General features: G+C 39.0%; 2 protein-coding genes and 1 long non-coding RNA gene across 4 annotated transcripts; 2 read left to right on the top strand and 1 right to left on the bottom strand.

The window, feature by feature from the left end:
* Positions 1–21,924: 21,924 nt before the first annotated feature.
* LOC110885063 (O-fucosyltransferase 10) lies at positions 21,925–28,301 on the top strand. Of its 2 annotated transcripts, none has more exons than XM_022132757.2 (10): positions 21,925–22,341; positions 23,346–23,424; positions 23,495–23,562; positions 23,632–23,720; positions 23,862–24,059; positions 25,005–25,209; positions 25,925–26,092; positions 26,661–26,828; positions 27,120–27,185; positions 27,327–27,461. In XM_022132757.2, the coding sequence occupies exons 1-9, from the start codon at positions 22,015–22,017 to the stop codon at positions 27,159–27,161; spliced, it is 1,344 nt and encodes a 447-aa protein (XP_021988449.1). In that variant the 5' UTR covers positions 21,925–22,014; the 3' UTR covers positions 27,162–27,185; positions 27,327–27,461. The 2 variants fall into 2 exon arrangements, with proteins under 2 accessions (XP_021988449.1, XP_021988448.1); XM_022132756.2 differs by lacking the exon at positions 27,120–27,185 and adding an exon at positions 27,694–28,301 and having other exon boundaries at positions 21,930–22,341; positions 27,327–27,514.
* Positions 28,302–29,869: 1,568 nt separating this feature from the next.
* LOC110885062 (increased DNA methylation 1) lies at positions 29,870–37,767 on the bottom strand. The gene is made up of 7 exons (XM_022132755.2): positions 35,506–37,767; positions 33,880–34,000; positions 33,662–33,750; positions 33,313–33,563; positions 31,257–31,343; positions 31,061–31,160; positions 29,870–30,958 (listed from the first exon to the last, which is right to left on the bottom strand). Exons 1-7 carry the CDS (start codon positions 37,483–37,485, stop codon positions 30,281–30,283), a joined length of 3,306 nt encoding a protein of 1,101 aa, XP_021988447.1. The 5' UTR covers positions 37,486–37,767; the 3' UTR covers positions 29,870–30,280.
* A 3,881-nt stretch (positions 37,768–41,648) lies between these two features.
* LOC110885061 lies at positions 41,649–43,056 on the top strand. Its single transcript, XR_002561855.2, has 2 exons — positions 41,649–42,615; positions 42,726–43,056. It is a non-coding gene; the product is annotated as an uncharacterized LOC110885061 (long non-coding RNA).
* Positions 43,057–72,089: the final 29,033 nt, after the last annotated feature.

Genomic DNA, 72,089 nt, shown 5'->3' with positions numbered 1-72,089 from the left:
CCTTCAGGCAACGAGAGAATAGGAGCACTACAGAGGTTATCCTTTAGCCTTTGAAAGGCCGATTCCTGAGCTTCATTCCACTTGTAAGCAAAGCCTTTCTGAGTGAGAGTCGTGAGGGGTTGAGCAATCTTAGAGAACCCCTTGATGAATCTGCGATAGTATCCTGCTAATCCCAAGAATTGGCGAACTTCGGTTGGAGTCTTGGGTGTAGGCCAATTCTGTATCGAGTCGATCTTAGCGGGGTCGACGTGAATCCCGTCTTTATTGACCACGTGTCCAAGGAAATGGACCTCTCGAAGCCAGAAGTCACACTTCGAGAATTTGGCATACAATTGCTCATTGCGTAAGAGTTCGAGGATAAGGCGTAGGTGTCGTTCATGCTCTTCTTGACTTTTCGAGTAGATCAGGATGCCGTCGATAAATACAATCACGAATTTGTCGAGGTAAGGCTTGCACACTCGGTTCATGAGATCCATAAAAACCGCAGGCGCGTTAGTCATTCCGAAAGGCATGACGAGGAACTCGTAATGACCATAACGAGTCCTGAACGCAGTCTTGGAGATGTCTTCATTACGAACTCTCAGCTGATGATAGCCCAATCGCAGGTCAATCTTAGAATAGTAGCTCGATCCTTGCAACTGATCGAACAGGTCGTCGATGCGTGGGAGAGGGTAACGATTCTTGATGGTAACTTTGTTCAACTCACGATAGTCGATACACATTCGGAATGTGCCATCCTTCTTCTTAACAAAGAGTACTGGCGCTCCCCAGGGCGATGAACTTGGATGGATAAATCCTTTGTCTAACAGTTCTTGTAATTGCGTAGAGAGTTCCTTCAGTTCTGCAGGGGCTAGTCGATAAGGCGCACGAGCTATAGGCGCTGCTCCGGGGGCTAGCTCGATTTGAAATTCGACCTGACGGTGGGGAGGGAGTCCAGGTAGTTCCTCAGGAAACACCTCGGGGTAGTCACGTACTACTGGAAAATCTTCAATCCTCTTTTCCTTTTCGTGGGTGTCGGTGACAAGTGCTAAGATAGCGGTGTGCCCTTTTTGTAAACACTTCTGGGCTTTTAGAAGCGAGATAATGCCTGTGACTTCTCCGCCTTTGTTACCTTGAACGATGAGGGGTTTGCCAGAGCGGCGAGGAATACGAACCGCTTTCTCTTGACAGAGGATCTCAGCGCGATGTTTGGATAACCAATCCATACCGATGACGACGTCGAAGCTTCCAAGTTTGATAGGGAAAAGATCAATACTAAATGTTTGACCAGACAATTCTAGCTTGCAGCCGTGGATCACGTGCGAGGCCTCGATGTTCCTACCATTAGCTATCTCGACGATGTGCTTAGAACTTAATAATGCAGGTGGGTGCTTAAGCTTCTTACTTATACGTAGGGATACATAACTAGCATCGGCTCCAGAATTAAATAAAACAGAAACATAACGATCATCAAGTAGGAACTTACCCGCCACGACGTTGGGGTCATTCCTTGCTTCTCCAGCTCCAATCACAAAAGCTCTTCCTCTTGCACCATTCCCCGCATTGTTGTTTTGTTCATGGTTCCCAGCTCCCTGGTTGTTGTTGCGATTCTAATTCAGTTCAGGGCAATCCTTTCGCATGTGCCCTATTGCTCCACATTTAAAACATCCGCGGTTGTTTCCCTGCTGCTGTTGCTGTTGGGGTTGTGGCTGATTCTGCCTTGCCGGGAACTGACTTCTACAATCCTTGGCTTCATGCCCCATCTTGTTGCATCGCTGGCACTGACCTTTGTTACATGCCCCATTGTGGTGCCTGTTACACTTGTTGCACTTAGGGTAGCTTCCCCGGTAGCCACCCTGTTGCTGAGGGCCTTTGTTGTTCTCAGTTTTCCTTTGCTGGGCTGGGGCCTGAGTAGAGTTAGCATCCTTGCCCTGATTTCCATCCCACTTTCGTTTGCCATCACTAGAAGTTCCTTCCGCAATACTGATCCTTTTGGGCAACTTGCCCTCTTCCACAGCCTGGTTGGTGAGTTTGTGGGCAAGACGAACCACGGGTTGTATGGTAGTGAGGTTGGCCTAGGTTACATGGCTCCGGATTTCTGGGACTAAGCCTTTGATGTACAATTCGATCCTTCGATACATGGGTCGGGACATGTTTGGGCAAAGTGCAGCATAGTCGTTGGACAGCTTGGTGTAGGTCTCAATCTCTGACCCAACCATCTTGAGACCATAATACTCGTCCTCGAGTTTGTGGATGTCATCCCTGTGACAATACTCTTCCTTGATCATATCCTTGAAATCTTCCCATGCAGTAGCATTAGCAGTCTCCAAACCAAGCATTTGAATTTGCGCCTTCCACCATGAAAGCGCGCTTCCCTCAAGGGTACCAGTAGCAAACTTCACCCAATTAGCAGGGGGACATTCGCAGACTGCAAAGACAGCTTCCACCTTCTCGATCCAGTGCAGAAGCCCTATGGCACCCTCAGTGCCATTGAAAGGAAGAGGTTTGCAATCCATGAAAGTCTTGAAAGTACAAACACGTGGTTGCACAGGCGCATGCTGACCTGTTGCGAGGAGTGAAGCGAAATGGGTTCAGAGGTGAAAAGACGATGTGGCGGTAGGATCTAAACATCCTAAAACAACGAGCTTACCTCCAGGGTGAGCTGCGAAAGCTGCAGCCACCGTGTTAATCAGGTTAGTGAACTGAGCCTGAGTCATGTTGACGTTTCCTCGTCCGCGTCCACTCATTGTCTTCATAGCCAGAAAACATAGTATGAGTGTGATGTCGTAATATAGCGAGAATGAGATAGAAGGGGGAGGCGTATCTATCTAATTAGGCAAACTAGTACGTATAGCAGAGCAGAAAGCATAAGACAAACAAGCAAGTAAACATGGGTCCGAGCTATAAGGTCAGATAAGTCGAGTCTTGCACTTGGAGTGTAGTGTTGTCACGAGTCACGGGTTATAGTCTGGTTTTTCTCAAAAAGATTTTTCCCCTTTTTAAAACCAAGTTCTCTATAACCAATGGCTCTGATACCAATCTGTCACACCCCCAAACTCCACCTGCGGAGTACCATCTGCTTGAGGGCGTGACTGACCAGGATCCAGCCACCAATTATACTGAATAATTGAATTAATAACCAAAGTAATACTCACTAACCATACGATTAGCAAATATCATGTTTCGAGCTTAAAGTTTTAAGTTCAAATAGTAGTAAGTAGCGGAAGCATAAGCAAAACAGTTTTAAACAAGGTTCATACTTCATGTTTATTTAGCACCCAACACAGGGGTAGACGAACACTACACATCCCCAAGCAGCAAGCTCCCCAGTCACTGGTTACCTGCAAAGCATGCAGTAAGGTGTCAACAATAATGTTGAGCGAGTTCACTAGTTGTCCAGTTTTAATTACCAAAAACTTGTTTCACCAGTTAATTTATCCGTTTATACATGCCATGGGGAGCTACCCCAAAAGTTAGCGACTAAACTGTTTTTCCAATACCGAACACTAGGTAACCGTTGCGTTTCCGCAGGATGCCCCGATGTCAATGTTCTATCATCATTGACGGATGCCTGAGTACATTAGTTCACGACCGATCCCATACACGGGCACGGTGTGAGGCTGGTAAAACCTACATAGCGCTATCAACTAATAACCCGTTCGCCTGGCCCCGGCGACTAATCGGTATTATGTAGTAGGGACTTGAGTGATAGAGTTTCGTTTACTGCCGTTTGTTGCAATCCATATAAACAGTAATTAACTAAAGGTTCCCAATAACAAGGGAAGAAAAGTAAGTTGTATCCCTCATAAGGGGATAGTGTTGTTTTTAGTTCCGTTTCCCAAACCACCGGGAACGCATGCTTTAAGTTGTGAACTCACCTTGGGTTGCTCGGTAGATTAATTACCCGGTCAATCACGTTGGTCACCACGTCCTAGCATGGTTACCAAATATAGGTCAAGTTGGGGTACAAGTAATCACATATAACCTACACATAGCTAACACATAGCATGCATACAAACATACATTGGGTCACTGGGCCGGCCCTAATATTTACACAGTCATTCAGAGTTCAGCAACACATAGTCCAGTTAAACAGGTAGCCCAATTAAACATGATGTGGCCCAATAACCATAGTGGGCAGCCCAGTCGAGACAAGACGGTCTCGACTCGAGAACACACGGTCTCGAGTCGCAACCAGGAGATCTCGTGTTATCATGTTTTGGTCTCGAGTGGTGCCGGTTAGGAGTCGCAACCTCAGAGGTCTCGAGTCCAGTCTCGAGTCGAGATCATGAAGTCTCAAGTCGAGACCTTGCTGGTCTTGAGTCCCTGAAGTTCGTCTCGAGTCATCATGAGGTGGTCTCGAGTCGCAACCAAAGGTCTCGACTCGCAACCACAGTTACGTGCACATAATCCTTCTAGAACCTGCCACATGTACTAACCAATAGAATTGTGTTTTTGTGTAATTGTGTACTAGCCAATAGGATATCATAAACATGTTTTGTTGTCTGATTTATAACAAAAATAGATCAAACAAGGCATCTTCAAATATTCATAACATGTTCATACCACATTCATATTGTTCATCATATTAGGGTTTTCATCATTTTATCCAAACATCTCTAACACACATCTATACCTCATTAAACCCGTATGATCATGCCAACAATCAGAATTAATTGGTCATCATGCTTGTAAACAATTCGGTCCATAACTCGTAGTATAACATCATCTACATTGATTCATATAATATACAATAGCACATCCTTATGAACCATCATTGCACCTATCCTTTATCATGTAATCTATTCACCAAGTTATCATGTTTATCATACCAAAATCATGCAAGGATACATTTAGACTAATCATGTGTATCATTCATCAAATAATCATCAACATATCAAATAGTGTGAAATACTAACCGGATGGTGTTCGAGTGTGAGAGTGTTGTGAAATCGGCCAAAGGGAACCTCCTAGCTTAGAATGTGAGCCGCTACTAGTGATCCGAGACAAGAGAAGAGAGTGATGATGCTAGGGTTTTGTTGAGAGAGAGTGAAGGAGAATGTAAGGGAATGTTGGTTGCCCAAAAATGGCAAGATTGGCTATCCATAAGGGTTATATACCCGTCTCGAGTGGGTTGAGGGCTCCCGAATGGGCTTCTCGGTTGCATGGCCCAACCGGCCCGCTTGTTACTGTTCACTCGAGACCGGGAGTGGTCTCGAGTCGGATCCTTGGGGTCTCGGCTCACTTGTAAAACACACATATATAATATACATACATACAACACATAATAACAGATAATCCATAGTTTTCATTTAATAATATACGTACACGCAATGTTAAATCAAGAAGGTTGCCCGGGAAAACCCGAAGTGTCACATTATCCCCAAGTTTTAAGAACTTTCGTCCCGAAAGTTAAGGCAGCCACTGACAAGCTAGTGTAAATGAGAACGTTTCAACGGGGTGTCACAAAGACGAACAGGTCGACCAGGACGGAGTGCCGTCCGATCGGACTGCTGTCCGATAGAACAGCCAATCTGATCGACTGGCCAAACCGAACGGCTTGCACCTTGGGTCCCACACTTAAACTATTCACCAACATTTGAAGTCTGATCGTTGAACGAGTTGTTGTCGGATCGAACTACCATCCGATCGGGTTAACTGCTCGAACATGTGACAATTAAACTTCAACACTTGACAATTTTCAACATGTTCAATGCACTAGGAATGTCACCCGATCGAACTGTTGTCCGATCGAGTGACAACCTGCTGTGAACTTGTTCTCACTGAGGTGCCCAACCGAATGGGTCGCCGACCGATCGAACGACCGTCCGATCGACCGACCTGAAAGGTAGAGACACTTCAATGTTTTCAAATGCTACAACAAAAACTTCAAAAGTCAAACCATCATACACAAACACATCCTTCCTAAAGAAAGAAACAATCCACTCGAACGGCCATCCGACCGGACAGTCGTCCGAACGGATTGTCACTCGCACGATCAGCTGTCCGATCGGACTACCATCCGATCGACCAGCTGTTCGACCCACCAACACTTGTTTTCGTTTTACGCGTCACTTATCATTATGTTATCAAACTATTCAGGCTAACCTTACTCCCAAGTGCTCCCTTCAATCCATCAACCGCTGTGAGTATACTCGATCCCTTTTTGCTTTACGCACTTTTGGGTGTTACATACGTTACTTATACGAAATCACATCGAACACACTACGCAATACTTTTAACGCTAACCGTTACCGCATGTTATACATGACTTAGTGAATGCTTGTTTGTTATGTTTACACATGGAATGCTGTCTACCTGCCTTAGCAACGATAGTACTATAGTTTGGACTCAGCACCCGTTCACACGGGGGTTGTTATGGACAGTTATTTGCATGGATTACAGTGGTGATCATGTATTACGAACTGCCTTGGGCAGTCAACCCGCAGTCATTGGTATCGATAGGTTCATGTCGATAACTAACATGCTTCGTTTTACTCAGTGTACGTGCTGGTTATGCGTAAACTATTTCGAACTCTATATGCTATTATCAACTTGTATGCTCGCCTTTACACTATGTGTATTGACTTTTATTTTAACGTACGTGACAGGTGCTTAAGGTGTCTATTTGCTTGGAAATCAAGGCTAGGAAAGAGTCTTAGAGACCAACAAATAGTTGTCTGTACTAATGAAACCTGAGTTGTCGGAACAGAACAATTTGCCTAGATTTGTACTGTAATAATTATATTATCATATATGACATGGTATGGGACGTGTTACTTAAAATATTTGGTAAATGTAATTGTTATGGAAACTTCTGGACAATCTGTTTCGCTCAGTGCTGCGCCCCGATGTTTCCGCAATCGGTTGGGGTGTGACAGATTGGTATCAGAGCCATAACTAGAGGGAATTAGGCAAGACTCGACCTAGTCCGTGTTGGTGTCTTAGAGACCAAGTCTATAGTTAGGACCCAATGGACCGACTCGTGCATATCCAGAAAGGATTATGTATGAGCATACTGCAAATTCTCGATATCCTCACCTACGCTACACTATCACTGCACTCGAATTTTCAATTATGAATAAGTGATTAAGTCGAGATTAGGTGTGAAACCGCAAACTCTCGATTAAATTGCTTGATTGATCTGTATTTATCTATAAAACGCGATAATTCGCATTGAACCAGGAGTGAAATCCATACTTTAGCGCGGATTTTCGTCGCTATTTTGTTAAAATAGGAAAGAAGTTGTTAAGCTAGGGGTGAAACCCTAACCTTGACGACTTGTTCCGACTTTTAATTGGTTTTTCCCAAAACTCTCACCAAAGTTTTGACGGACTCCAATGACCTGAAGTCACTGAATGACTAAAGGGATGCGTGCCGAACGCCCAAGAATCAAGGCAGAAGCACAATCTTGAAAGTCAAAAATGTGTACGACAAGTCCTTGAGAATAGTCGAACCACTTTGGATAGTCAATGTCTAGTAGCCGCAGACGATCTACTTCTCGATTTTATGTGTTTCGATTCTGAGCCCGCAACTGCTGACTCTGATGACACATTAATTTTATGTGTTTGAATGTGCATTTACCTGTTTAAATTTTGGAAAATTTTTCGAGTTATCTTTTCACTTCGATCGACACGCACGACTCGCACTGCACTTCTATCTCAAAACGTTAACAAATCGCTACTACTATAAGGAACTACCGTACGTTATGTTGCTTGCTAATCGTTACACTAAACGCGATCGCTATATTCGAACAATCGTGGACTTTGAATGATAGGTTTCTGTATTCTGACTGCCTCTGTGATTACATGTGTATGTGCTTTTGTTCCCTACGTGCTTATGTGCTTATGCGCCTATGTGTCTCTATGTGAATCTGTGATTTCGTGCCTATGTGCTTACATGATTATGCGTGTTCCTGAGCTTTAGTAAGTGTTAAACGTGTGAGGTGAGATTCTATTATGACGTGTCTGAGACCTATGACGATGTCTGTTGCAGACAATGTCAACTGGGCCATCATCTGGACCTCGTCACCCACGACTCACTCGCCAAGAACAGCGGGACAAACGCCTTGCTGCCATCCTCTCTAAACAAGTGGCCAAGGTTGTGCCCCGGATCGTGAGTGAAATTTACGAGAACGTTAGCAAATCGTCTGAGGAGTCTAGAACCGAAGCTCCTAAAGTTGCTACCAAGACTGCTTTCAGCTTCAAGCAGTTCAAGGCTTGTGGTCCAAAGGAATTCACTGGAGAAGATAGCCCAACGGCTATGTTTCAATGGTTCGATTCCATCGAAGTCACTCTGCGCCGGAGCGGTTGTCCTGAAAATCTCCGTACCCTAAACGCAATCGGCGTCTTCCAGTCCCGCGCACTAGACTGGTGGACGGCCGAACGGAACAAACGCGTGAATGATGCAGCTTATGAGCTGGCCTAGGAAGAGTTGAAGGCCATCATGATGGACGAATTCTGCCCTCCCCATGAACGCCAAAAGCTGGAGGACGAGTTTTGGAACATAAAGCAAAAGGATGGAGACAACGCTGCCCTGACTGCTCACTTTAAGCAGCTTAGTATCATCTGCCCCGATCAAGTGAAGACGTCTGATATGGCAATCAAGAAGTACATCCGAGCTCTACCCGACGGTGTTGCTGATTTTGTTCATGCCGCAAAGAGAGCAACGATCGAAGAAACTTATCTGCTTGCCGCCGAGATCAACGACAAGCGGGTAAAAGCTGGTTTTTGGGATAAAGCTTCAAAGTCTCTGCATCAAGCTACCACCGCACCAGCCTCCGAAACCGCCGCCGCCCAACCGTCAAAGTCCTCACGCCGCAGGAAGAAGAACAACAACAGCAGCTCCAGCAACAAGAACTGCGCTGCCACCACCACTGCTGCTCCTCTACAAGCCGTACCGGCTTAGCAGCAGTCCCACCACCGCCCAGCACCAATTACTTATGCACCACCAGCAAAGCGTGCATACACAGGCCCCCACCCGGCTTGCCCAACATGTTCTTATCATCACCCGATGGGTCTTGCCTGTCGTTTCTGCGCCCACTGCAACATGTACGGTCACTTCACTGTCAACTGCCGTACCGGTCCCCGCAACACCGCAGCTCCTGCCACTGCTCATCAAGCTCTGCTCCCAGCCCCGCAAGGCCAGCACGCGGCTCAGGCACCCGCGATCAACGCCCGAGTCTGCTTCGCACGTGGTGATCCCAACCACTTTGCGAACATGTGCCCGAACAGGGTTGTTAAACAAGAGCCCCAGCAGCAGCAGCCTCACCAGCAGGAACAGCCGCAGCAGCAGCAACAAGCCGCATGCGACAGAACGTTCAACATCAATGTGCGCCAAGCCCAGGCTGACAACAACGTGGTCAATGGTACGTTCCTTGTGAATGGTATTTATGCATCGTGTTTGTTTGATACTGGAGCCGATAATTGCTTTGTGTCGTTTGAATTCGAGAAGTTCCTGAGTCGTAAGCGCTCCCATCTCCCCTCGACATTCGATGTTGAAGTCGCCACCGGAAGAACTGTCGTCGTTAAATCTGTTCTCCGTGATTGTACTCTTGAGCTCAACAATCACATTTTCCCAATCGACCTTATCCCGATGCAACTCGAAAGTTTCGACGTCATAGTAGGCATGGACTTTCTTCGTGGAAACCATGCTGAAGTTGTGTGCTTCGACAAGATGATTCGATTTTCGCTCGCGAATGGTGATTTATTGTGTGTTTATGGTGAAACTGCTTCGAAAAGTCTCAAACTTATGTCATGTGTCCAAGCTAGCAAGTATCTCCGCAAGGAATACGGAGCCTTCTTGGCTAACATTGTAGTAGCGGAGAAGGAAAAGAAAAGGAAGACAGAAGTGAAAGACGTTCCTGTGGTCCGTGAATTTCCTCAGGTGTTCCCTGATGATCTTCCTGGACTACCGCCAAGTCGTGATATCGAATTCCGTATCGACCTCATTCCTGGAGCCAATCCTGTTGCCAAAGCAACTTACCGACTCGCACCGTCCGAAATGCGTGAACTCTCGAATCAGCTTCAGGAATTACTTGAGAAAGGCTTCATTCGCCCAAGCACCTCTCCTTGGGGCACGCCAGTCCTTTTCGTCAAAAAGAAGGATGGGTCGTTCAGGATGTGCATCGACTATCGGGAATTGAATAAGTTAACCATCAAGAACCGCTATCCCCTGCCTCGCATTGACGATTTGTTTGATCAGCTACAAGGTGCTACGTGTTTCTCAAAGATCGATCTACGCTCAGGCTACCACCAGATACGTATTCAAGAGGAGGATATACCCAAAACCGCTTTTCGCACTCGTTACGGCCACTATGAGTTCGTTGTTATGCCTTTTGGTTTAACCAACGCACCCGCGGTTTTCATGGATCTGATGAATCGCGTGTGTAAACCTTATCTCGACCGTTTCGTCATCGTGTTCATCGATGATGTCTTGATCTATTCCAAGTCGAAGGCCGAACACACGCAACATCTACGTTTGGTTCTCGAACTACTCCAGGGGAATCGACTTTATGCCAAGTTCTCCAAGTGTGAATTCTGGCTAGAGGAGGTTCAGTTTTTGGGTCACATCGTAAATAGTCAAGGTATTCATGTCGATCCCGCGAAGATTGAAGCAGTTAAGAGTTGGATTACACCTAAGAACCCGTCTGAAGTCCGTTCTTTTCTCGTACTAGCGGGCTATTATCGACGATTTATCGAAGGATTCTCAAAGATCGTTGTGTCGCTTACCGCTCTCATGTATAAAGACAAGCCTTTTGTTTGGGGGAACTGAACAAGAATCTGTTTTCCAAACCCTCAAACACATGCTCTGCAATGCTCCTGTTCTCACATTGCCCGATGGAAACAATGGTTTCATTGTCTATTGTGATGCTTCCAACCTTGGTCTTGGTTGTGTTCTTATGCAACGGGACAAGGGTATAGCTTACGCATCTCGTCTGCTCAAAATCCACGAGAAGAACTATACAACCCATGATCTCGAGCTAGGCGCGGTTGTTTTTGCATTAAAGATTTGGCGACACTACCTGTATGGTACCAAGTGTACGATCTTCACCGATCATAGGAGCCTACAACATATCTTTGATCAGAAAGAACTTAATATGCGTCAACGCCGATGGGTAGAACTTCTAAACGATTACGACTGTGAGATTCGTTATCACCCAGGCAAAGCAAATGTCGTTGCCGACGCTCTCAGCAGACCGATTTATTTACTCAGCATTCGCGATACCCAAGCCCAATATGATCTCGAAACCCTCATTCGCGAAGCCCAGCATGCCTGCTTTAATGAACGCACTTTGAAGAAGGAACGAATCTATCACGATGGAGCTCAGCTAATGAATAAATCGAATGGGATATTCCACTTCCTGGACCAAATTTGGATCCCTAAGTGGACCGATTTGCGACAGATATTGATGGACGAAGCCCACAAATCCCGGTATTCTATTCATCCCAATGCCGATAAAATGAACCAGGATCTTCGCTACAAGTACTGGTGGCCGGGCATGAAAAGGGATATTGCCCTCTACGTTGGGAAGTGCCTGACTTGTGCAAGGGTCAAGGCTGAACATCAAAGGCCCTCTGGCTTACTCGAACAACCCCCAATCCCTATGTGGAAGTGGGAGAGTATAGCTATGGACTTCATAACAAAGCTTCCGCACACGTCATCAGGTCACGACAGCATTTGGGTTGTTGTCGACCGTTTAACCAAATCTGCTCACTTTTTGCCAATAAGAAAAGACTACAAGGTAGAACGATTAGCCCGAATCTATACCAACGAGATCATTTGTAATCATGGGACGACTCGCGATATCATCTCTGACCGTGATGCTCGGTTTACCTCGCGACTGTGGGAAACGTTTCAAGCTACTCTTGGTACTACGCTTAATCTGAGTACTGCATTCCACCCTCAAACCGACGGTCAGACTGAGAGAACAATCCGTACTCTTGAAGACATGCTTCGTTCGTGTGTCATAGACTTCGGTGGTAATTGGGACACTTACCTGCCGTTGGTCGAGTTCTCTTATAACAACAGTTATCATTCCAGCATCCAAATGGCACCATTCGAGGCTTTATATGGAAGAAGATGTCAATCGCCTATTGTATGGCACGAGATCGGTCACTCGCATGTAACCGGTCCTGAGCTATTGCAAGAAACGACTGACAAAGTCCTCCAAATTCGAGATAACTTGTTGAAAGCTCGAAGTCGACAGAAAAGTTACGCCGATAGACGACGCAAGCCCCTTGAATTTGACGTTGGCGACTACGTACTCCTAAAGGTATCACCTTGGAAGGGTGTGGTCAGATTCGGCAAGAAAGGGAAACTAGCGCCTCGATATGTTGGACCTTTAAAGATTCTGGAAAGGATCGGAAAAGTCTCCTACAGACTCGAACTACCGGAGGAACTCAATAATGTCCACCCGACTTTCCATGTGTCAAACCTCCGAAAGTGCCTGGCTGAGCATGATTTAATTGTACCTCTCGATGACCTCCAAATAAACGAAACACTACACTTCGTGGAGAAGCCCATCGAAATCATGGATCGCCAAACCAAGCAGCTCAGACACTCGCGCATTCCTATCGTGAAAGTCCGATGGGAAGGCAAACGAGGCGCAGAGTTCACTTGGGAACTCGAAAGCGACATGAGGGCGAAGTACCCGCAGTTGTTTGTTACGGCTTCGGCCTAATTTCGGGACGAAATTCCCTCAACTAGGGGAGGCCTAACACCCCGTGTTTCGAAAGTCAAAGTCAAAGTCAAGATTGAAGTCAAAGGAAGAAAAGATTGCTAATTGCAATCTGTCTCTCCTTGCTCAATTCCTGTTTTGACTTCTTTAACTCGTAGAATAGTATGTTTTATTTTCGCTTTAGTTGTATTATGTGTAGTATCTATAAAGAATCGCAGTAATCGATGTATACTTATAGCTATGAATCGCCTTACGACTGTAAACAATAGGAAGTAACAATGCAATAAAGTCAACTAAACGCTAATCGAACTAATCTAATCAACATCGCACTCGCAACTCGAATTTCGCATTTTGGTTATTGTTATACGTGTGTGTGCCTTATGTGTTACTTGTGCATGTTTAACTTATGTTATGTGTGGTAATCGATCAAAACGCAATCGAACTCAATCGCAATCGAATCGCAAACGCTAAACGAATACGAAACAAGAATGCTTGTATGTGATATAGTATGATAATTGGTGGAGAAAAGATAGCGCAAGCTATGAGTAGTTGGGATTAAAAGTAATTTGACTAGGAAACTCTATCGCATCGCAACGCTCATAATCGGAATCGAAACAGCAAAACTCGTCACACCGAACACTCGAATCAGGCGACCGATCGATCAGGCGACCAGCCGATCGACTAGCCATCTGCTCGGACTGCCGCCCGATCGGACAGGCTGTCCGATCGAGCTGCCTGGCCGATCGACCAGCCCTTTCCTCTTCGGGTAACCCTATAAATACCCCATGTCACTTTCATTCTTTCCACTTTTGGCAACTCTCTGTCCGACCAGCGCATTCTCCTCACTTTTCTTCAGATTTCTCTCAATTCCGGTAAGATCTCGTCCTAAATCTTGTACTTCCTTGATCTACACGCATTCCTACACCTTTCTATCTTTTAAATCTTAATTTTTAACCATGAAATCACCAAGATTCAAGGTGTTCTAGGATGATGTCATCATATGTTCTTGAAGAACTTCATGTTTTGGTCTCAATCCACCAAGAACAACTTAGATCTAATCGATTTCCACATAAACAAGTGAAGATCTTTCATAGATCTAAACATATTCACAATGAAAAGGATTGAAAGATGGGTTTTCTAACTTTCTTTCAACTCTTTTACACTCAATGCCTTCAAAACCGATAAAAACGGAGCTTGTGCCGACCTACTACTCATTCTAGTGGTTGTGTGCCTCGAGATCCGGATTCTATCCACGAGGTTTACCGATTTCGGGTTAAACGTGAACCACCATCTCGAGCAGTTCACTAATCGGATTTGGGTGATTCCTGTCCGATCAGGAGGACCAAGTATTGACAAAGTTCCTGTTGCTTGACTCGTTATCAAAATGCCTCGATAAAACGATAAAACAACCAAGTGTAAGACGAACAGGTCGACCAGGACGGAGTGCCGTCCGATCGGACTGCTGTCCGATCGAACAGCCAATCCGATCGACTGGCCAAACCGAACGGCTTGCACCTTGGGTCCCACACTTAAACTATTCACCAACATTTGAAGTCTAATCATTGAACGAGTTGTTTTCCGATCGAACTACCATCCGATCAGGTTAACTGCTCGAACATGTGACAATTAAACTTCAACACTTGACAATTTTCAACATGTTCAATGCACTAGGAATGTCACCCGATCGAACTGCTGTCCGATCGAGTGACAACCTACTGTGAACTTGTTCTCACTGTGGTGCCCAACCGAATGGGTCGCCGGCCGATCGAACGACCGTCCGATCGACCGACCTGAAAGGTAGAGACACTTCAATGTTTTCAAATGCTACAACAAAAACTTCAAAAGCCAAACCATCATACACAAACACATCCTTCCTAAAGAAAGAAACAATCCACTCGAACGGCCATCCGACCGGACAGTCATCCGAACAGATTGTCACTCGCACGATCAGCTGTCCGATCAGACTACCATCCGATCGACCAGCTGTTCGACCCACCAACACTTGTTTTCGTTTTACGTGTCACTTATCATTATGCTATCAAACTATTCAGGCTAACCTTACTCCCAAGCGCTCCCTTCAATCCATCAACCTCTGTGAGTATACTCGATCCCTTTTTGCTTTACGCACTTTTGGGTGTTACATACGTTACTTATACGAAATCACATCGAACACACTACGCAATACTTTTAACGCTAACCGTTACCGCATGTTATACATGACTTAATGAATACGTGTTTGTTATGTTTACACATGGAATGCTGTCTACCTGCCTTAGCAACGATAGTACTATAGTTTGGACTCAGCACCCGTTCACACGGAGGTTGTTATGGACAATTATTTGCATGGATTACAGTGGTGATCATGTATTACGAACTGCCTTGGGCAGTCAACCCACAGTCATTGGTATCGATAGGTTCATGTCGATAACTAACATGCTTCGTTTTACTCAGTGTACGTGCTGGTTATGCGTAAACTATTTCGAACTCTATATGCTATTATCAACTTGTATGCTCGCCTTTACACTATGTGTATTGACTTTTATTTTAACGTATGTGACAGGTGCTTAAGGTGTCTATCTGCTTGGAAATTAAGGCTAGGAAAGAGTCTTAGAGACCAACAAATAGTTGTCTGTACTAATGAAACCTGAGTTGTCGGAACAGAACAATTTGCCTAGATTTGTACTGTAATAATTATATTATCATATATGACATGGTATGGGATGTGTTACTTAAAATATCTGGTAAATGTAATTGTTATGGAAACTTCTAGACAATCTGTTTCGCTCAGTGTCGCGCCCCGATGTTTCCGCCATCGTTGGGGTGTGACAATCAAACTGAGATTCTGCCTAACAGTTTTGGAAGTAAACCTGAAAGTTCATCGGGTAGCACACCGAGAGGGATCACGAACAATTGGTGGATCCTCGATCCTCTCTTCCTTAGTCTTAACGTCAGTAACGGTTGTTAACGTAGCGGGGTAATCCCTCCGTAGACACTTCTGGGCCTTCATTGCTGAAATGATGCTAACCTTCACACCACTCTGACACTTTATATCAGACGATGATTCTCCACTAGGGAGAGGGATACGCAAAATTTTCTCCTCACTGGGTATATCTGCGCGATATCTGGATTACCAATCCACACTAACTACTGCATCGAAACCATCAAGGATAGTAGAAGGAAGGTCGATGTCGAACACTTGTCCCACAAGGTCGAGTTTGCATCCCAACGAACATATGAGGCTTCAATTGACTTGCCATCAGCCGATTTCACAACAAGTTCAGTTTCAAGGAGTATCAGGGTTGAACAGAACAGGGACGAGACGATTAGTTACCAAGAACGTGCAGGCCACCATGTTGCTATAATCCTGGCGTCGCCCACGCCAATCCTAAATGCCCTTCCATGAGCATCATTTCCGGTGTTGTTGTTTTCGTTACGAGAATTTCCAGTACTGCCGTCGTCCCCTCGGTTGTTGTCGTCTTGATTTAGCAACAGCCAATCCATGTCGTAAGCACCTTCATTTCCATACTGTAGGCTACGATTACGAGTAACTTGATGTTGCCGTGACTGTTGCCTCTAATGTCGTTGCTTGAAACGGAGCCCTACGATCTTTCACCGACAAGGTCCATCTTTTCACGCTCCGTGTCACGTCCTAAGGCGCCACTCCTTGTGCAGGCAGTTACACATTCCATCCTATAGTCAATTGTCATCGCTTATGTCCCGATTGATTCGTAAGAGTTGACTCCCATAGGTCGCTGACTAGGGTTAAGGATTCGATTGAAGTCAATTTGCTGGAGTTCGTTGCCGATAATCAGGGTCGTTCTAATACTGAGGTCGGTAAGGCACTACACTCATCCTCTTGTCCATCGATCTTGCAAGTTGATTGAGTAATACACGGTATGTTGCGAGAGTGTTGCAGAAGTGATCACACTTCGGGATCTAAGGCGTCAATACATTGAGTTCCAGCAAATGAAGGGAAGTGAGAAAGGTATAGATCAATCATATAACGCTGCGACATCCAATTCAGGGACGTTCGTACAAGCACCTAACATCCTACACAGTCCGCTAGGCGTTTAGATGAGTGTTCAGGTGATACTCGATAGCATTGAGATATGTAAGGATTCAGAGAGGAGTGAAAAGATCACGTTCGAGTAGGAGACAATCACTGCTATGACTCCTATAGATTTGTTATGTTCCTCATTGGTCGAATAACGGATCAGAACCCCTTTTTCACTTGTTAAGCCTCACTGGGACTCACATGCACCCCACATTATTATTATGTGTGCACCCACAATAATATTGTGATTTGCATGCTCATCTCAGTTCCTCCTAACTCATGTCAAATGGTTCTTCAAACTCAGATGTCAAATGGAGGTTATCAAAATGATAAAACCACAGGAATCCAAGAACTATGACATACCATCAACGCATCATAATGTGAACAACAATTCATGTAATCATGCTATAGTGACGAGTGTGTGTCCGTACGCTACATCATAAACAAATGTGTACTAGTCATGTAATGTATGCAGCAGGTGAAAAAGACGAACCTTGCAATCTGGAGCTGAGTGTCATTGTCGTATTCATGCATTCAGAACTGTTTGGTTATAGTCTGGTTTTATAAAAACATTTTTAAAACCAAGTTCACTATAACCAGTGGCTCTGATACCAAACAGTCACACCCCCAAAATACCACATGCGGAAACACCTCGGGACGTGTGACCTACCAGGATCCAGCCACCAATCACATTGAACTATGACATAGTATTAAATAAAAGTTTCCATTTATTTCAATAAGTAAATCCAAAACACAACTTAAAACAAATACGTTCAGCGGAAGCATAATGTAAATAGTTATCCAAGTGTTTCAAAACAAATGTGCAAAACCCATGAACATGCATCCAAGAGCTACGACCCATGACCACTCCAGCATTCCCAGATAGCAAGTTCCAACTATGAATCTAATGACCTGCAAGCATGCAGACAAGTGTGTCAGACGACGCTGCTGAGTTCAAAGTTTGTTACCACGTTTAGTTACCAGATATCAGTTTAAAACATTTCAGAGATTTGATGTTGTTAATAACTCGATTACCGCAGATGGCTCCAGATTATTTGCCCGTCCCCAATGCTCTATCAAACATTGGTCAAGTGGTTTAAGGTAATTAGTTCACGCCCGTCCTCCCTGGTACGGTGTGAGGGTGCCAAACCTAATAGCACTATCAACTAATAACCTCGTTGCCTCCCCGGCAACCAATTCGGTATATGATGGGACTTAATGATAGATATGAGTGTATTAACCAACATCCCAGGTTTAACATTCCAGTCAAACCCATTTACCCGACATTCCTCCCCGGAACGTTTACCAGATGTCCCTCCCCGGGACGCATGCTTGGAAAAAGAGCAGTGAACTCACCTTAGATTTGCTCTGTATTTATCAAGTTACCCGTTCCAGTTAATCAACCAACCCTACCATGGTTACCACTTACCAATCAAGATCAGTTTCATAATCGACCAAGTCACGTATTTCACATATATTGCATACAGCACAAAGTTCATGGTATAACAGGTAACGATCACTCAGTTCTCATACAAGTCCACATCCCATGTGCAAGTCTCATAATCATATACAACAGATGAATTGGCTACTCGTACTAGTCAAGTCAAACCCCTCATTTCTAGTTAGCACTATTATCAGGCAACAAACACAACTGTCAAATAACATAAACAACATAACTCGTTCACTGTTCAGATGATTGCCTACACGGTGAAGTTCCACATGACGAAGGATCAACCTTCGTCGAAATCAAGTTATGACTAAGAATCCCTTGATGAAGGATTAACCTTCGTTGGGATTGAGTGTGGCGAAGAGTCCCTTGGCGAAGAGTCATTCTTCGTCGAGGATGATTTTGACGAAGGATCCCTAAAGGTTCGTCGAGGGCCAGTAACCGAAGAATTACATTCTTCGTCGCTGCACAAGCAGTTTCAAGATGCCGTAACAACTTCCCATGATTCTAGTAAACACACACAGGCACGTTCCAAATCAGATTAAATGACATAATTCCTCAACAATTATCCATATTAATGCAAACCCTAGTTGCCGTCATTCTTCAACACTAGTATAACCACAACATGATCATCGATTTACATAACCCTAATCATACACTAATCATGTGATCATCAATCTGGACAAAACAGTTAACATCAAGATGAATAAAACCATTTACACAATCAATCCAATATCAGTACATGATTCCTAGCAAAACTCTAAATCATAGTCAATCTCATGTATCAAGTATCAATCATCAACCGAATATATAATACAAGCACTAACCGGTATGCAAGATAACACGAGGAGGCTTGAGGACTAGGGAGTTATGCTCGATCAATAGAGAGTTTCGAAGGAACCAGACTGCCGATGCTCAGAAGATAGCGAGAGGGCCTTTAGGGTTTTGTGATATTTTTGCGGTTAAGTTTGATTTATAGAAGGTTATACACATAATATCTTGGGCCTGGAACGATTTGGGCCGAAAGCCCTACTTGGAAAACACTCCCTCGACGAAGTATCATACTTCGTCCAACATGCTAGTGATGAAGATCAATCTTCGCCAAAGATGTTCGTCGAGGCTGATGGTGACGAAGTCCCATCCTTCGTTGAGCCCATTTGTGGCGAAGAGTCATTCTTCGTCACTTGGGTTTCCATTACTCATTAACTAATAAACTATTAAACATTACACATTTAATCAACCAAGAATCAGAATACTATAATCATACACTACACATGACATCACATAAAACAAATTGTAAAAACAGGATTGCGAAACAAGTGATTCGTAGGGAATTGGACCTTGAAATCTCGGGTTGTCACATTTTTGGCATTTGACCATCTTTGACCCCTCAACTTCCAATCTTCCATATTTTGTACAATTTAGTCCATATCCAACATATCGGGAATATTTGAGAGTTATCGGACACGTGTTGCCATATTGTTCGTTATAAATTTCTGAGGTGTCACGCATGATCCTTGATATCATGCTCAAATTTCATTGGATGTTTCATTTCCTCGAGTATAGCGAAGCACCAATTTCTTTTGGTTGGATATTTCTCTTGCAATGCTATGATCATATCATAAGCAAGCTTATACTCAATTTCCTCACGAAATTTCTAGAAAACTCGTCAGATAGAGTTGATAAAATCAAGTATTGTACCTTTTAAGAGTCCTTGACAAGTTGCATCCACTCATCCTTTGAGTCATCAAGAGGAACCATAGGGAGGGGACAATCCAAGATATACAACCTTTGTTGTCAAGTTCCCGAACCATTCAGGGAAGTTATTGTCACTGAGTTTGTTTCAATACATGACGGTGCGATGGGCGTTATTGGCGAAATAGTTGTGAAACAACTACAAAATAAAGATAAAATAATTTGGTATTTTCATGCTTAATATCGTAATTAATTTTATGACCCAACCCAATTACAAAATTGTTATTAGGATGCAAGATCTCGTTTCATAAATACATAGTGAATGGCTAAGTACTGTCCACTCGATATCTGCTACGTGGGTAGGTAGCCTCGTCAACAATCACACAAGAAAAAGCGGTTTAAGCGATATGGACATCACGACCGCCGCCCACCACGAATATATAATGTATCATGGGCATCCGTTTACGATGATACCTTTCTGGGAGCTTCTTCGCAAATCTCCAAAGTGGCATCTTGTACCACCGTTTGACCCAACGACCCATAGGTCAAAACGGTCCAAATCAACAACGACTAGCGAACCATCCGAGTCTGATGCTCGTACTACTATTAACTTAAACGACGACTTGGATGAATTGAATTTCGAGGAACTGCAAGAGCTACCACGACCCAAGAGAAGGGATAGAAGCAAGGCGGTAGCACGAGCACGAGACACCTCTTATTCAACGCCATCGGATGGCCCATCATGGTTGGATGAGTTCGACGATAGACTCACTCGACTTCTCTTGATCAAGGAAAAGGAACATGAACTTAAAATGGAGAAGCAAATCGAGAAAGATATGTAGTTTCTCGATAAAGACTTTTCCCACCTACCGAAGGAGGACCGAGTCATTTTAGAGGCTCGTAAGTCAAAAATTCGAGCAAAATATACGTAGTTTTTTAGTAGGTTTTTATTTTTATTTTTAAGTTGGTTGTTTTTTAAGTAACTTTGTAGTTTTTATTTTTAAGTAGTTTGTATATTTTATTTATTTTATTGAAATTATGTATTTTTTAATTTTGTTTTAAATAAAAATGGTATATAAATTAAAAAATACAAAATAAAAAATTAATAATTAGGTAATAATGATAGAGGCTTTAAACCATTGCATTCAAGTTAAATGGAAGGACTTTAAAGCCTCCTATGTGACATGGAGCTTACGTGACGTTGATGTGGCGTGCTAAACCTCTATGGGCTTTAAACTAGGGGTGTTCAGGATCGAATTATCCGGTTTTCGGATATCCGAAGATTTCGGATAGTGAATATTAATATCCGAATCCGAAATTTTGGATATCCGAATTTATAAAAAAAATTTAAAAAAATTCGTTTCGTGCATAGATTAAAATTAAACTTGTATTCAATTTTCCAAATTTCCAACATTGAAACTAAAAACATTCATAAATCCACATCCGAATTCGATTATTTACTATTTTTATTATATTTTAAACTTAATATAATGCTCATACACTATATATATTGATAAAAAAAATAATTTTCGGATATCGGATAATCGGATTATCCGAAAATTATGAAATTCATATCCGAACCCGAAAATTCGGATTATTCGGTTTTCGGATATCCGAATTTTCAGATATCTAAGAATACTTCGGATACGAATTTTCGGATTCGGATCTGGATTTTTTTGAACACCCCTACTTTAAACCACACCCACTAGCCTAAACAACCATCTGGTGTTCAAAATCGTAAAAGGAGAAAATCATTCGGTGCATGCTAAACAACCATCGCTTAGCTATTATGGCATGTAATTCTGTTATGCTATACTTTAGATTTGCTATATTTATTGCTATAAAGTTAATCATCGTTAAAAAAATAGCTTATAAAATTAGTTAAAAAGGCCATTTTTTTCGACTCGACCGAAAAACGGTTCTCGTTAACTATACTCGATCAAGAATGATCGAGTGTTCCAAAACTCTTTTAACAAAACAAAAACATAGAAATTTTTACTCACCACACTTCCTAGAGATTTGAGACAATAAACTAACAACCTTGCTTAAAAAACAAAACAAGGTAGTAAATTCCATTATTATTTAGGGAACAAACAAAACAACACAACACAACACATGTAAAGATCTCACTTTTCCCTTCCTTACAAGAAATAAGATGCCATGGATGCCACTTTCAATTACTACACTAGCACCACCACTAGCAGCAGTAGCAGCAGCAGCTCACCGACAACTCATTTCACTAAAACCTCTCGGCGGAAACTTCCCCGGCGGCGTGAAAACCTCCCGATCGGAAAGTTTTTCCGGCGAAGGATCGTCCGATACTTGCTTCTGTTTATACTATTGTTTGTATCCGGTATGATCACGTTCATCAGTCCCTTGTTTGCAATGCTGTACCCTAATTATCCACCTGGCTCGATTTACCGGAGCCATGAGGTTTTCCAGAATCTTCTGGAGGATATTCTGTCTGATCATTCTTCTGATATTCAGGTTTAATTGTTTGTTTCTTATAATAATATTATTGAATTTGTTTACACCTAATCTGCACTAGTACAGTCATGTATGTTGTCTAAATGTTGCAGTGTAAATATATGTATAATGTATATCAAAAGCACCTAACAGCATGTGCTAAACCACTTTTCAGTAGATCTTTGGATATATGTTGCAGTGTAAATATATGTATAAGGGAGGAGGGGGCACCATTCGGGTAGGGTGTGCGGCTTGTGATCGATCGCAGGTATCAGTCACTGCACCGGGTAGGGTATCAATGTGTGTTGAGTGGGTTTTTTCGTTAAATCTCAACCAATGAAAGGGAAGTGGGTAATTGAAAGAAGTGTTGCCAGTGATTTTGTGGTATTAGGGTAGAAATGAGGTGGTAGTGCAGGATTGGCGGGTTCTAGGGTAGAGGAAAGGAGCGCCCCCTCCCAGTGGCGAAGCTTGAGATTTCCGACCGGGGGGTCGAAAACGTATATACCCAAAAATTTATATACGAAGACTACTTACTCTCCACTACTTAGCGAAAAGTTCGAGGGGTCGGCGGCCCCCTCCTGGCCCTTAAAAGCTTCGCCCATGCCCCCTCGTCCCTAAGTTGTTTGGGTTAAAGGGGACGACAAAATTTGTGAATAATGAATGAATGAGAAAATACAACTAAAGGCAATAAGCCCAGCCTGGGACATTTCCCCAATCCCCGAAAAGGAAAGTTATCAATGGGCCTGACAAGCAGGCTTAATAAGCCTAATGCGAAGAATCCTAACTTGGTCTCTATACAATAGGGAAGTAATCCCGGCCCAAGTTATGGTATGGTGTTTGGCATCCTTGGATTTGTATAAATACTAGGTAAGGTTTGCTTGTGATATTTAGAGTTCCCTAGGAGGCTTGAGTCCACACATATCAATAATAGATATTTGGAATCAATGATGAAGTTACCATCATTCGTGGAGTATATGATAATATACTGCTTGAAGCTGACGGAAAATTATATGTTTTTGCTTTAGTTGTCTGATGTATGGAGATATAAAATGAAGATGAAAGAGCACAAGCCTTGCCTGACGCCAACTACTCGTCAGCATCTTGGTATTAGTACTTGTTGAATAATAACATTTTCCTTATATGGAACTATAAATCGATGTAAATTTTGTCACAGAGACGAGCATAGCTGATAAATACTTGATTATTGAGGCAAATGGTGGTCTAAATCAGCAACGTGCATCGGTACGCCACATACTTGTAACTACTGATAATCCTTTTCTGGTTATATAACAATAAATCTTCATCTGGCAGATATGTAACGCGGTGGCAGTGGCAGGTCTTTTGAATGCAACGCTACTCATTCCTCGTCTTAATTTTCATAACGTTTGGAGGGATGCAAGGCAAGTTAATTAACTATCTTTCGACATGTTCAGATTATCCTATTTTGTTAAATCACCCGTGAAATGTGACATTATGGTGATTTTTTCTATCTGAAAAAAAAATATATTTTAATTTTGAAACCTGTGACTTGGCTTTTACAGTGAGTTTGGGGACATATATGATGAAGAACATTTCATATCCACCCTTAAGAAATACGTTGATGTAGTCCGGGAGCTCCCAAAGGAATTAATGGAACATTATGATTTCAATATAAGTAAGATACCAAACGTTAGAGTCCCAGCGTGGGCATCTGCCAGATACTACTTGGAACAAGTTTATCCTGTCTTCAAAGACCAGAGGTTAGTGCTTACGCTTCTCGAGCTCGGCTCTCAAAAAGCTCAAAATGAGCTCGAGTCACACATACTGAGCTTGACCAGACTTGCAAACCTAAACGAGCCTGTTATGTATATAAATATAATCATTTGTAGACATAGAGCTCGAGCTGTCTTAAATTAACCAAACTGAGCTCGAGCTTTGAAGAGCTTAGGCTCAGACATCCGTGATTTTGAGTATTTTGGATAACTCACCTTTTTTGACCCGCAAAAAACCTTCGTACTTTTAAAAAGTTGCAAATATTTTCAACCTTGTTCGCGGGTAACAATTTCCATACGTCACATCAAAAAAAGTCGACATGGTTAAAAGCTATGGACACCTATGCAATTAATGCTGTCCAAAATCAAATATCAGTCAAGGGCCGATATTTGAGATCTTGGTTATCGCAGTGTGATATCCGGCGGGAATGCGGGAATTTTAATATCATGCAGAATTTTATATATACACATATAGAAAACGTAAAACATATATAATATTAATAGTAACTTCAAAAGTCAAAACTCAAAGTGCCAATATTATATATAAAACATAAAACATGTATAATATAATAGCGTTTCCGATAACGGTCAAATGTCGGCAAAAGCGATCAATATCGCTGATAATAGCGATTCCGCCATTCTGGACCGCCGTTTGACACCGCTATTTTGAAATGGACCGATAATCGCTATCCCACCACTATTAACTGCATAGATGGACACGTTAGCCGCCATGTCAGTATTTTCACATAAATTTTAGGGTTTCTATAAAAACTTTTAAAGTTTTGTATTCTTTTTTTTTTTTTTTTGGTAAAAAGATGGATATCTGAAATTGAAATTAGACCAAGTTTGATTAATTTGTATATAATTAGCCTTTTATGTTTAAATCCTCTTAAGATTGCTTATCAGTTGGTCGTTTCCAAAAATCAAATGCAGGATCCTTCGGATTGCTCCGTTTGCAAATAGATTGGCTTCAAGTCTCCCTTTTCATATCCAATATCTTAGATGCCTAACCAATTATGAAGCATTAAAATTCTCTATCCCCATCACCACACTTGCTAAATCACTAGTAGAAAGAATGACGGTTAATAGTTCAGGTTCAGGTGGTAAATACGTTTCTGTCCACCTTCGGTTTGAAGAGGTATGATGTTTGTGAAGTCTATTATTTTTTTAAAAAAATTATCACTTTTTATTGTTGCGTCTTTGTATATGCCTGTAGGGCTGCAAACGAACCAAACGTTCAACGAATAGATCGTGAATTGTTCGGCAGGAAGTTCGTTTGTGTTTGTTCATTTGATAAATGAACGAACACGAACAAGAAAATTCGTTCGTTTAGTTAAATGAACGAACACAAACAGAGGTCACGTTCATTCATTTATGTTCGTGAACGTTCGATAACGTATTCTTTTGTGTTAGATGGTTCATTGGTGTCTTTAATTTTCATATTTTATTTAAATACTCCAAAATTCCAATAAATAAATATAGAATAAGTATCAGTGTATTATATATTATGTTCATGAATGCTTGTTTGTGTTCGTTTGTTTTCATTTGTGTCCTTGAACATTTGTTTATGTCCGTTTGTGTTCATGAACGTTCGTTTGCATTTGTTACCTAAAATTAATAAACAAACACAAACTAACCCGAACACATTCATTTCCTTAATGAACGAACACGAACAGACAATCTCGTTCGGTAAGTGTTCATGAATAGTTCGTGAACACATATATTCCCTTAACAAACAAACACGAACAAGGTCTTGTTCATGTTCATTTCATTCGGTTCATTTGCAGCCCTTAATGCCTGTGTTAAATTAGACACTCGGTTTTTAAGTCTCCATTACGTGTGATTTCATGTAGGACATGGTTGCCTTTTCATGTTGTGTGTATGATGGAGGAAAACATGAACAACTTGAAATGGAGCAAATACGCGAAAGGGGGTGGGGAGATAAGTTTAAACGTAAAAATTATATCATAGATCCTGTTCGTTTCCGAATTGACGGCAGGTGCCCCATGACCCCTTTGGAGGTTAGTTTTTAAAACTATTAATTTTTATTTTCTATAAAAAATAGGCAAATTGGATTTAATAATCCCACCTTTTCCCAGTTGGCCAATAAAAATCCCAACTGAAAATATCCTTACCACCGGTCCCAACTTTCTAATTTTCAATGGACCCCGTTAAAAAAATTTAACCCTTGCTAACGTGGATAGTTTTTCGCTGTCGTGGATGATGATGATGTGGACATATGAGGTGGAAAAAATATAGTTTTTTTTTGTTTTTTTGCTGACGTGGACATAAAAAATTAACTTTTTTCCACCTCATATGTCCACGTCAGCAAAAACTAACTGAGTTAAGTTTTTTTAACGGGATCCATTGAACAAAAATAGTTAGAAAGTTGGGACTGGTGGTAAGAATATTCTTAGTTGGGATTATTATTGGCTAACTGAGAAAAGGTAGGATTGTTAAAATCCAATTAGCCTAAAAAAATAACTTAATTTTATTTTTGTTTAAGAACGAATATATGCATATGATATGCATACATGAGTTTGCGAATGAAATATTCTAGTTTTGGTACCATTTTTTTCGTCAGCATAGGTAGGGATGATGCTAAGAGGTATGGGATTTTCAAACACAACTCCAATATATTTGGCAGCTGGAAAAATTTACGAGGCCGATAAAAATATAGCTCCTTTAAAGAAAATGTTCCCTCTTCTACACACCAAGGACTTGCTTGCTTCATTAGATGAGCTTTCATCATTTCAGGTACATACATCTTTGAGTAAAGTAGTTTTTCAAAATTTTGGATTTGGTCCCTAGCTTTCCAAAAGTACACGGATGGTACCCCTGGTTTGCACTTTGTAACGCATTCAGTCCCCAACTTTTTCCAAAAGTACATGGATGGTCCCTGCATTTTGCACTTTGTAACACATTTAGTCCCTAACTTGTACATGCTAAAACCTTTAGATTTGTTGGCTGAGCCCTGAGGACTAAATGTGTTACAAAGTGCATACCACAGGGACCATCCGTGTACTTTACTCTATATTATAAACGTAGGTCTCGGGTTCAAATCCAGCTTCCACGGTTTTCTGCCTTTAACCCCTTGAAGGCCAGTTGCCTAGAGTAAGTTGTGCTTCACATGATCATATTGATTAGCACGGTATTTGTGGGTCCTATGAGTTTACCTGTAGGCTGTAACGTGTAACTGGTTTTCACCTCACTACATGTGCTGAACTTAATTTTAACTTATTTACGGGCGTTTAGGGCTATTCTTCAAGGTTGGCTGCTTTGGACTATATTGTGTGCTTGTTCAGTGAAGTATTTGTAACCACACAAGGAGGAAATTTCCCACATTTTCTGATGGGCCACCGCAAATTTAAATACGGTCATGCAAAGACCATAATTCCAGATAAGCGTAAGCTTGTTGTTTTGCTGCACAATACCACTATAAGGTGATTTCCTTTTTAATATTTATTTTTTGTAATTTGAGTTGAAAGAGTTAAATTAATGTTTTTTTTTTTTTTTCTCATGAAATATAAATAAACATCTAATTTGTAAAAAAAAAAAAAATTGGGTACAGAATTGAGATCTATTGTACAGAACATGTAACAGAAAGTTGTCTTATTTGCAGTTGGCACACCTTCAAGAACGAAATGCAAGTAATGCTAGAAGAAAGTGACCACAAAGGGGTTGCGATACCTAAAATCAAGAAATTAACAAGAAAGAATTCGATCTATGCCCACCCTTTTCCAGATTGTCAATGTCTTCAGGAATCAAGATTCTCCACAGAAGAATAAGACACTTCAGTTCTTGTCATATTTATGATCACACAAGAATAACATGGTCATTTCTTCTCCCTCCCTCCATAATCTCTAGTCAATTCTTGTACATGTGGGAGAAAGATTCCAGCAAGTGACATCTTATAGAAACATGATTCTTGTACACTATTTTCTATTTTTATTTTTTTTATTTTTTTGTTTTTTTACACTATAAAAGTTACAAAACCGATGTTTTAGGGTATGTACGCGCCCTGAACCACTTCTAAATCTGCCTGCCATGGCCATGGCCACACATGATGGGAGGCCATACGTTGAACTACCGGCACGAATTTGGTTTATTGTTATGGGTGGTTGTGAGCTTCTTTAGGTATTATTTGCAATTTTGACTGAGTTGGTGATAGATTTCTGGTCCTCATTGTTAAGATTTGATATTATAAATTAATATGTGTTGGTTTTATCATTTAACAACACCCCATCTTTGCCTTATGATGTATATATAAACGTGAGTATGTTTATTTGTTTGTTTGTTTGTTTGTTCATCCAAGAAGGCGGATACCAAAGGGGCTTTAACCTAATGATACCTTGGTGTGTTAAATGGTGTCTTGCCTGCTAGAGGTCAAGGCTTCGAGTCATGTTGTGGATTGTAATGTAGAATTAAGAGTAGATGAAAATGATGTGTGAGTTGCTGTTTCAAAAAAGAAAATAAAAATGCTAAATGCAGATCAAATGTAGTTGTGATCATTTTCAACTAATGGATCAAATCGAATAGTGGTCTTAGGTCAGTTATATACAAATCGATGGATTTCGTGGTGAACTTGCGCTTGCATTCCTTGAAGATTTGAGCCTTGGTTCTTGGCGTAAGTTCGATTCAAAAGAATAGACTAGATAAGAAAAGAGTATGGAAGCTAAATACGAAGATTTAAGCTTGGAAACTTGCACTAATATTCGGACTACGAATCGTGAAGATGAGGTGAAACAACGGAAGCCGTGAAAGGTGACGAGGAGGGGCTCGGTTTTGGATGAACTGTGATTGCCTTGAACCTGTGAAGCTTAACACCTTAGAAAACACATTGAGCTTTTGGATGTGGGTGTGGGAGCCGTGGGTTTTTGCTAAGGAGTTAGTGGGTTTCTCTTGTGGTTTGCAAAAAAAAAGTGTAAGAATGGAATGGTCTTTCTTGTTGGGTATTTATAGGTGGAGAAATGTGGGGTATGAAGTATCAACAGACCACCTAGCCTTTAGTTAGCGGGTTTAGAACATGAAAGATAACAGACCACCTTGCCTTTAGTTAGCGGGTTTAGAACATGAAAGATTGAGAGATTCGGTCGAGGACAAAACCGATTGCAAGTTGGTGTTTTACTATTTTGCTTTGTTTAATCATATCTGTTATGATTTGAAACCACAACCACTTGATTACGGAATACACCATTTTACCACCAAGCTATCCCCTTGTGAACATATTTTGTGTGTTTTAAAGACTTGGAATGTTTATATTTTTATATAAACATAAGAATGGAATAAATACTAGAACTATTGAATGTCTACTAATATAATTCATACATAAAATAGAATATTCAAGTTTTTGATTTTTTTATTCACACAATCACCAACGTTTGTTTTCGTTTATTGGCTAATCATATACTGGAAAATTTCCAGGTACGCGACATGAGACTTTGCTGACTTAATGACCTAATTACTGAAAATTAGGTCTAATGCACGTTTATGGAATAAAGCATGCTTATATTAGCACACGGAATTGATTTGGAAATTTTCCGGATGTCACACGAGCACGTTTCTTTTTCATGTTTTCCATATCTGCAGATTTTTTTTTATTTTTTATTTTTTTTTTCTAAAAGGCATATGTGCAGATTTTATATTGAGCTTAAGGGCTTGATTTTAATTAAAAAAACATCGTTTTAAATATCTTAATTGCATAGTTCTTTTGGATATATAAACAGATTTATTCTTACATCCACTAGAGGAGGAATATGAAAAAAAAACACAAGCATGTATAACAACTAGTTAATAAGAAAACGAAATCATGAATCTCATACAATATTGGCAACAATAGCCAACCACATTACCATTAAAGATAGTTTGAATAATTTTGTTACATATTTGAATAGATTGCAAAACAAACCTATATCCTCATCAAACTGGGATCCTCACAAAACTACGTAACATATACGGGTTTAGGATTTAAAATTCACGTCGTTTATTTAACTTCAATGATACAACAATGGAAACTCGAATCAAATCAACCAATTGAAGAGCGTACAAAACTATCATACCCGTCGGAATATTTCAACTTCTGCACATAAAAAGAGGCTCTGCAGCAACTTTGATATATATATATTTCTCAGCATCGGAATACAATTCCATTTCCAGAGATCACTGTTAGGGTTCAAAAACAATATCCGAGTAAAAAGCATCGGTGACTACTATGAAGGTATATGATCATCGATCGTGCCTTTCTGCACACTGAGTTTAACGATGGAGTCTGAATCTGTAGATGCAGAAACTGATTCCGTTCCTGCAAGTAAACCAGGGTTCTTGGAAACACATTCTTCCACATGGGAATCAGGTTTTACATCTACAGAATCTGATTCTTTTGACAAGAGTGCACTATCTTGCAAAACGAGATCTGGGTCTTCGGGTGGAATAGATTTGCAAATCTGCACGGAAAATCCTTCTACTTTAGACTCGGAATCAGCATCAACAGTTTTGTCAATAGTCACTTTGACATCATCTTTTGCTTCAACGGAATCGGTATGTACATTTTTTGTCAAAACCGACAAGTGGGTATTGTTTTTAACAGAACTGACGGAATCATCAAAAGAAGCAGGAGGATCCTTGGAATCTGAATCAGTAGAAGCCGTTTTTTCACTCGATTCTTTAGCATCAGGAGAAATCGGTTCTGGTTTTTGTATTTCGAAATCTATCTTATCTAATGATTTCTGCAACATATCTGTTCCGGGAAACACCAACATGTTCATAGATCTCATTTCTTGTCTGTGAGATTCTTCAAGAGGTTTGAAACCAAAAACATCGGTCCATGTATGCATGTGTTCAGCAATTGCGGGAATAATCAATTTCTCAACATGAAAAGAAGCAAGCGCCTGAAAGAAAGAAAAAAAATGATATAAGTAAATTAGTAACCTTTTATTGGCAACCATGAGAACCCGTTAAGGAAAACTCACGGGCCCCACCATTCTCCTTACCGATTCAATAGCGGATAACAAGCGTCGGCACATTCCTTGGCGTCTATATATATGGCGGGTCCCAATAAATGGCATCTCTGCTAGTTGGGTCCCATGAATCCTGATTACATTATTAACAATAAAGTTAGATTATTCATCATATCGTTTTTTTGACCCGTTGCTCATTAAACATATGAAGGATTGTAAAGCACCGTACCTGATGGATGCAGCACAAACGATTTCATCAGCTCTCTCCAATATAGCTGTAAAGAAGCCACTGTAGTTTAATCGGCTGAGGTTTGATCTACAAAAGAATTTATAAATTATTAGTTTTTTATTATGACAATTGAAAAGCCCAAATGTATGTCATACCAATAAATATGACCCATAAAAACCATTAGGAAGGGGTAGGGATATGGTAAAAAGTGTTTAAAATGTGAGAAGGGTAAGAAGTGTTTTAAACCATTGGATATTTGACCTAATGGTTGAGATCAATAAGGTATAAAAATGTAAATTGTGTTTTAATTAGAGGGACCTTATGTAAAATTGAAGGGCAATAGTGTCTTTTTCAATGTTTCAAATATGGTAACCGTATCCTACACAACCAAAAACACCTACATTCACTCCTTTTTCCTTAAATATCGGAATTAATAACCAAGATCTAAATCCGAAGCCTCTTTGTTTTATATAAGATTCAAGGCGTGGTGTTTTACGTTTAGAAGAATTGTAATCAGATTCATGGCGTGGTGTTTTAAAACATCTGGACAAATTGACTATGATTCAAGCCATGGTGTTTTATCTGGAATCCAGAAAACACCATGACTTGAATCATAGTGTTTTATCTGGAGACATTGTTCAATACAAAACATGACTATGATTCAATACAAAACATTCCCAGATTTTAAAACACCATGACTATGATTCAAGTCATGGTGTTTTATCTAGACAATCAACACAAAACATTCCCAGATTTTATAACACCATGACTATGTTTCAAGTCATGGTGTTTTATCTGGAGACATTGTTCATGGCGTGGTGTTTTAAACATCTGGAGACATTGTTCATGGCGTGGTGTTTTAAAACATCTGGAAACATTGACTATGATTCAAGTCATGGTGTTTTATCTGGAATTCAAGTCAGATAAAACACCATGACTTGAATCTTAGTCAATGTCTCCAGATGTTTAAAACACCACGCCATGAACAATGTCTCCAGATAAAACACCATGACTTGAATCATAATCAATGTCTCCAGATGTTTAAAACACCACGTCATGAACAATGTATCCAGATGTTTAAAACACCACGCCATGAACAATGTATGATTAAAAGATGTTGCGATTAAAAGATGATGAAGAAGATAAAACAATCAGATGTATAAAATCGTAAAAACAAATATGTTTCCTAAAATTTCTCCTAATTCAAAATTCGATTCAATCCCTATAAAAACTCATCGCCAGTTTTTTTTTGGCAGTTATCTTGGAAATCAATTAAATGATAAGAATGTCAAATTACTAATATACCCTTTTGAATTAATTAGGATAAAGGACACTTGTCATTCCCAAATTATTTCTCACACTTCTCACAAAAGTTCCACTTTGTACAGGATCCTCTACCCCATTAGGAAGATTAAAAATATATAGGTTATCAAATAAAGCACATGCAAATGCGCACATTTACATGTACATGCCTCCTAAATCATTTTATTCATAATATAAGATTACCATTAATAAAATACAGAGTAAAGTACACGGATGGCCCTTGTGGTTAACCAAAACTTTGGATTTGGTCACTACCTTTTTCAAAAGTACACAGATGGTCCATGTGGTTTGCACTTTGTAACGCATTTAGTCCCCAACTAACAAATCTAAGGGTTTCAACAGGTCAAAGTTAGAGACTAAATGCGCCACAAAGTGCAAACTGCAACGGACTATCCATGTACTTTTGGCAAAAGTTGGAGACTATATGCGTTACAAAGTGAGACTATATGCGTTACAGAGTGCAAACCACAGGGACCATCCATGTATTTTTGAAAAGCTAGGGACCAAATCCAAAATTTTAGTCAACCACAAGGACCAATCCATGTACTTTACTCTAATATACAACTTTGGTAATCATATTTGACACTAGTCATCCATATGAAAAAAGTTAACATATGATCAAACCAACGTAACCCATATAAAAAGTTAATGTATTGACCCGAACCCAATTTGACCCATCACCCAATCCACCCAACTCGCCCATTTTCCACCTCTAATCAGCAATATAACTTACCCACAATTATAGACAACGTTATGAATTAAGTTGATCCGACTTCTCCTGTCAACAATAGGCATGAAGCACTCATCTATGACCGAAAGAGCAACAGCTAGCTTAGAGTTGCATTCCACCTTCTGCGATGTTTCTGTGGATGAACAAGCTTCGGGGGATAATAGTGATACATCTGATCGATGAATAATACTCCACGAAAATCCAGAATCCAGATCATGCTTGACACCAACAAGCTTCTGCAAGTTGTTGTATAGCTGCAAACAATAAGAGTTTCAATAACAGCTGTATGATTTTCCTTATGCATATGAGATCAAAATCAATTAACTCAGAACACTAGAAAAAAGTTTAGTACCTGTCGGCACTTGTGGCCACAAAAGGACAAATTTGGATCAGTAGGATTAACAGAATTGTCATCCATCTCCAGATTGCATGATTCATGATCTGCAACCAACCAAAAACTATTATTAACCAATACAAGACAAAACTCGTCCCAAATTGACCCATTCAAACATAAACGGGTCGAAATTGACACTTAAAAAGAAAAAGGCAATTACAAATTAGTAGTATTACATTTTCTCTCACAAAGACAGCACACAAGAGGTGTACTTCCAGCTTCAACACCAGCTTCCGTGGCCATTTCACAATATTTACACGAACAGTTAGGACAGTGCCAATCACCTTGGGGAAGCATCTGAAATGAGGAAAGATAAGAAGATGATCAACCAATAAAGAAAAATAGAATCTTTGAACGTTTCATTCACAATAGTTAGGAGGTGGCAACTCGACCCGTTTACTCATGAACAGTTCAATCAAGGTTATATTTTATCTATATGAGGTCAAAAGGTAAAAGAAAACCCGTCAGAAGGGTAGAAGATCGCCCAAAGTGTACTTTTAATGCATAAAACCTCCTAAATCATTTTATTTAAAATCATTTTGGCAATCATGACATCCTACTTATAATAAACAATTCCAGTTAATGCCACGTGGAATTTCTCCTTCAACTTCTTTATTATTATTATATAAATGATAATAATAATAATAATAATAATAATAATAATATGAATAATAAATAGATAATTCAGGGAAAACGATAAGGGAAAAGCCTCCATTATCCATTACAACTGTTATATAATGATTGTTTTAATATTAAAATATATATTTATTTAGAAAACACTTTTACAGTAGATATTAAAAGTATTTTTTAATAAGATCATGCCCTGCTTATAATAAATGATTCTAATTAATTCAACATGACTTTCTCTTATTCAACCTCACTCTTAAATTTTCGCTAATTTGGATTTTTTTTAAATTTGAATTCTAAAGCTTTCTCCTCTATATATATATACCGTTATATTTGGTAACTCTAATATTTTAAAACAACTAAAAAATACGTACAGTAATCATACCATATATAACCCTAATTTAAATTAGTATAAATTAACATTTTCAACTCACTTTCTCTAATAACGATAATTGATCTGCTTTTCGAACTTTAAACATCTTCCTATAACAAGTACATTGTAATAATTGTCCGTTTCTTATTGTTATAATTGATCTGCTTTTCCAACTTTAAACATCTTCCTATAACAAGTACATTGTAATAATTGTCCGTTTATGATTGTTTTATTGTTTTCATAACTACGTCTGCATTTATACCTTTCGATTGATTAAGCCATTTTATAAAAATGGTATTATTCAAAGTCAATGGTAATAAAAAAATTGTATTATTAAAATCATCAGTTTATGATAAATTCAAAGACAAAATGTTTCTGAATTTTGATAACCAAATTTAGATCATTGTTTATAATGTAAATAAAGATGGTATGAACAGAATAAAAAATGGTATATACAAAGAAGTATTTAGAGATTTGTAAATTGTAATTGTACTTTCACTTTTTATAGTTGTAGGTAATAATTTTTTTTAAATAATGTAAATTTTTGTACACATTTCTATTATACAAACCCGTGTAATACACAAGACTATAACCTAGTTATATATATAAAATAAATCTGAAAGGAAAAAGTGTTTCTGGCCAACCCAACCTGTGTTGACCTATACCTTAGATAACCCGTTACCCAACCAGCCCATCCCACCCATTTTGCCACCTCTACATAACGGTAAAATACCAAACATACACATATATCAATCTGTTTAGCACAAAAGATCCAGTAAACTTGCAGGAAAACATTTGGTACCTGTATGCCTAAACAGCTCTGATGAAAAGTGGATGGACAACCATCACAACAAATCAAATCACCACCATCGCCACATAAGCCGCACGTGTCATCGTTAGGATCATCACCAACCATATCAACAGCATGGAATCCCTTCCTTTCTAACTCTCCTTGTTTATTCCACGCATCAATCATGCACTCTATCAAAGACTTTCCCGACTGTACAAAAATGTTTACGTATGGCTGCCTAAGTTTGCTTCCTGCATGAAGCTCAAACTTTAATACCGTCAAGATCTTGCTACAACAAACACAATGGATTCCTTCTTTGGTGATCCACCCTTCTTGCATAACTCGTGTCTGTTTACGGTTCTTGTATTGAACCTTTTCGTTCATTTGAACAGTTCCTGAATCAATTAACCAAGAAAGCAGTGTTCGTTTTCCCGAATAAGGAACAAACAGATCGTTTTCGGATTTTTTCCCTTCCCGTCGAATTAACAACGTACATCTTCCAAGTTTATTACTTCTGCGTTCCGGTACCATATGCGTAATAATCCCGGTATTCCTTTTGTTCGCTGTTTCCATGTAATCCTTATCATTTGAATCATCATCGCCACTGTCCTGACTTGCTTCCATTGATCTGCGTTTACTCGTTTCTGAAAATTTGCCTTCTTCGTTTCTCTTCATTTTCATTTCTCTTTCGATTTTCTTGCGAGTTTGTCTAGTTAATTTACTAAGCGTTTCAATGGGTAAAGGAGTAAATTCCGTACCAACTTGTGAATGATCCTTTCCTTCCTTTTGAAGTGCCTCGTAAGCTTTGATTATAGACCAATAAGCGGTTCCGGAAGGATTAATATAAACGGCATCGAGGTAATCTCTGTTCCTTCTTGGTCTATAATCGATGGTCCACCCGGCACTAAGAAGCATACTCCTAATTTTCTCTCGTAATAATTGTTTTTCAGTGCCACTACCACGCTTAACCTTGGTTTCCTTACCTTTAACCGGAGCGACATTCTTGGCTTGCGGGCTTAACTTCTTTTCACTTTTAACCAATTTTTCATTGCTAGAATGCAGAACAGTTGATGATTTTACAGGTAATGATACATCGCTGTCACTTTTCACTTGACTTTTAGTTAAAACTGGTTTTATTGAACCAGAGTACATCGAAGACCCCATAACCGCTTTATTTTTATCAGAAAGATCCCATCGATCAATGCTTATACGGGACACATTCAACTGTTTCTTTTTATACAAAACCGGCGTAGATTCTTTCCGCTCTTCACGTTGTGCAGGCTCGTAATCTTGAAACGGAACACTTATCGGCTTATGTTTCTTCACCATCACCTTCAAAACACCATTTTTTCCTTGCAACCTAATCGGTGCATCAGAAACTTGTTGATATTTACCACTCAACACCGAATGCGGTAAACGCAATTCATCATCCTCCATCTTGTAACGACTTCCATTGCCATAACCAAACCTATTACTCTTCGCATCCAAATTTATATTTCTACCATCATATCCAAACTCCCTTCGGTTATCATAAATCCGCCTACCGCTACTACTCCCACTTCCCGAACCCATCCGTTCACCGTCTTGCCAATGCGAATCCAACCTATGATCATACCCACCCTTCCTAACCCTCCTCTCATGAAACTCATCATACTCATCAAACTCTACCCCATTAGTTACCCTTTTTCTAGTCTCTAATTCTCTATTCGACACGTAACCGCCATTACCAAACGCTAACCGATCACGAGATCTATCGATTTTTCGACTATACGGCTCGGTAAACTCATCACTAGACTCGGAATCACTCCTAATCAACCTAGGTCTTTTAACATCTTTGACAGAATTAAACAAATTCCTTGAGGATGAATCACTAAACCCTTTAACAACCCCCCTATCACCATCGGATACCTTCCGTTTGATAATCAAACAACCAGAAGAACTTTTCTTCTTCACTACGTCAACAGAATGAGCAGATCTACCCAAATCTTTCATCTTAGTAACATATAACAACAGAAACCCTAAATCCTATCGAAGAAGCAGTAAAACAACATCAATTGGAACAAAATTTACAGATCTGTGAAGGGGGAATTGAGATTGAGATAATGAATTAAGAGAAAATTAGGATTTCTTACCGGAATTTGGTGATTTAAATGGAAGAATTTGGGTGTGCGTGTGGTTGAAGAGGTGTGTGTGAATTTAGGGAATTAGGGCTCCTGTGATGTAATGTGTCTGAATTGTATAGATGGCAGGCAAAAACCCTGTGTATTTGTACACGGACGAATCCTAATTGGATTTTGGATGTTTTTGTTTTTAAAATTTTTAGTTTTTTGCCCACTAATCCTACTTAAGAATTGAAAAAATGTAATTACAAATATTTATTTTTACCCAGTAATCCTACTTAAGAATTAAAAAATAGTAATTACAAATATTTAGAAAAAAAAAAGTGTTGTATTTTCTACTTAACATCTGTTTTTTTTTATTGTTAATGAGCTGATGGTGGAGTGACGAGGAAGAGACCTGACGTTTCAAGTGACTCAGCTTCGATTCTTGCCCCTTTACCATTTACTAATCGCTGTCTTGTTGGAAACAAACTCTTTGTAGAAACCAATGATTGGACGTAAGGCAGACTAGTTAGCATTCATCCAAAACCATTCTAAATCTGTATGTTTGATGTTGATGGTTATGTAATTTTAATTTGTTAATTGTTGTCTTTAATCCATTAAGATCTTTAAAAGAAAATGGGAAATATTTTATAATTTGGTTTAGAATATAGTTATACATGTAAACATAACTTATTCGCCCCCTTTTAGGTTCTGTTTTATACGTAAAAACATCCAAACAATTTATCAAAAATTATAAGAAACAAAAAAAATTGGCAAGGGTCTTGTGATCTATGCACATTCAAGTTAGTCTAACTATTAAGAGTTAACTTTTCAACTTATACATTCATACTTAACGCTTGACCTTGGATTGTCTACATAGCATCCATGGTTCGACCATAGACAGAGTATCAACATTGTGTCCTAAAGTGATACTCTATGTAAACTATTATTCTCTAGCTGCATTTCAAAACCCCAAGTTTATTAGCCGATACAACATTTATTCATACATAATGAGGTTTAAATGGATTAACACTATTGAACCTATAAAAGAACAGATGATTACAAAAACCAAAATCTACTAATCTAATTTCCAATATGTTCATCGAATCGAATTACTGAGTAAAGTATCAATTTCATCAAAGTTTTTGAATACACATTGTTTTTTAAAATATCAAAAGGATTTCTCAAAACAGTTGCGATCCTCACAACACTGGTTTCAATAACAAGCCTTCGATGCTTGTCAGATATGAATACAATATCTGGCAACTTCGAATGGCTCATGTTCTTGCTCAACAAAACATTGGATGTTGGAAGTCCGTTATATTCGGACCACATGTTCCAATGGTAGCTAGTATCGAAGATCCAAAAGTTCAAGAACCAAAGAAACCAGAAAACCATTCCGAGCAGGATTTTCAAAAATTTGAGTTAGATGCAAAAGCATTTAGTATTGTTTCTATGGCTCTACCAAATGAAATCTATGTTGGACTATTACATTGTAACAGTGCAAAGGAATTGTGGAATGCTTTAAAAGAACAATTCTGTGGAACAAATGATGTAATTGAAAACTCCCATGAAATTCTCAATCAATAGTATGAGACCTTCAGACATGTTAAGGGAGAGATCTTGACTCAACAATTTGGAAGATTCACATGTCTGATTAGTGAATTAAAATTGGTAAACAATGAATTTTCAAATTCCACTTTGTGCAATAGGTTTCTTAGATCACTACCTGAAAAGTGGGACATAACTGCCATTGGTTTGAGAACAACACCAGGATTCAAGGACACGACCTTGACCCAACTTCATGGTAAGTTCTTAACATTTGAAATATAGCTTATCCAAATGAAGAAACTCCAAGAAACTAGAAAAGTGTCTGATGACTAGGTCTTTGGCAACACAACACTTTTGAGTCAAGAAGAATCGTCATCTGAAATAGTAAATGATAAGGGTTATAATCATTTCATTGACATATCCATTTGAATTAACCCTGATCAATACTCTCCAAACTTTGCTTTTACAACAAATGGCGATGGTCAAAGTTTTGATAACCTATCTTTTGTTCTTGATGACTTACAACATATTGATCCCAGTAACTTAGAGGAAATTGACATTTTGCATCAATTAGCCCTACTCAGTGTTAGAACAAACAACTTCTACAAAAGAATTGGTAGGAAGTATTCAGGGTTAAATGGAAGGTCAAGGGTAAGGTTGGATAAATCCAAGATAAAATGTTATAAGTGTAATAGATTGGATCATTTTGCTAGGGAGTGCAGAAGTCAGTCAAGTAATTCTACACCCATGATAACCTACCCAAATCAAAGACCTCAATCTAGCAATCAACAACACTTTTATCAAAATTCCCAAAATACCCTTGGGCCAAATATTCAAAACACTGTACATTTTGCTCAATCTGTAAACCATGTCCCTGTACAGTATGTCCAAACTACTGTTCCTCAAGTCCAATATGTTCAAGTACCAGTTTCACATATTCAGGCACCACCAACTACACCAGCCCCTGCACCTACAGAGGTCAAACAACAAAGTTTCTTTACTCAAGGCTGTGTTGATGGAGTAATTTACCTGAAGAACTCACAGATGGAAATTTTGCCCTCATGGCAAAACCTATAAAGGAATCTGTGAATTTTTATCTCATGGCACTTGAATCTATTGAAGAAGAAGAAAATGAGCTTGAAGAAGAAATGATTGAGACTGAGGCTTCAAATGATGATGTTGAGAAGGTAGTCAACTTAGTACAAACACTTGTTTGTGAAAAGGTTGATGGAGAGGTTGTGATAAACAATGATCCCTCGAATCCCAATGAAAGTAATTGTGCCTTGATGGCTGCTACTGTAACACCCCGACCACGTGGAACTTGTGATGGATGTCACACCCGCTCATAGGCGGAAGCGCAAGGTGTGATCGTGATTGATTCTCATTGCATACGATAAAGTAAACATACTAAATGAATAAAACAAACTCCACATGCCATTGTCATAATAGTTTCAAAACACAACACAACACACGGTTAAGTATATTGTTTATAACCCTTTGAATGAAAACAAGTTTTCAAAATGTCATACAACATAATGCAAATTTTTAAAGTTCAAGGTTTAAAAGATAGCTTAGTGAATTAAAATTGGTAAACAGGTTTTCAAAATGTCAGACATGTTAAGGGAGAGATCTTGACTCAACAATTTGGAAGATTCACATGTCTGATTAGTGAATTAAAATTGTTAAACAAAGAATTTTCAAATTCCACTTTGTGCAATAGGTTTCTTAAATCACTACCTGAAAAGTGGGACATAACTGTCATTGGTATGAGAACAACATCAGGATTCAAGGACACGACTGTGACAACCGGTAATTTACGCGCTTAATTATGTGATTAACAAGCGATTAGCGCGACAGTAAATAGTGTTTACAGCACAGATTAACTTAATTAGGTCTCTGTAGTGCCTAGGAACGCTTATTCGACTATAAAGTGCGCGTATGGTGATTTACGGGAAATCTGCTGAATATTACGCAACAACGAACTGATGTCGTGCAAGATATTGACAACGCCGACAAATATTAAATTTTTACGATATATTCCAGCTTCGTAATTAAATTTTAGCAATTACGGTCGAAACCGGATTGAAAAGCGGACCAAAGACGGCAACGATATAATTTTTCACGATTTTTACGCAATCGACTAACGAGGACGTCCAACATCGAATACATATACTATTTTATCTATTTTAAACCAAGAATTATGATTCACGATATTTTTACGATAATCAGGTTATAATAACGGGTTTCGTAGGAACGAGCGGGCCACTTATACATGAGATGGGCTTGTGGGCCCTAGGTCCAAGCCCGAAACCCACAAGCCTAAACCTATACATAATAGGCAAAATCTCTACAATATCTAATGAAATCCCTACATAACCTCCATAAGATCTCTATGATCTTTGCACACAAGACATAAGAAATTGACACTAGGCAATACCCACAAAAATGACTATAAAACCATACCTCCTTTCCTTATACACTCACACAAACCACATAAATTTACTGCCAAACACCCTCTACATTACTCCCCTTCTCTATTACATAAACCAAACATCCTCACAATCACACTCCTCTCTCTCTCTCGATACACACCCACACCAAAAAAATGGAACCCCTAATCTTCTTCCAAATAAGGGGGTGTTTGGCCTAGCTTTTTTTAAAAAAGCTTATAGCTTTTTTAGCTTTTTTTACAAAATAAGCTTCATTTGGTGTTTGTTTTAGCTTTTTAAACTTATGCTTATTAGCTTATATAAGCTAATTTGAATAAGCTTATTTGAACATGGTTTTTAAGCTTATTTGAAGAATGATAGAAAATAAGCTATAAGCTAATCCAAACACTTAAAAAGAGCTTATCAAATAATAGAAAATAAGCTATAAGCTACTTTAAAATATAAGCATAAGCCAAAAAATAAAACTAGGCCAAACACCCCCTAAGTAGCAGACCTCAAAGTTCCTTCCCTCTCTCTCTCGATCCCTCTCCGGTGAAGACCACAGCCGGACCAACGACCCCTCCGGTCATCATTATTGCCGGCGACAAGCACAGCAACAACACCCCCTGTTAATGATTCAACGGCCGGCCACCTCGCTTGGGTGGTGGCGCTCGACGGCGGCGACGGTAACGAGAGAGAGAGAGCTGAAGAGATGAGAGAGAAGCGGAGGCGGAGCAGCGCCGCCGCTCATGGCGGCGGCAGGGGCAGTGAAGGTGGTTGGTTCCGACGAGAATCCGATAAAGCCCCCCCCTCGGTTTCATCTCCGGCGGCGACACATCGAAGGAAAGAGAGAGAATCGGTGTTGGTGGTGACTGGTGGTTCTCGTCTCGGACCGGTGGTCCTAGCTTCGGACCGTCGGGTTTCACGACGACGCTGAAGATGATGACAGAGGATGGATGATAAGGATGGTGCTGAAGATGTCGGTGGTGGTCCGACGCGGTGACCGGCGCTGACTGTGGTCCGACAGCCGCTGATACCCGGTAAGCACTCACCTCGGTTCCTAAATCCCTTTTACGTTTTTGATTTATGACTGATGATGATGAGTGTTGTTGCTGTTGTTATTGATGTTGGCGCTGGTGGCCGAGGCCAGTGCCAGCGACATCAGCTGAAGTGATGAAGCTATTCAGATGGTTTCGAGTCTAGATTGGGTTACGTTTCATTGTTCAGGTCAACAGCTCGGGTCAACGGTCACAGACTAGTCAACTCGGTCAACCCGAGTCGACTCAGTAAACTCAGCAAGTTGACTCGGTTAGCTCGGCTTTCGACACGAGAAGATGGTAAAGACTTTACGGCGCGAATACATATTTACGTTAATTATATGTTTTTTTTTGTTACGAGCTCGAACCGATTCGAATTAGTATCTAGTTATATTTCGCCATTTTTATGAAAATTTCAGATATAAGTGATTGAATCTTGTTGAATTTTTGAATAATAACGACAACTTGCGTTATCGGGGCCGTCCAAAAACAGAGGAAACTCTACCCGTTTTTCAAGAAAAATCCGTAAACACGACACGTATTATATTTCAAAAACGACACTTAATGGAATTCGAGTTTATAATATTTCAAACCTTAATATTTCCAAACGCTTTTACAAATAAATATAATGTTATATTTATTTCGAACTTCGTTAACTCGTATCCTTTTCTAAAAAAAAAATACAGATTATGTATTTATTTCGAACATCAAACAATACGAAATCGTTTCGTAAAAATAAATATAATTTATATTTATTTCAAAAATCGAACAATACGAGATTGTTTCATAGAACAAATATAGTTATATATTTGTTTCAAATAGCATACTACACGACCTCTTTTTGTAAAAATAAATATAGATTATATTTATTTTCAAACGACAAACAACACGACTTTTTTTTTATAAAAATAAATATAGTTGTATATTTATTTTCAAATACAACTCGCCGATTCTTTTGTAGAATGAGTATGACTCTTTTATATTTATATCAAACGCCTAAACGGCATATACATTCGACATATAGTATACGAGATTTAACGAGTATAACTTAGTCATTACTATTAAGTTATCAACAAACCGTTGAACCAACGATTCGGTAGAGCTCGGTAACACGTAGATTTGTTACCACAAAAATTAGAAACTTATAAGATATTCCATGTTAGGAATATTGTAGAATGCACGCTAGCGAGTCTCGTCTTGGAAACGACATCACAAAGTCATATATAGCTAGCTTTGCACAGGAATATTCAGGTGAGTTCATAACCCCACCTTTTCACTGTTTTACATTTTTCTAAATGTTTTCGGGGTGGAAAGACATGCACTTTTTGCAAAGCATACAAGAATTACATATTTCTAAACCATTTTACAAGCAAATTTTAAACTGACACAAATGGTTTACGAAAAGCTTATGTTTTTATACCTGTTTATCAAACAAGCGTATCTTGCGAAATATGCATACACACGAATTCTAGTTTTCTAAACTACGGAAAAATACAAGATACAAATGTTACAATGTTTACAAATGGTATGATACAAAAACAAGAAGCACACTTGGTGAGAACGAGTACCAAGTGTGATGTGATATAAGAATACAAGAAGCGCACTTGGTGAGAACGAGAACCAAGTATGATGCGTTATGAGGAATGATACGAGAAATCGTGTCACGAATAGGGTACATAAGCACCATTAGTCAACAATATACCTAGACCGCAGAATAAAAGGTTAGATCTAACGGGTGTCGGGCAGCCACACTCTCGGTGAGGACGAGTACCGAGTAGTGCTTTTGTGTCTCAGTATATGCCAAATAGAAAAATGCCTAAGGTTTGGTGACTTCCTATGTCGTGTCACATGTTAATGGCCTTGCAACCCATTAACAACCCTGATACTTACAAGAATACTTTGTATACATAAAAATGAGAAAAATGCCCGGATAGTCCCTGTGGTTTTGCCTTTTTTCACCTATAGTCCCCAACTTTCTAAAACTACCTGAATAGTCCCAAAGTTTTCATTTTTTGTTCCCGGATAGTCCCTGGGTCTAACTTCAGTTACTTTTCTCTGTTAAAATGATGTGAAATGACAAAAATACCCTTTCCTTAAAAGGCCAAACCATAGGGACTATCCGGACATCTTCTTTATTTTTATTTATAAAACTCCACCACCACACTTCATCTTCAACCTCCACCCTCTTCATCTCCAACCTCCACCCACCATCACCCTCCTCCACACTTCATCCCTTTGCTCAAACTGAACCGCCCCTACATCCCCATACCTAACATCACAATTTCAACTCTCTAACAATAAGTATCCACAGATCTTTACACAAACAATACCTAATTATTCAACAACGAATCAATACAACAGAAAGTTCTCAAATTCTCACAAAATCGCAAAATTCGAAACCCTAACAGTTCAACATACTGATTGTGTAGCGTGTTTCAGCTGATTTCTCGCAACAACAACAGAAGAAATCAAAGATGAACTGACCGGTGAGTATGCAGTTAAACTCGCAACGAATCGGTTGAATTTCTGGTGCAGTTGTGAAGATAATCGTTCGATTGATTTGCAAACACACACACACAGAGTAATGATTTTTTTAACTTTTGTTATCGGGAGATAGATACAGGTAGTGTGGAGGAGGGTGATGGTGGGTGGAGGTTGAAGATGAAGAGGGTGGAGGTTGAAGATGAAGTGTGGTGGTGAGGTTTTATAAATAAAAATGAAGAACATGCCCGGATAGTCCCTATGGTTTGGCCTTTTAAGAAAAAGGGTATTTTTGTCATTTCACATCATTTTAACAGAGAAAAGTAACTGAAGTTAGATCCAGGGACTATCCGGGAACAAAAAATGAAAACTTGGGGACTATTCAGGTAGTTTTAGAAAGTTGGGGACTATAGGTGAAAAAAGGCGAAACCACAGGGACTATCCGGGCATTTTTCTCCATAAAAATTCATACCATACTAATACTTGAATTAAACTTGAGTACGTGGGGTACTCAAGAAAACGGGAATTATACTTGAGTACGTGGGGTACTCGAGAGAAACGTGATTTATACATGACACCAATTATGTTTTCATACAAAGTTTCTGTATAACATGACAAGAAAATGATTTTAGATTCGTTTTCTCAAATACTTCAAAAATCGGTTATTTAAAAAGATTTATTTCAAATCTTTTCCAAAACAAACTATGAACACGCTTAACTTTATGTTGATTTTTCGCATGTTTCTTTCTCAGGTTGCAATTCTAAGACAAGGCACAGTTGGAATAGGAGAACCATGTGGAGTCGAGTACTTAGTGGCGTTCATTTTCTAGAAGTCTTAACTTATTTGCTTCCGCTGTGCAATGAAGATACCAGTCCACTCACGCCAATGCTCTGATAATTTCGGGGTGTGACAGATTGGTATCAGAGCTATAGGTTTCAGCGAATAGGGTTTCCTGTAGGAATACCTAGGCTCTAACCTCACTTTACCCTGGGAACTTAGAATATTAAAACCTGAATACATACAGAACGCATAGTACTCGAATATGGTCTCCAACCGTTGCCGAAAAACAAAAAGTCAAAATTTTGCTTTCAAACATACGCTAAAGTGGTGTTTTACACACGGTACATAAAAACAATTACATACAGTACACGAAACCCTGAGAGTTTAGGAAACATGCATTTAAGACCTTCGGAAACTCATGAAGTTCATCAAAGGTCATCACGTAGGAATTGCGAATATTAACTCGGGCACACACTATTATTCGTATTGTCTACGATATTTTGACTTCCCAAGCAGGCATCCTACGCATAACTGTAACGCCCTGCTTTTTCATACTTTCCATAATTAGAAAGCTCGCCTTGTAATGCTATTTTTGGAAATCTTGTATTATTGTAGTCGTCTTTTCGTTGTAAAATCCGAGACTTGGATCATAAATAAAATTCGTATTTCTTTAAATTCATCATCTACATATTCATACATGTTCATACGTTCGAATTCATTGTACATCGAATCCTTATTTGTAATTCATACTTATACTTATTCACGATGCATGTCCATGCTTGTCCTTATATTGTTGATACCTAAAAACCCCTAATAATATGCTTATTTATACAACGGTTAATCATCTAATATGTGACATATACTTGTCACTTACAAACATGTTACATACTTGTACATTACACTTTTTACCTAGTTAAATCATGTTTTATTTCATATTTCACCTTGTTACAAGTTAGGGGAAACATTGTTGCATATTATTACACAACTTAATTAACAAAATTACTCATTATAATGTTTTAAAAAAATAAAAAAAATAAAGAAATATGGCAGCCCCAATTCAGCAAAATTCAGCTCCATATAGTTGGGTTTTGTGGGCTAGTTTCAAGGTGTAACCCCTTCTAAACACTTCCAAAGCGCAACCCATTGAAACCCTAATCCTCCCCCCTATAAATACCACTTATAACCAGCCTCCCTACCACTTTTGCAACACTAAAAACTCTCAAAACATCCTCCAAACCGTAGCTGAAAGCAAAGGTTCGAGCAGATTGACACCCCTTCACGAAAATGAGCATAACTCACTCAATTCTTATCCGATTCACTTGATTCTTTTTCCTACTTGCTTGGATAATCATGGGGTTCGATTCCTAGACTTTTCCTTGGAGAAATCAGACCTGGAAATGCCCCGAAATAGTCCATAAACTTTCTGTTTGTTTTTATGTTCATCAAAAACTTGTTTAAGCCTATGCAACTTGTGTCAAACACAACTCAAGCCAATGTCCTAATGCTTACAACCCCTCTTATGGTTGGTTAAGCTTAAAAACATGGTTGAGACATCCAAATCAGGGGTTAAAACCTCATAAACTTTCTGTTTTAATTAGGGTTTTACCCACAAGTAGTGTTCGAGTATGAAGCTTGATGAATGTGTGATGGTTGGACTAGCTTGGGCTATCCTTCATAAGAATCCACTCATTACTTGATGTTTTCTATAGATTAGTTGTTGTAATTACCTTAATACTTGTATGTTCATGACCCTCCTTGTTGTTTATAACAACAAGTGTAGTGGTGAACAATAGAGGTGCCTAAATGGAAGCTTGTTCTTCCTACCTCATGTATGTACTCTATAACACAAAGAGGTGCCTAAATGGAGACATTAATCTCCTACCTCATGCTTGAATCATAAGACTTGTAATCTATATAATATCTAAGCTATTCTATATACATATATACCTAAGTAACTAAACTTGATGATAACTTAATAGTTACTTGTCAAGAATATGTTACATCATCTATGACCATGCTCTTGTTACGACTCTAATGGACCTTTGAATCCATGAAATCATACCAACTCTTTTGAGTTATAATAGTGTCAAGAACAAGGGTTATGTGTACAAGATGATTATTTTTACTTATGTTATTTTCTATACAACTTAAACTCCGAATCTATAATCTTCCGTAAACGCCAAACTCACACACCTTGTTTGCCTCGTGTAGAAGGACAAGGTGCTCCGAATTAATCCATCCACCAACTCACTCGCGGGATTTCAAGTAGGAAAGCTTGCAACCACCGTGAGTATACTCGCAACCCCCCTTTTTATGTTTACCACTTTTTGGGGTGTAACATGTTTTACTATTAAACTACACTTAAACTTATTCTTTATGCAATGCACAAAACAATCCTTATACATGAATACTATGCTATGATACTTGATGCTTACGTGGACCATACTTATGTGATATGTTTTAGTCATTAGCTCTCACGAGCCTCCCTTCGACATGTATAGCGCTATAGGAGTAACGCACCGCCCCCCTTAAACTTGGGTCATGTTGAATTAATTAAACTTTCTTGCGTAAACAGAGATTGGCTAGAAATATTGCATGCCACGCTAGGTTGATCTCGTATAGACTAAGTTGCCATGTGGATTCGTTTTAAACTTTTAAACTTATACTTGTACTTATGCTTAAACTTGTATACTCGCCTTTACTTTTGCATTGAATTGTATTTTAAACATGTTACAGGTTGATGATGATGATGCTATGAAAAGAAGTAGCGTTGATGCCTAGATACACATTTAGATGTTTAGGTTTGATATGTTGTATCAATTTTGCTTGTGTTGTCATGTACTTCTTTTGAACTTGTTGTATTTGAATTTCTTGTAATGTTGACAATTTACTTTATGAAATGAAATCGGATTATTAAAATATTGTCACAAATAGCGTTATGATGTCTCTAGCAATCTTCACACTTCGTCTCATCCCGATGTTTCCGCCATTGGTTGGGGTGTGACAGATTGGTATCAGAGCCATAACTATAGGGAATTAGGAAAAGTATGAATGCTTTAACCTAGTCTATAGTTCTAGAGCTTTATTCGTATGTTTTACTTGAAATTACTAGCATGCTATCTTATTTGCTTTTATTTATTCTCTTTTGATCTTGTAAGCATATGTGTCACTTGTGGGTTAACACTTAACATGCTATACTTGATTTTATTATGTGTTAATACTTGTTTCTTCATTTTATCCTTTATGTGTGTTCTTGACATACTTTTTATGCGTTAATATTCGTTTCATCATTTCACTTTTATTGTGATGTTCTTGACATGTTATACTTGTTTGTTTAATCTTTAATATACACTTTTCCTCACGCGTTTTACTCGATTATTCTAAATCCGACAACACACATATTACACAAACGAGACGAGTTCACCAAAATAGGCGTGAAACCCATAATTTGGTGAACAACTCTCAATCCATCCACTTTCCTTTTCTTTTTACACGAAATTCACCATCAAGTTAGGAGTGAAATCCTCACCTTGATGGAGAAGTTCAAATTTCAAATTCTAGTGGACCCTCGTCAAAGTGTTGAAATTAAATTTTGACCCGACGAGTACCAACCACACTTAGGATACGAAACCGTCAAGTTAGGGGTGAAACCCGCACCTTGGCGACTAGTTCCACTCCTTGATTTTTTTCATAAATCCCGCCAAGTCTCGAAATTTCGATTGATTTGGGACATGTAGTAACCGGAAGGGTAAATACCGTTAACCGACTTGTCGGCGAGAGTATTTTACCTATTAGGCCAAAGCATGCTCCTCAAATTCAAAAGACTTTTCGACCACTTTGGTTAGTCAAAGTTCCGTTTGGAACACTCCAAACTTTGGTCAAACATGTGTTTCTATTATTTATTTATACGATGCAATCTTTCAAACTCGAGTTTACTTTCGATTTCTCTTTTCACACACACAACATATTGAACCTTTTCCATTACATTTATACATATGCATGATTTCATATAATTTAAATTCGTTTTCCTTGTAACGACAAGTGGAGAAATATCATCGAGATGGGAGTGACTTCCTTACCTTGACGATTAGCTCCACTCCCTTTTCCTTAAAACGACCTCACCAACGAGTTAGGGGTGATTCCCTAACTTAGGTGACCGTTACCAAAACTTCTCTTTCGAAACATCTTATTATGCAAACTCGATCATACTTTATACCCAAATTGTTTAATGTTATTTAAAAATACCCACTCATACAGATTTCGAAATACATTGTTTTATCAAACGTACTTTTTATTCTACAATCTATTTTCACTCAACTCATATACGCGAAATTCATAATCATGTCTTAAAACGTTTTATTGCTCGAACTTCAAAACCTTACGAAATGCTACCTATCAATTTAATCGGTTCAATGAAACTCTTGCCCATGAACTTCATATTCGACTTAATCACTAAAACACGCCCACCTTCTACTTTTAATCAAAATCCAACCAACCTTTCCCGAATACTTATAAGATCTTATAGAAGTTATATGATTGTTTTACCAAATACCCTTTCCAACACCAACAAATCAATTGTTATTTTATTTTTATTTCTAAGTCCTTTTGCTAAATTTCCCTTCTAAAGATCCTAGTTTTCACAAGGACCTCCTAAATTCATAATTTCTTATTTGATGAAACGAACTTACTTTTTAACGAAAACATTTTTCCTACACCAATTTACAAAACACGCGGGCAAGAAGTCTTCATGGGAACCGACAATCTTTGACTTACATAATTTTTTTTTTAACAAAAGTAGCATTTCAATCATTACAAAAATACATTATGCTTAACCAATTAGTACTTTATATCCTCTTACATACACAACTATATTCTACCCTTTCAACCAAGGTCAACCTAATTTTGATTCGATAAACTCAATGTTTCATTTAAACAACTATACATGCATATCATCGTACACATTTTGGTCGATACCTCGCGATAACATCATTTATATCATTCGTATTTACATACTCGACCTTTTGAATGTTTTATACACTTAGATCCGTGGTGTCCCAACAAACACTATTTACGCAATATTTATTTTTCATACCTACACCTATGTTCATACGTCTTATGCTTGTACTTATACGCATACTACTTATACGTTTTACGCTTCTACTTGTACACATACTACTTACACGTTTTATGTTTATGCTCATACATACATGTGTATTCATACTTAAACTTATGCTCATACTTTCATCCTTACTCATGATTCATACATTCGTACCTATACGCGAGCGCAACCCGAGGGATTCGCTTGCGTGGGTCCCACACATACTTAAACATGGACTTGCTTATATACTACATTCTTGTACGTACACATTCTAAATTTTTTTTATGTATACCCCGATTCATACACAACTAGTACAAGCTATGCGGATCATGCGACGATCAAAATAATCACGGGTGCACACGGGATTATAGTGATAGGCGTATGAGAACCATAGAGTATGCTACTGTGTATGGTAATACACGGAACGTAACATGACACCGAAGACGAAACGGACGTAACATGGTCAAAACATGGTGGATACGCCGCTGGTACTTCCTATATATAAGTGTTTTCACCATGTTACCAAACTTTCGTAAAACGTGCCATGAGAAATTCAGTGTTTTACAGACCTTTTGGACCTAATACAAGCTTTAAACAACTCACAAACGCATCATATCCGATTATCCATGCCGAGACTTCATCTTTAACACGCTACTTTCGTCTATCTAATACTTATATCATTCATATACTTGCATTCATTTAGTGTCAATTGTTCACCCCATACTCCTATTATTCTCCATTATCCTTTCTTTCATATGAACCCCGTTCACATTCAAACTTATTTAAACTCCTTTGCCTATGCGCACGCATACCCGTTTTACCTATGCATAAACGCCTCAACCCATTTTAGTCAAACAAATTCCTATCCTATCGTTCTTCAAAATTTCGTACTTTTCTAAACGTTTCAAAACTCCCAAGTCTCGATTCTTTTAGCCAAAATGCTTTTTCTCCAAGGTCTTCCTCTTGAATAAATTTCGGGACGAAATTTCCTAAAGGAGGGGAGACTGTAACGCCCTGCTTTTTCATACTTTCCATAATTAGAAAGCTCGCCTTGTAATGCTATTTTTGGAAATCTTGTATTATTGTAGTCGTCTTTTCATTGTAAAATCCGAGACTTGGATCATAAATAAAATTCGTATTTCTTTAAATTCATCATCTACATATTCATACATGTTCATACGTTCGAATTCATTGTACATCGAATCCTTATTTGTAATTCATACTTATACTTATTCACGATGCATGTCCATGCTTGTCCTTATATTGTTGATACCTAAAAACCCCTAATAATATGCTTATTTATACAACGGCTAATCATCTAATATGTGACATATACTTGTCACTTACAAACATGTTACATACTTGTACATTACACTTTTTACCTAGTTAAATCATGTTTTATTTCATATTTCACCTTGTTACAAGTTAGGGGAAACATTGTTGCATATTATTACACAACTTAATTAACAAAATTACTCATTATAATGTTTTAAAAAAATAAAAAAATAAAGAAATATGGCAGCCATAATTCAGCAAAATTCAGCCCCATATAGTTGGGTTTTGTGGGCTAGTTTCAAGGTGTAACCCCTTCTAAACACTTCCAAAGCCCAACCCATTGAAACCTGTGACACCTGTGTCACTTCAGCCATCAGACAAATACCAAACCAGTGAAATATTGTATTTCATACTTTGGATTTGTATAAACATGTGTATCATTTGCACATATCAACTCTTGTTCGATTTCGAGCTTTAGATCGCTTCCTGGAGGGTTAAAAGCACACTGATGCGTAAATATAACCAGTTTAATGCAACAAACACTCCGGAATAGTGACATAGGCTTAACATACCTTAAATAACCTTTACATAACTTAGAAATAAGTTTTGAAAGGTTTGGTATGCCGAAATCAAGTCTATTCGCTTACAGGGACTAAATATGACAAACTACGAAAGTATGCCAGTTTGAACTGTAACGAACATTCCGGAACTTGACCATAAGTTAAACATACCCTAAATATCCTTTACATAGCTTAGAAATAGGCTTTGAGGTATTCGGTGTGCTAAAATAAACTTTTTGGTCATTTAGGGACTAAAAGCGTCAAAAAGTGCATAAGTTTGCATTTTCACGCATAACTCACGTTCTGAATACCTCCGGACATCCAAAAATTTATGTAAGCCATTAAAATATTATGTTTTAATGTTTGGCATGAGAAAAATCCATTCGTCGCGCAATTTGGATCGTTTTTCGCGCTTATGCGCATTCCGTCGTAATTAAGCAAACATCGCGATCGTACGACCAAACGAACCGACATCCGAGATATTTTTAAGCATGTTTCAAGTCCCCTACACTTTAACTTCATCTTAGAGCCTTGAAATGAGGTTAACGGGGCTTAAACGTGCCAAAAATGGGCCAAAATGCATGTTTCTGAAGTGCAGGGACTAAAACTGCAATTTCTGAACTTTGACCCTCAGGCGGGGCGCGTAAGGATCCATGTAATCCTTACGCGGGGCGCATCAGACTCCCAGATCAGCAAAATTGTTGCAAACAGCTGTTTGCAGCTGTTTAGCACTTCTAAAACTCTTGCAAATGGTTTTAGGGCATTTCTATGGGCTCTAATGGTATTCTAAAACAAGGGGCCCATGTGTACGGCCAAGATCGAAGCACGTTTGTCGAGGAACGATCCTAACGGTCTTGGTTTTCCTATAAATACCCCTCACCTTTCACTTGCAAAACCCACTTGATTTCTTGAGATTTCTCTAAGTTGGAGTACTAAACCACTTCATACCTGAGAATACTTGAGAAATCAAAGCTTGCGGGGACCTTTTGTAAGTTTTCCTTCGTTCTTTTATTGCTTTTCGAGTTCGAAAGTCAAACTTTGTTTGACTTTCTGCATTGACCAGTTTATGGTCAATGCGAAGTTCGTTTGAACTTCATAACGTGAGCGTAATCACGATGGTTATAGTTCCTAGTAACTATACCTACTGATTACCACGTTATCTAGGCTCAGTGACGAGTCGTAGTTTCGGCCAAAATGCGTTTTCTCGCGTATTTTGTAACCAAACTACTCTAGGGTATTAAAACCGTTTGTTTTAATACGAAACCTGTTTTCTAACATTAATAAACATGTTCTAGCATGTTTAGCTCGTCGCTTTTAGATTTGTGCTTGTTTAGGGTCGTAAAGGTAAGCGATCTAATCAATCGCTTATGCTTACGAACTCGACCCATTTGGTCGATCATTAGGATCCGACCAAACATTTTAGGTGACCATAGTTGTATACGGAATAACCTTCCGAGGTTATACCTTATGGTCATGACGTTTAAGTAGTGATATGATAAGTAGTTCTTATGCCTTAGGTAAATTACCAAAATGCCCTTTTGTCGTCAAAATTCATTTTAAGCCTATGTAACGTAACTTTTGACATCTAAACTGATTTAGCAACAATATTAAACATGTTAAGGCATATTTCACTTGTCATAGGGTTACTTAGGCGTTCCGAACGCGTTTTACGCGAACGACGCGTTAAAGTAGCATAAGCTACCTAAACGGGTCGTAATGGATCATAAGCACTAAGGTTAGGTTTCATTTTAGTATGTAGGCTTTGTTTAACCATATCATATGAGTTTCAATACTCATTTGGTTTATGAAACCTCATACTATCCAATCTCCCGATTTAGGTCCGGTTATTTATGTAGTTATCTATATAGGGTGCCGTTTGATTCCGTGATCCCTCTAGCTTCGCTTGGTTGTTGTTCAAGACTTCTAAGCACCCTCAAGTGAGTACATAGTCCCCTCTTTTACTGTTTTCCAAACATTTTGGGGTGAAACACATGTGCCTACTTGTTACTTTCATGCTTTCCTGTTTTCACATCATATGCTTGCTATGCTCTTTAGTACACTTATAGTACATGATTTCATTACGTTGTTTTGCTATGTATGTTAACTTAGCATGCTAGCACATTGATCTACATTACATTACTTTGCTATATATGTTTACATGGCATATTAGCACATTGTTTTACATGACTTTTCTGCTTTGTATGTTTACTTAGCATACTTAGTACATTGTTTTCACATAACCTGTTTACATTTGGTATAACATTTGGTTTGCATAAACGGTTCTTTACTACATTCATTAACACCGATCATGCCGCTTGGTAGTAGGTAGTGGTACCATAGGACTTGACAAATCCCGTTCCTAAAATCCTAGGTTTGTTTGGATGGATGGAATGACCGAATCCGTGAACATTTTACTTTGATAACCTTTACTCTAAGGTTATCCTGCTGTCTCAAGGCTTGGATGTATGCGTTAACTCACCACATAAATGTTTGTATCAATAAAACAAGTTTTCTACTTGGCAAAACATAACTTTTTGATTTATTCAAAATACTTTGTTTTGTTCCTTTTTACTTATGGTTTAGTATTCTCATTTTGTTACTTACCATACATAACTTTTGTTTACACATAACTACATGACTACATTTTGGGTTTTTAAACATTGACAATGGCTTAGACAAGAACATTTGATGATTGGTTTGAACATGAACTATATGCTTTGGTGGTTTGTTTAAGTGACTTAAGTAACGATATGTGTGTAGTATGCTACAAGCATGGTGGATACGCCGCTGGTACTTCCTATATATAAGTGCTTGTATTATATTACATGGCGTAGCGTTATTTAAATCATTCATTTGGACTTATACATTTTTATACAAATAACATATTTTTCACAAGACATTGTTTTACAAAACAGTTTGACTTATACAAACTCCTTTTTACTTGGTTATTCACTTAACCTTACCTCATTCTTTTTAACTATACCTATCTATCATCGATTTTCAAACGTTTTATAAAAGCAAACACTTAAACTGGATTCATGACAAGTTTTTGTTAAACATTTTCTTAAACCTAAGTCATGAATCCTATTTTTCATAAAACCTATGTACTCGCCGCCATTTTTTGCTGACGTACCTATTTTCACATGTGTTTCAGGAGATGATGCATAGGATTGATCAAGATACACATAGGCGGACTTGGGCCTTAGTGACAATAAAAGATGCAAGACTAGTTAATTATGTTATACTTATTTGTTTGTTAAGACATTGTAACTCTTTTAAATTAATAAATCAATATTTCAATTTTCCATGTGTTATGAAACAATGATTCTGTTACAACACTCCCCGACGATTCCGCCACGTTTTGTTGTTTTACGTGGTCGGGGTGTGACAGAAAAGTTGGTATCAGAGCTCATGGTTATAGGGAATTAGGTTATTAGTAATGCTTTGACCTAGTCTATAACCTTCCTAGGACCCTAACGCAAGTTTACTTGCGTTTAGTCATAAAACAATACCGTCACTTATCCTTAGGTGACAACCACAACAAGAACATAGATTTGATCCGCTTTGAAAACTAATCATCTGTTCTAGGATGATTGATTACTAGGTTTTGAACCCTTTGTTATAAGGTTTTGAACCCTTCCAGTTTAACTCATATTTGGCTTAGTGCCTTTCGAGTTTTCAAAATCCCGTCAAAGTTTGGGTCTAAATGATGTGAACACGTGCAAACTGGAAGAGTGAATGCCTGTACTCTGAGTTTTCTGTCTAAGGCTAGAGTGTTCGTATAAATCCGTAGTATCGGACCAGTCACTCTTACCTGGGAACTCTTGGGGTGAGTGTTCACTTATAGGCGAGCATGTCTTCAGCGATGCATTATTATGACCCGCTTACTTTGATTCTTCACCATCTCATTTGTTTGCCTTAGGTAACAAACAAATGATCGCAATTTCTATGCGTTGTCATTTTGTTTTGATCACCCGGTAACCTTTCACTTGTTTCTTCCTATGTCTTTCATTTTCTTCTAGAATGTCTCTTTATCTCAGCAACGGTCAGATGTCCGAGCAAACAGCCAAATTTGCCCAGCAAATAGGCGAAGTGATACTGAAGTCTGTGGATCTAGGCATTGCCATGTCTCGTCTCAAAAATGGAGCCACTCAAGAGTCACCAAAGGAAGTAGAAGTCAAGCCTGCACCAAAATTAAGGAAGCGTAAGGCTTCAAGGAAACCCGCAGCAGTTACACCTAATCAAGCGGGACCTAGCCAAGTGGCAGCGCCACCAGCTAGGAAGTCGTACATAGGAACTGCCCCATGGTGCAAACGATGCAACCGTCACCATTCAAACCTCGTACCCTGCTCCAAATGTACCTACTGTGGACGGTTGGGACATTTGATTAACATATGCCGCTTTGCTATCCAGAACAAAGCTGTTGCAAATCTTGTTGCTACCCAACTCCAAGTCAACCCTACTCAAGCTCATTTTCCATCTGGTACTTGCTACAACTGTGGCGAGACAAGCCATTTCAGGAACAAATGCCCGAAGATTGTCAATATCCAACCCTTGGATGAGCATTTGGCTGAGTAAAAGATGTTGCTGTCTTATGCCTTTGTTTCTTTTGTTTTCTTGTACTGTGAAACAACCTGCCTTGTTCATAAATAAAAGTTGTTATTTGCAATTCTGATGTACAAATGTAGTTACATGTGTGTATGGCATTTTCCTATGATACCTACATCAAGGAACTATGTTCCTTACAAACTACTCTTGTGATTCTCCCTTTCAAGTGATCGCTCATGATTTCCTCAAAAATTTTAATTACTCGTTTCATTCTATGAGACAAAGTACAAGAAATAAAGCGAAATTTTGAGTAATCATGCTTCTGCACATTTGTGCCCCCGAATCCTTGGTTAGATAACTAAGGGTATTTTCAAATCTCATACTCGTTACGTTCTAATTTTTCAACATGCATAACATAAGTTTTCAAAACAGCCTTCATGACTTCAAAAACATTTTATATAGTTCGAAAACATTTTTTTAGTGTATTTACTTAACATATCATATGCATAATTTCGAAAACATTGTCTATATTTTCAAAAACAACCTTCATGATTTCAAAATGTTATTAATACAGTATAATTACTTATATCAAGTGCATGATTTCAAAAGCATCATTCATGTTTTCAAAAACCTTATATTTTCAAAATTCATCTTGCACGATTTTAAAACATTTTTTTTAAATATACCTACTTAATACACCTACTTTATGATTTCAAAAGTATTATATATATAAGGTTTCCAAAAACATTAAACACATTTTAGAACCCCATGCATAGTTTTCAAAAATATTTTCTTCATTCATTGACTTAACCTTCAAATTCTGCTTCATATGTCACCTTGACATATCCAGCATCTCATCTTCATAAGCATTTTTACTTCATGTTCTGACTTAAAGCACATCCAGTATGAGGTTTCAAAACATCTTCAACTTCTAAAATCCATATGGGATCTTCTTACCATTACAATTAGATCCTTGTGCATAATTATCATTCAAATCAGAATCCTTAATTGGATTCCTTGTGTACCTTAATTCGAACATTTCGGTTCCTTGCAATCGAAATCGAATCTCCTATTTAAGATCTTTCTAACTTCATAGTTAGATTCTTGATAATGTTTAAAGCACCAATCAAAATCCACTGATTGGATGCCTGGTGTGCTTTAAATGCATGTGCTCAGTTAGCAGAACAAATTAACAAAATCATGACAAGTTTAAAATCAAGATAAACAATTTTGTGGTTATGTGACTATGTGTTTATGCATTTTGCGTTTTCTTTTATGCATTTTGTGATTTTGTATACTCTGGATAATTCGTTATCCAAATCCTCATAGAACCCTTCGTATTTTTATATGAGGGACTCGTAGTAGGATATTCGAAGGTACTATCTCAATTCCTTAATTGGGCTTCTACGTGATAGTTAAGACCCATGGATTTTATAAGTGCCATTCCATCATTCAAAGAGACCCCTTTTAGTGGTCTAGGTCAAAAGATTGATTCAAATTCTGGTTGAGAATGACATGCGATGATATAAGCTGAAAAGACTCCTTGGCGGTCTGGAGATCATTTATTGACTCAATTAAAAAGGACCCCATTATGGTCTAATCACAATCATCACAGGCTCGTTCATCGTTTTCCTCCCCTACACATTATAAGATGCACTACGTGACTATGCAAGGAATTACGTAATTATGGATGCATACATAATTATGAAGTTCAGTGCACGGAAACCACGGTAAGACTTATTATGTGTAAGAACCAATAGTGGCAACCATAACAAAATGTGAACAATGTAATAGAGGTACGGTGGACGCACTAATAACGCTTTATATACTTGTATATAAGTGACCCTCTCACGTTGCAAGCACGATGTTATTTAAGGTTACTAGAAGTTCAGGACTCTAACCAGTGTTGTTCGATCTTTTCAACTTCATGTCTCAAGCTCTCACAAGTTTCCTCTAAATAAATTTCGGGACGAAATTTCCTGAAGTAGGGGAGACTGTGACACCTGTGTCACTTCAGCCATCAGACAAATACCAAACCAGTGAAATATTGTATTTCATACTTTGGATTTGTATAAACATGTGTATCATTTGCACATATCAACTCTTGTTCGATTTCGGGCTTTAGATCGCTTCCTGGAGGGTTATAAGCACACTGATGCGTAAATATAACCAGTTTAATGCAACAAACACTCCGGAATAGTGACATAGGCTTAACATACCTTAAATAACCTTTACATAACTTAGAAATAAGTTTTGAAAGGTTTGGTATGCCGAAATCAAGTCTATTCGCTTACAGGGACTAAATATGACAAACTGCGAAAGTATGCCAGTTTGAACTGTAACGAACATTCCAGAACTTGACCATAAGTTAAACATACCCTAAATATCCTTTACATAGCTTAGAAATAGGCTTTGAGGTATTCGGTGTGCTAAAATAAACTTTTTGGTCATTCAGGGACTAAAAGCATCAAAAAGTGCATAAGTTTGCATTTTCACGCATAACTCACGTTCTGAATACCTCCGGACATCCAAAAATTTATGTAAGCATTAAAATATTATGTTTTAATGTTTGGCATGAGAAAAATCCATTCGTCGCGCAATTTGGATCGTTTTTCGCGCTTATGCGCATTCCGTCGTAATTAAGCAAACATCGCGATCGTACGACCAAACGAACCAACATCCGAGATATTTTTAAGCATGTTTCAAGTCCCCTACACTTTAACTTCATCTTAGAGCCTTGAAATGAGGTTAACGGGGCTTAAACGTGCCAAAAATGGGCCAAAATGCATGTTTCTGAAGTGCAGGGACTAAAACTGCAATTTCTGAACTTTGACCCTCAGGCGGGGCGCGTAAGGATCCATGTAATCCTTACGCGGGGCGCGTCAGACTCCCAGATCAGCAAAATTGTTGCAAACAGCTGTTTGCAGCTGTTTAGCACTTCTAAAACTCTTGCAAATGGTTTTGGGGCATTTCTATGGGCTCTAATGGTATTCTAAAACAAGGGGCCCATGTGTACGGCCAAGATCGAAGCACGTTTGTCGAGGAACGATCCTAACGGTCTTGGTTTTCCTATAAATACCCCTCACCTTTCACTTGCAAAACCCACTTGATTTTTTTTGAGATTTCTCTAAGTTGGAGTACTAAACCACTTCATACCTGAGAATACTTGAGAAATCAAAGCTTGCGGGGACCCTTTGTAAGTTTTCCTTCGTTCTTTTATTGCTTTTCGAGTTCGAAAGTCAAACTTTGTTTGACTTTCTGCATTGACCAGTTTATGGTCAATGCGAAGTTCGTTTGAACTTCATAACGTGAGCGTAATCACGATGGTTATAGTTCCTAGTAACTATACCTACTGATTACCACGTTATCTAGGCTCAGTGACGAGTCGTAGTTTCGGCCAAAATGCGTTTTCTCGCGTATTTTGTAACCAAACTACTCTAGGGTATTAAAACCGTTTGTTTTAATACCAAACCTGTTTTCTAACATTACTAAACATGTTCTAGCATGTTTAGCTCGTCGCTTTTAGATTTGTGCTTGTTTAGGGTTGTAAAGGTAAGCGATCTAATCAATCGCTTATGCTTACGAACCCGACCCATTTGGTCGATCATTAGGATCCGACCAAACATTTTAGGTGACCATAGTTGTATACGGAATAACCTTCCGAGGTTATACCTTATGGTCATGACGTTTAAGTAGTGATATGATAAGTAGTTCTTATGCCTTAGGTAAATTACCAAAATGCCCTTTTGTCGTCAAAATTCATTTTAAGCCTATGTAACGTAACTTTTGACATCTAAACTGATTTAGCAACAATATTAAACATGTTAAGGCATATTTCACTTGTCATAGGGTTACTTAGGCGTTCCGAACGCGTTTTACGCGAACGACGCGTTAAAGTAGCATAAGCTACCTAAACGGGTCGTAATGGGTCATAAGCACTAAGGTTAGGTTTCATTTTAGTATGTAGGCTTTGTTTAACCATATCATATGAGTTTCAATACTCATTTGGTTTATGAAACCTCATACTATCCAATCTCCCGATTTAGGTCCGGTTAATTATGTAGTTATCTATATAGGGTGCCGTTTGATTCCGTGATCCCTCTAGCTTCGCTTGGTTGTTGTTCAAGACTTCTAAGCACCCTCAAGTGAGTACATAGTCCCCTCTTTTACTGTTTTCCAAACATTTTGGGGTGAAACACATGTGCCTACTTGTTACTTTCATGCTTTCCTGTTTTCACATCATATGCTTGCTATGCTCTTTAGTACACTTATAGTACATGATTTCATTACGTTGTTTTGCTATGTATGTTAACTTAGCATGCTAGCACATTGATCTACATTACATTACTTTGCTATATATGTTTACATGGCATATTAGCACATTGTTTTACATGACTTTTCTGCTTTGTATGTTTACTTAGCATACTTAGTACATTGTTTTCACATAACCTGTTTACATTTGGTATAACATTTGGTTTGCATAAACGGTTCTTTACTACATTCATTAACACCGATCATGCCGCTCGGTAGTAGGTAGTGGTACCATAGGACTTGACAAATCCCGTTCCTAAAATCCTAGGTTTGTTTGGATGGATGGAATGACCGAATCCGTGAACATTTTACTTTGATAACCTTTACTCTAAGGTTATCCTGCTATCTCAAGGCTTGGATGTATGCGTTAACTCACCACATAAATGTTTGTATCAATAAAACAAGTTTTCTACTTGGCAAAACATAACTTTTTGATTTATTCAAAATACTTTGTTTTGTTCCTTTTTACTTATGGTTAAGTATTCTCATTTTGTTACTTACCATACATAACTTTTGTTTACACATAACTACATGACTACATTTTGGGTTTTTAAACATTGACAATGGCTTAGACAAGAACATTTGATGATTGGTTTGAACATGAACTATATGCTTTGGTGGTTTGTTTAAGTGACTTAAGTAACGATATGTGTGTAGTATGCTACAAGCATGGTGGATACGCCGCTGGTACTTCCTATATATAAGTGCTTGTATTATATTACATGGCGTAGCGTTATTTAAATCATTCATTTGGACTTATACATTTTTATACAAATAACATATTTTTCACAAGACATTGTTTTACAAAACAGTTTGACTTATACAAACTCCTTTTTACTTGGTTATTCACTTAACCTTACCTCATTCTTTTTAACTATACCTATCTATCATCGATTTTCAAACGTTTTATAAAAGCAAACACTTAAACTGGATTCATGACAAGTTTTTGTTAAACATTTTCTTAAACCTAAGTCATGAATCCTATTTTTCATAAAACCTATGTACTCGCCGGCATTTTTTGCTGACGTACCTATTTTCACATGTGTTTCAGGAGATGATGCATAGGATTGATCAAGATACACATAGGCGGACTTGGGCCTTAGTGACAATAAAAGATGCAAGACTAGTTAATTATGTTATACTTATTTGTTTGTTAAGACATTGTAACTCTTTTAAATTAATAAATCAATATTTCAATTTTCCATGTGTTATGAAACAATGATTCTGTTACAACACTCCCCGACGATTCCGCCACGTTTTGTTGTTTTACGTGGTCGGGGTGTGACAGAAAAGTTGGTATCAGAGCTCATGGTTATAGGGAATTAGGTTATTAGTAATGCTTTGACCTAGTCTATAACCTTCCTAGGACCCTAACGCAAGTTTACTTGCGTTTAGTCATAAAACAATACCGTCACTTATCCTTAGGTGACAACCACAACAAGAACATAGATTTGATCCGCTTTGAAAACTAATCATCTGTTCTAGGATGATTGATTACTAGGTTTTGAACCCTTTGTTATAAGGTTTTGAACCCTTCCAGTTTAACTCATATTTGGCTTAGTGCCTTTCGAGTTTTCAAAATCCCGTCAAAGTTTGGGTCTAAATGATGTGAACACGTGCAAACTGGAAGAGTGAATGCCTGTACTCTGAGTTTTCTGTCTAAGGCTAGAGTGTTCGTATAAATCCGTAGTATCGGACCAGTCACTCTTACCTGGGAACTCTTGGGGTGAGTGTTCACTTATAGGCGAGCATGTCTTCAGCGATGCATTATTATGACCCGCTTACTTTGATTCTTCACCATCTCATTTGTTTGCCTTAGGTAACAAACAAATGATCGCAATTTCTATGCGTTGTCATTTTGTTTTGATCACCCGGTAACCTTTCACTTGTTTCTTCCTATGTCTTTCATTTTCTTCTAGAATGTCTCTTTATCTCAGCAACGGTCAGATGTCCGAGCAAACAGCCAAATTTGCCCAGCAAATAGGCGAAGTGATACTGAAGTCTGTGGATCTAGGCATTGCCATGTCTCGTCTCAAAAATGGAGCCACTCAAGAGTCACCAAAGGAAGTAGAAGTCAAGCCTGCACCAAAATTAAGGAAGCGTAAGGCTTCAAGGAAACCCGCAGCAGTTACACCTAATCAAGCGGGACCTAGCCAAGTGGCAGCGCCACCAGCTAGGAAGTCGTACATAGGAACTGCCCCATGGTGCAAACGATGCAACCGTCACCATTCAAACCTCGTACCCTGCTCCAAATGTACCTACTGTGGACGGTTGGGACATTTGATTAACATATGCCGCTTTGCTATCCAGAACAAAGCTGTTGCAAATCTTGTTGCTACCCAACTCCAAGTCAACCCTACTCAAGCTCATTTTCCATCTGGTACTTGCTACAACTGTGGCGAGACAAGCCATTTCAGGAACAAATGCCCGAAGATTGTCAATATCCAACCCTTGGATGAGCATTTGGCTGAGTAAAAGATGTTGCTGTCTTATGCCTTTGTTTCTTTTGTTTTCTTGTACTGTGAAACAACCTGCCTTGTTCATAAATAAAAGTTGTTATTTGCAATTCTGATGTACAAATGTAGTTACATGTGTGTATGGCATTTTCCTATGATACCTACATCAAGGAACTATGTTCCTTACAAACTACTCTTGTGATTCTCCCTTTCAAGTGATCGCTCATGATTTCCTCAAAAATTTTAATTACTCGTTTCATTCTATGAGACAAAGTACAAGAAATAAAGCGAAATTTTGAGTAATCGTGCTTCTGCACATTTGTGCCCCCAAATCCTTGGTTAGATAACTAAGGGTATTTTCAAATCTCATACTCGTTACGTTCTAATTTTTCAACATGCATAACATAAGTTTTCAAAACAGCCTTCATGACTTCAAAAACATTTTATATAGTTCGAAAACATTTTTTTTAGTGTATTTACTTAACATATCATATGCATAATTTCGAAAACATTTTTTTAGTGTATTTACAAACTACAGGGGTCAAATGTGTCAACATGTTTAATTTATACCTCTGGGTGACCCTTTGACGAACCCGAGACTTTGTAACAGTAAAATACGCTCACTAGAATATACGATATAAATTTCGCGAAGTTCCGTTTTAAAACGAGAAAATTATGATCGATTCGTATGCGAGGGGTTAAAAGCGTCAACAATAAAAGTTAAGGCTTTTCGGATAGTAATTAAACTAACCGGGGGCTTAACGGCACGGGTAAAAGTCACGAGGCCCTTATTCGTAAATAATCGAGGGCCAAATCGCAAAGTTACCCCTTCGAAACCGAAAGGTAAGGTTAATTATTACAAAAGATATGAAAATCTTGAAAATCAAGCCTAATGCGGGCCGCGTTGAAGATATGCATGAGTTAATGCGGGCCACGCGCCACCTGTAGATTCGTTTACTGACTTAAAGATTCAGGCGGCCCGCGTCCAAGTTGCCTGAATCCTAATGCGGGCCGCGTGAGAGTGCCAGATGCAGAAAACATGGGCAGATTCACTGTTTGAGCTTGTGAACGATCTTGTGTGCATTAATTGAAGCATGGGCGCCCTCTACATGTCCCCTAGCACTATAGGACACCTGCTGATCATCCATGAGCAATTATAGGATGAGTTGTAATGATCTTGGGTACCATATTTCACTATAAAAGGCAATGCATTGCACCAATGTTCAACACACCTCAAACCTGCCTTCTAGTTCACTTCTGGAGCTCCAAAGCATTCCTCTAACATCTCTAGTCGTGCACCAAGCTTCTGTAAGTATGCCTACCCTTTTGTGGCTTAGTTTTTGCATAGTTTAGCTTAAAAGTCAATCCGTCGTAATTAACGATTGACTTTGCGATAAATCACAAATGGTCCAGTGGTTTGTCGAATCAAAGGTAGTTACATGTTGGTAATCATGTGGGCTTTAAACCCCTAAAAGGGCACCCTCTGATTCCCACTCTAACTAGTCCGAATGTCGGGTCAAACGTGCTTAGAAAAAGTCAACAGAAATGCTATTTTGCGATTTTATGCATAATCAGTAATGTAGATGGTGTGTAACCTGTTTTGACATTCATAAAACATGATAACAAGTATATTAACTAGTCCAAGCTTGTTTGATCCGACCATTTACTATTTTGACCTGGTTCGGAGCCGAAAGTCGCAAAACTTTGACTTTTGCTTTGACTTCAGTTCTGACCCGTTAAAGTATGATTTAGATATGCCTTAGAACTCTCTTAGGACCAGGTTACATGATGGTATAACCCTCTGTGACCGGTTCGTTGTTTGTCCGAGTCTTTTACACATTTCCGTTAAATGCTTAAAAGTTGACCGTAACGCCCTTTTTAATTTAAAACGAGAATTTCGGACATGTGAAAGGACCATAACCTTAGTTACTGATTTCTAAGCATGTCCCTAAAATTTCACGTCAATCCGAAGAGCAGAATAAGAGTTATGCTAAATAGCGCAAATTACGGAAACTTTAGTAAATCAATAGCACAATTAGCATAACGCCTATCAAAACCCAGATTTCGACACCAAACCTTTTACACACTGATGTAAAATAATATTTTGGGATTTTTAAAGATTTTTAATTATTTTTAACATGCTCATAACCTGCGGTTATGGCATCGGTTCGGTAAATACCGAATATACCCTTTTCGGACATAACTTGAGTTCTACAAGGTCTTTTGACCCGATTCCAGTTGCTACTGATTTTAAATAATAAATAGAGTATTTTGAACTTTATAAATTGTTCGGAAAACTCAGATTTCCTGTAGAACTCAGAAACCTCTTTTATAAATCTTTAAAATGACCGAAATACCCCTACGGGGCATAAAATGGATTTAAACTCGTTACGGGCATTATGGAAGGTATCCTACTGATATCACAACCTCTTTAAAGCATATTGACTTAGGAAACCAGTGTAGGACTCTTACGGTTACCCGTTACGCCTTTTGCGCGCACGGTTCAGCTTTTGTAGCTAGTTTACATAAACTAGCCGAAACGGGTCAAACCATATTGTTTTGACCCCAAAATCCAGAGTGTGGTTATTATACCCATATAAAACAAGTCTTCAAACTTGTTGGGTCCAAATCACATTCCATTCCCGGTTTTCGCCTTTCACGCGATTAAACCGTAACTATCCTTTGAAACTGACCGGTCTAAGCTACGGCTAAATTAAAGACCCGTTAGGATTCTAATAGGTTATTTTAAACCTTCGTTCCAGAATAGGAGACCAGTAAAAGCTATTTGCAATTTATTTCGATTAAGGATTTATACTTGCAAAGGTAAATACTTTTAACTTGTTTTCCGTTATACGGGCTTGGGTTACGGTATTTAAAATACCGCTTGGTCCGGCAATTGACCCCAACTCATTTGTAGTTGGGTATTATCAATGTGACCCGTTTAAAAACTTGTTTTGTTGGCTTTACGCCTTTGGGGGCTTAATGACCATGTCCCGGATATCTTTGGCAGCATTTTACGAAATGGCCACGACCTTGACATCCGGGTGTAGGCGTACACCCGGAATTATGTCCATAATTATAAAAGTATAGCCGTTGCCTTTCCCGCCACGGTTTTATGCTATGTGGTGTGTCTATTAAACTTTAACCCGGCACGACCCGGGCGACCGAACGCATAGTAAACATGTAATTCTTTACAAGATTTAATTATAAATTATCCCAAGTTATAAAGAGTTTGTGCCTTGTGCATTCAAATCAATTTTATTAAACATTTTACAAAAGTGTCGGTTGAATGTATTTACCAGTGTAAACTGACGTATTTTCCCAAAAAGATTAAATGCAGGTACTAAGCGTAATTGGCTGGATAGTTCTCCTTAGCATCATTAAAGAGTCTCGCAAGCTTAAGATGCCTACGTCTGTTGAACAATACTCATATTTTATTTGATCCCCTGTGGATACATTTTCGACTATTCGTAATCATTGATATTGCAAACAATGGTTGAAATATAATTATCTTTATGCTTCCGCTGTGCATTCATATATTGTGTGGTTTGACTATATTGTTGCCAACTACGTCACGGTAATCCCCTACCGAGCCCACCGGTGAGACACGTGGAAATCGGGGTGTGACAGGTTGGTATCAGAGCCAACATTGAGTGAATTAAACACTATCCTTATGTGTTTAATCTCAATGACACAATTGCACATACTTGAGTCTAGACAAGAACATAGGACAAATTCGAACTTGTTATTCCAGTTTGTCTTTTATTGTTTATTGTGATTTAAAAGGTTGAAAGCAGGAAATATGCCACCAGCAATTAGAAGAGGAAGAGGAGGAAGAGGCAAAGGGGCGATCACTACTCACAATGATCACGAAGCCGGACCTTCGAACATGCGAGCTCCTTCCAGTACAAGAAGTGAGGAACCAAAGAGGCGTAGAAGGAACCTCTTTGAGCCTGCAAGACATTCTACCTCGCACAGTTCAACACCCTCTTACCGTCACTCTTTTGGAACAAATTCGGAAAACGATCCCAGTAACCCTCAACCTTCGTTTATACCTCTCCAGCGATCTGCTTCGCACCGTTCTTTTGGCGATCCTTCTCCTTTCTTCGTAGGACAATTCAACCCAGCGGATTATGTCCAAGAACCAATAGGTTATAACCCTTTGGGACCAGAGGATCACTTCTCTGAAGATAACGCGGTAGATATGGATGAAGACACGGATCCCATAGAACCTGCAAGAGGTACTCCCAATCATCCAATCGAGATCTCTGATGGGTCATCCTTTCATGGAACACCCTATCAAGGTCCCGACAGCTACCAGGCGAGGTTTGACCAATGTAATTGGTACTTTACACCATCTCATCATTTCTCGCCTCATGACCAACAACAACAACAGGATCCTTCTGAAGATTCGTGGTTTGTGGCAGTTACGCCACCGCCTCCACCGCCACCAGTTCAACCAGTACTTCCAGATCCGCCAAGGCGTAGAAGATCAGGCGCGCGGATGTCCACACGAGGAAGGAATTCCATTTCAGCACCTCTCGCCACTCGAGTGCGAGTCACTTTCCGTCAGTGCCTGAAGAACCACAATTAGGTGAACCTTCGGGTTACCCTGCAGAGGTGAATTCTGCACCAGTTGCACCACCTCCGCCACCTTTCGGCTATGATAACCCTATACCAGCATATGGCGGTTCCACCGCATACAATCCGTTTGAGCAGCCGACTCACACGCACTACAACTATAACTATGATGCCGATCCATACGTGGTAGCGGCTAATTACAATGCCCTCCATGGAACCTATTGGAGACCAGATTACTCAGCTCATGGGTATCCAATACCTCCTATACCTCCGGTTCAGCAACCGTCGCAGCAGCCACGTTTTTCTCCACCGGAGCAAGAAGAAATCCTACACCGTCTAAACCGAGTGGAACGAGACTTCGAACAAGAACGTAAGAGTAATCGTGGATTCCTTAAAGGCCTAGCAAACCTACTAAAAGGAAGGAAGAAACGAGATCATTAGTCCCTTTATGTATTACCATATTTACTATTGCAAGCAAAATCCCTGAGAGGACATTTGTTTAGAGTATTTTAGTCCCTGCGAGGACATTTATCGTGTTTAGTCCCTGCGCGGACAATTACTTTCAGTTCCTGCGTGGACTTATCTTTTAGTCCTTGTGCGGACATCTATCTATGTATTTGGTCCCTGCGTGGACTTGTTTTCTGTAAACCTCTGCGTAGGTATCTATTTATTTAAAAAGTCCCGTTTAGGGCAGCGTGTAATCATTATTATAATTAATGGAATGTTATGTTATAAATTTCATTTTAGTTATTATATATGAAATAAATAAAAAATCATTCGTTTTTAAATTAATCTGCCTAAATAAAGAATCTTAATGGTGAAACCTAGGCAGGTGTCATAATAAGACCTGGCCAAGATGGTAAGACCTAATTAAAAGATACAGATTTCCAGTTAACCGCTGTAAACATGTTAACGTTCTTGGCAGATGTGATTCGTTAAAAAGCGCACACGTCGTTCTTATATGAGAATCCTTCTAAGGATTCCAAAGCCCAAATCAATGATTTGTAAATCATGGGTTAAATCATCAATGAAGATGATCACTTATTAAGCATCCATTAGCGATGTAGTGCCTACGGGCCAAACTTATTAAACATCCATTAGCAATATAGTGCCTACGGGCCAAACTCATTAAACATCCATTAGCGATGTAGTGCCTACGGGCCATACTTATTGTCATATAAGACAAAAGGCAGTTGTAGTCTATGACTCCCTGTCCGAAAAGGTAAAAGGACTACGGTTCAAACCTTTATGCCTTGATTCTCTGTAATCCCGGCTTATATTATAAAACATCCTTGTGACTAGGCTTCTGTGCCACTAACAATATTATTGTAATTAGGATAAGTTATATTCAAATCCTAAATAAAAGTGAGTAACAAATTAACCAGATATGGTCTATGTTACCATGGTTAATGAATTGCCATAAAAGACAATTCCATAATAAACTCCTAAATAAAACTTTGTCATTATCTTCTGTAGCAGATTCAAGATTCGCAATGGCTGATCCAAATGAAGTGAATAGTCATTCGAAAGAAGATGAAAATGATAACGCCCAGATACATTTAACGGGCGCGGAATTGAAAACTCTTGTCGACGGTGCTGTTAAGGCGGCCTTGGATCGACAGTATGAAGAGTACACCGAGTCCCGGAGCAGAACCATATCTAAACCACACTCAAAGCCAAAAACCCACTCAAAATCTCACAGCAAACCACCCTCGACTCCGTCTAAGCCTAAAAAGGACGATGATAAGCACTCATCTAATGAACACAGTGTTCGTCCTAAGGAAAAAGTGTTTACTGATGCATCTCGCGCCAGGGGTTGCACCTACAAGTATTTCGTATCTTACAAACCTCGAGACTTCACTGGGGAGAAGGGCGCGGTAGATTGTATGACTTGGTTAGACGAGATGGACACCGTGGTGGACATCAGTGGTTGTGCAGAGAGAGACGTGGTAAAGTTTGTTTCGCAATCATTCAAGGGTGAAGCCCTGGCTTGGTGGAGGTCGTTGGTTCAGGCCTCGGGGAAGGCTGTTTTGTACAGCATGACGTGGGAGGAATTCATTTCTCTCATCAAAGAAAATTACTGCCCTCAACATGAGGTTGAAAAGATCGAGTCCGACTTCCTATCATTGGTTATGACGAACCTTGACTGTCAAGCTTACCTCACGAGCTTCAACACAATGTCCCGGTTGGTTCCGTATCTGGTAACCCCGGAACCAAAGAGAATAGCTCGTTTTATCGGTGGTTTAGCCCCAGAGATAAAGGCAAGCGTAAAGGCCTCTCGGCCAGCGACCTTTAGATCTATAGCTGACATTTCTTTGTCCCTCACTCTGGATGCGGTCAGACAAAGATCGCTGAGGAACAAAGAAGCTGAGAAGAGAAAACGTGAAGATGATACTTCACGAAGGTCGAGCAAGAAGCACCGTGGAAACGGTGACAACAAGAGAGGATCTGAGTCAAGGAAGGAAGGGCATCAGTCTGGTGAGAAGCCCAAGTGCAAAAATTGCAAGAGACACCACTTTGGAAAGTGCAGACTCGAATCGAACTCGCAGACTCAGTCGAAGTCATTTGCTTGCGGGATATGCAAGTCCAAGGACCACAAGACCTTGGATTGCAAAACGCTGAAGGATGCAACTTGCTACAGTTGCAATGAGAATGGGCACATTAGAACCAACTGCCCTAAAAACGCCAAGAAGCCTGAAGAGGCCAAGAAGACCAATGCAAGAGTCTTCAGGATGGATGCGAAAGAAGCAGTGCTAGACGATAACGTGATCACGGGTACTTTCCTCGTAAATGATGTCTTTGCAAGAGTACTTTTTGATTCAGGCGCTGATAAGTCTTTCGTAGATCATAAATTTTGCAAATTGCTGAATATGCCTGTCAAAACCTTGAGTATAAACTATGAGGTAGAGTTAGCAGATGGCACCATAGAAACCGTCTCCACTGTGTTAGATGGATGTGTGATATCCATTAAGAACCACTCTTTTCCTCTGTCTCTACTTCCCTTTAAATTGGCCGGTTTTGACATAGTATTGGGTATGGACTGGTTATCTCACAACCAGGCCCAAATCGTCTGCAACAGAAAGCAAGTGGTGATAAAGACTCCGTCTGGCGAATCACTCACCATTCGGGGAGATACCCAGTATGGATTGCCTGAGCAAGTGACTATGCTCAAAGCTTCAAAATGTTTAAAGAAGGGTTGTGTCATCTACATGGCACAAGTGATTATTGAAGAGCCAAAACCGAAGATAGAAGACATTCCCGTCATTTCAGAATATCCAGAAGTTTTCCCGGAAGATCTACCTGGTTTGCCACCAGATAGGCAAGTGGAATTCAGGATTGATATCATCCCTGGAGCAGCACCTGTTGCTAGAGCACCTTACAGGTTA

The sequence above is a fragment of the Helianthus annuus genome, chromosome 10 (genome assembly GCF_002127325.2).
Source record: "Helianthus annuus cultivar XRQ/B chromosome 10, HanXRQr2.0-SUNRISE, whole genome shotgun sequence".
Lineage (NCBI taxonomy): Eukaryota > Viridiplantae > Streptophyta > Magnoliopsida > Asterales > Asteraceae > Helianthus > Helianthus annuus.
This window is presented reverse-complemented; position numbering and strand designations above follow the sequence as displayed.

Bases quoted from the DNA above. Each gene is read 5' to 3' on its own strand.
- LOC110885063 (XM_022132756.2), top strand. From the start codon at position 22,015: ATGGATGCCACTTTCAATTACTACACTAGCACCACCACTAGCAGCAGT. The intron at 24,060-25,004 runs GTTAGTGCTTAC...AATCAAATGCAG, and splicing joins CCTGTCTTCAAAGACCAGAG to GATCCTTCGGATTGCTCCGT. The intron at 26,093-26,660 runs GTTAGTTTTTAA...TCGTCAGCATAG, and splicing joins GCCCCATGACCCCTTTGGAG to GTAGGGATGATGCTAAGAGG.
- LOC110885062 (XM_022132755.2), bottom strand. From the start codon at position 37,485: ATGAAAGATTTGGGTAGATCTGCTCATTCTGTTGACGTAGTGAAGAAG. The intron at 33,564-33,661 runs GTACTAAACTTT...TATTGTTTGCAG, and splicing joins GTGGCCACAAGTGCCGACAG to CTATACAACAACTTGCAGAA. The intron at 31,344-33,312 runs GTAAGTTATATT...ATTCTTTTGTAG, and splicing joins AACGTTGTCTATAATTGTGG to ATCAAACCTCAGCCGATTAA.